Genomic DNA, 72,089 nt, shown 5'->3' on the forward strand with positions numbered 1-72,089 from the left:
CCGACTCGGTATCGACTCGGCCGGCTCGATTTCAATGACTCGGTCCTTGTAAAAAATACATTAAATATTTTTTTTTTATAAAAACACATAATTTTAAAGATTTTCATTCATGTTTCCAAACACACAGCATTAGAATATAGATAGAAGACAACATATGATCAAAGTAGGCTCATGAATATATCCATTATATCAAAATGGCACCCAGTACATTGTCCAATACATACACGATGATGATATAGAGATCAAAACAGAAACACATAACCAAGGAGGCTATAAATGGCCTCTACAACAAAACTCTGTGACCAGTACTACTGGCTGCTGCTAGAGTTTCCAACATCATCTGGCTCAGTGTTACTTAGGAGCAGGAGCGAAAGTAGGGAGTGAGAGCGAAAATGGGAGCGGGAGCGACATTTTGAGAAGCTCTTGGTTTGGGAGCGAATCCCAGAGGAGTTCGACAACCAATGTCACTAACATCAAGGTATATAGAGGGATTGGTGCTCTTGATTAAATACGAGTTCCAGAATCCATACCCTAATACATGAAAAAATTCAATGGAAACATTGCAATCCTCTAATCCTGAAACCCTGAAAAACTGATAAGTCTGCTGGATTTTGAATGAAATCTAAAATTCTACTTTCTCCATATGAAATCCATTGAGGCCGAAACCACTCTCAAACATCCTGAGTCATTTCATGGTAATGTTAAAAATTTAAGTAAAAGGATGAAAATGAAGATTAAGGAGAATGCCACTTTTACTTTAAGAATTTAACATTACCATGAAAATTTATAACTGCTTGGAGTCCAAACCAACCAAAAAACAATTTAAAAATCCATTAAAATTTTATTAAATCGCAGTTTGACATGATGCTGGGCGTTTTTTTGTGACTCGGCCGAGTCATAACGGAAACGGCCGAGTTGGCCGAGTCAGCCATGACTCGGCCGAGTCATGGTTGACTCAGCCAGTCGAACCGTTCCAAAGGCTAGGTCATAGAAAAAGGTATTGGCTCGGATCAACCTGGCCGTTTCGGTTTCGAAACGGCCGTTTCTTAAAACAATGGATTTAGGTGATAACATAGTGGCGACCATACTGGGGAAGAAAATGGTTTGCTTGTAGATTGTCTTGCCCCAGGACATATCTCAAGTTCAGATCTGATGGTTGATGGTGAACAACGATCAGACATAAGAAGACGGCTGAAATCATTCACCTGGCGACTCCATTCACTGAAGAAACCAGCAATCGGTGCTTCATGGTGACTCCACTGCAGAGAGATCAGTATCTTTGAGATTTTTAAAATGGAGCGGATTGCAAGAAGATACGCTCCCATGAGCCGAGATCACATTCCAGGCTTTCCAAATAAAATTCCGAAGGTAGATTGGTCAAGGAATCTACCTACATTTAAAGATGATGGTAAGAAGGACGCTGTTTTACATCTAGTTCGATTTCACATGCATATTTGCAAGTTGAAGGTTGATTTTCCTGAAGATTGCTTAATGAAGATATTCATGGCCACTCTTGAAGGTGAAGCCCAATCTTGGTATGAAAATTTGCCCGCTACTTGTATTTACTGCCTAAAGGATTTTCATGCCCTGTTCATTGAAAGATATAAAGACTCTTATCCATCATTAAATCTAGTTCATGATTGTTGCAAACATGCTTCTACTTTTATTGAAAGCCTTGAAAAATACTATGAGGATGATAATTTTATGGATGATGAGATCATGGAAGCCTTGTATGAGAATCCATTTCAGCAACATGAAGAGAAACTAGAAGGGTCCCATCAAGATGCTCAGGAAACTTTGCAGCGGAATCAAGATCTTTGTACAGTGGAAAATGAAGGAATTTTGCATCTTGACAGTCAACATGAATTACATGAAGTAGATCATCAGGTTGGAGAGTTCCATATGGCTGAAAGTGATGAAAGAAAAGGTGTCGTTTCAGATTGGTCCATAGAAGAAAACAAAGTTTTGGGTCCAAATGTTCTCATGTCATCAGAACAAAGCCTTCATGAAGAGGTAATCCAATCAATCCATAAACAACAAGATGAAATCTGCAGTCAAGTAAGTGAAAAGCTTTCTCTGGATAAATTTATGGTAGATGATAAAAATGTTAGTGTTGGGTTTCAAGAATCATCCGAAGTTGCTTTTCTCATGATTGATGAATGTGATGAATGTAATGAGAATCCGGCTGTCATTTCATGTCAAGATGATCAAAAATATATTCAGACTATAGCCGACCACACCATTATGGATTCCATGTCAGATTCTTCCTCATATGTTTCATGTTTTGAAGTGTTCTTTGAAGAGGAAATCCGCTCATCTACTTGTTTAGAATTTTTTGGGGACTAGGAACATTATGAAAGAAGATCATAATCAAAAGAAAAAGACATCTTGTTTCTTCAGCAGGAGGTAAATCTTCATTTTTTTCATGATCCAATGGAAAATCTGTTACAGTCAGCAGTGAAGGTCATTATTGCAGTATTCAGTGATGAAGGAGATCATGGCCAATTATGTTTTTGGAGGCCCAGTTACCAATGTCAATTGTTGACCAAAAGATCTGATCGAAAGAATCAATCAAAAAGCCATCTTCTTGATTGGTTACATTGGCAGTTTGATATAGTTTGATGATATATAGTCTTGTAAGAAATGCAGGTGGTCATGTACTACCACCAAGCTTTAAGTTTTAAGTTCAGTTCTTAGTATTTTGAGTTAGTTTGTTAGAGTCAATTTTTTTTAGTCATGTCAGTTTTGCATTGAGTCAGTTTCAATCAAGTTTCAGTCAATAAATTGAGTCATGTTGGAATAATGACTCCATAGCCCAATGGACAAAAGGCACTATCTAGCTGTTCCAGAGATCTGTTGTTCTTGCCACCTCCAAGGAGCTACCATCCCCCATTGGAGCCAATGTTAGTGTCAGTCTTTGCAGCCTTCCTCCAGTGATCAAACATGCTCTTACACAGGTGATTTTAAGGTGTCAAGGTCAAATTTTATCATTTCAGTGAGTCTTCAAGTAAAATTTGGTCACTAGGCATTAGGTCTAAGGTTTGCTTCCACTCCTTTCAAATTTGTCCAGATGTCGGTCTATGTCACCATTCAGCTGATTCTACCATCATTCAGAGGGTTTTCATCATCATGTCAAGTTCCATTGGGTCATTTAACACCTTGTTCATGCTTCAGTTGCGCCTAGGCAAGGTTCATTTCCCTCTCCTAGGGTTTTGAAGGCAATTTCTCTTGGACGGTCAAATCATCGGCAAAACTTGTATCCAGATGTTCGTACACCTTCCCCTATCCTTAAAATACCTTATCAAACACTTCCCCTCACTGAGATTTACCAAATTCCTCATTTTCGCACAAACCCTAGTTTCTTGCTACAACCTAGCAATTTTATATGGTTGGGCCTGTGTTTTGCCTTTTTGGACCCCTTCCCCTCACTCAATTTCTAAGATTCCACTTTCCCCTACTTCCTAACATCCCTCCATACTTCTCAAAATTTCCTCAAGAATTTAGAAGCTCCCTATCCCCTTCATTTCGCTTCATTTCGGCAAATCCTTTGTCCCACACATTGGGATATGTTTCACTCAAATGATGTTTCTGAGAAATAAAAGAGGAATTTGGGAAAACTGAGAAAGGTTTTTCTCCAAAACTGACCAAGGAAGAAAAACCTCCTTCCCTTTTTACACAAGTGTCATGGTTTTGAATAAATGTCAAAAATATAATTGTCTCAGGAGAATTGATGCACCTCTGGAGTGATCTCGTGAAAATAAAATTTTCTCCTAGCTTGATTGGCCAAATGAGTTTCTTGATGATCCAAACGATAACTAGATACAAGTATCTTTCCAATGAGCTATCATGAGCTCAATTTGGGGTTGAGTAAGGCATTTACAAGTTGACCGCAATAGCACTCTGCCTTGAGGCAGCCTCACTGGGCACATTTTGACCAGTCTTGGCATATTTGATTTTTGACAGGGCAAATGAACTCCAAATTGAGAAATTCTGATTGGGTTGGAAAGTAGACTCAAATACCTTTCCAACGCACTATCATGAACCCAATTTTGACATTGGGAAGGCCTCCAAAAGTCACCTGTAAAAGAGCATGACGCAGAGAGGAGGATTCCCTAATTTTTGTAAGTGGGCCCACTCATATGCACTTCAGTTTTTCGGCATGGTCAGTTATCCAAGTGGCAAAGGAAGGAAAAGGGTCACCCAAGACATTTTTCATGTTTGTGGTGCTGCACCTGTAGCTGATGTTTGGCTCTCCACCTTCATTTTGTGACTCTTGGACGTTCTATCTCTTCATGGCACATTCTATATATTGTATGCAAACCGTTTGCAAAGCAATTGGTTGGTTGGCTTGTAACTTCTGGGGACTGTGGGAAAGAGACTTTGCACTGTATATTTTTACGGAGAATTAATGAAAGGTAGCGGATCTGTTTCATGAGATTCATGTGGTTGTGAGTGTAGCAAGTGTGTCTCTTATGTTTCATATGTATCTTGTTATGTTTCATAGTTCATTTCATATTCATTTCTGGTGATGTTTTTCGAGTGAGATTAGGTAGAATTCAGTTTTATTGCTCTACCTATGGGAAAAATTCATGTACAGTGTTCATTCTTCTGTTGAAAAGGGTTCATGTTGTCCATGCCCTTTTCGCCTTCTTAATCAATCTCTCCATTCCGCCATATCTTGAAACTAAATTGCTATGCTTTCCGCCTACCTTGCCTCACGAAATAATATGTGCCTTTATGTTAAGTTCTCTATTCATTAAGGTCCAGTGGTCCCATAACATCCCAGAAACACAGTCATTCATAAAAATCACTCCTTATATTCATTTTCACTTACTAGCCTAAGACAAATAGTTCATTGTAAGTCATCTCAGGCCATTTCATTTACTTATTCACTGAGTGTGACTCAGAGAGAGCCCTCTCCTGTTCTGGTAGGGTTAGCTACCAGACTGAGCGTGGTTTGTGGCTACCCTAATTTTTTCCCTCCTTCAGCCTAGGGTAGATTTAGGTGATAACAGACCCCCAATGGGCCAATCTACCATCATTCTCTGCTTGAAAATGAGGAATTCAAGCAACAAATCTAGGAGTTTCTACATAAAGGGAACATCCAACCAAGTTCATCACCCTATGGAAGCCCAATTGTACTCGTGTAGAAGAAAGATGGTATCCAAAGGCTCTACATTGATTATTGGGCTCTTAACAAAATCACATTTAGGTGTCGAAATATGGAAACAATAATATTCCAATTTAATTTGTCCTTGAATTAAATTGTGAATTAAAATCGAATTTAGCCTTAACAACTACTTGGAAATAATTAATTAATTAATTTTAAATTAATTAGCTAGAGAAATTCAAGTTAGAAATCTTTCTGAAGTCATGCAAGAGTTATCTCTTAAATTAAGGAGATAAGATTGAGTTATATTTGAGTTGTAATTATTTAACTCAGTTTGTTGACTTAAGTCCAGTTAAATTAGTTCCAAACTGTTTGAGGAACTAATAGCGAGTTAACAGTTAATTGATGCATTAATGCACTCAACTAGTGCTACTCCAGTTAACTGAAGATTCCCTCATCAGAAACTCATGCATGTTTATTCTGAGAAAGTCCTAGTTGAGATTAATGTTCAAGGACATTGTACTATCAGTTGCATGTGTTTTCTCATGGAGAAAACTCATGCATGCAGTCAAGGGTTTATCCTTGAGGATTGTGCATTTTTGGAGGAAGTTGTCCACTTGGTAATAGGCAAATCATCCACAAGGAACAGCGCAATGAAATAGGAGCTTGGAGGGGAGAGAAGAAGGCTAGAGAAACGCCAAGATTTCCTGTGAGTATCTGTGAGGATTGTACTGAGAGCTAGCTAGTTGTGAGAGCTAAAGCTTTGTATAATTCCTATGTATTTCCACCATGTATGATAATAGAATAGTGTGGGGTTTTTAGCTGAGGATTTCCCCAAAGTATTTTCATGTGTATTGTGTCATTGATTCTTCTTCTTCTGGTTATATTGTTCAGATCAATCTTTAAGCTTCCACAAATTGATAGTAGAAGTAGGTTATAGTATTATTCTTTGATTTATATTGCATTATCGGGTTAACCTACCATCAGATTTTCTACATTAGGAACAAGTACCAGATTCCATAAAGTTATGACCTTCTTGACAAACGCAAGGGGCCCAAGTACTTCAGTAAGATCAATTTAAAGTTTGGCTATCACCAATTCCCAATAGAACCAATTGATGTGTGGAAGAATGCTTTCAATTCCAAGGAGGGTGTTTTTGAATGGTTGGCCATGCCTTTTGGCTTGAAAACTGCCCCAACAACTTTCATGAGGTTGATGGATGACATCTTGTGGAATTTCACCAACTCTTTCATGGTTGTATATCTAGATGATATCCTCATCTTCAGTAAGAATTTGGGTCATCACTTGCAACAATTTTTGTAGGTCCTTTACACTATGTGGCAGTGCATGTTATGTGCTAACTTGGAAAAATGCTCCTTCATCGTGGAGAAGGTCCATTATCTAGGTTACATTATTGATGAGCAAGGTGTGCATGTAGATCCAACCAAGATCCAAGTCATTTAGGATTGGTCAACCTCGACGACTCTAAGAAAGCTTCATAGCTTCTTAGGCCTTGCTAATTTCTACCTAAGATTCTTGTTGGGGTTTTCTTATATTGTGTGGCCCTTATTTCAAGTGACCAAGAGTGGAGAAAAAGAAATTATTTGTTCATCTAAGTCACAAAAGAAGGCATTTGATGAACTTGAACACCACCTTTGCTTTGCACCAGTCCTCACCCTACCATATCTACAATATCCATTTGAGATTGAGATAGATGCCTATCTCTATGCTATTGGTGTTGTCCTCATTTAAAAATTAAATCATGTGGCCTATCACAGTTAGACACTCTCCAACACTTTCTAGAGTTATCTCACCTATGATAAGGAGATTTATTTCGTCGTGTAGGCCTTCCAGCAATGGAAACATTACATTTTAGGGAAGGAGGCGATCATCAATGTGGATCATAGGCCTCTTCAATTTATGTAGACATAAGGGAAGTTATGGAATGGTTTCCATAAACAATGGTCCACATACCTACAATAATTCCATTTTAACATTAAGTACAATAAGGGTAGCACTAGCCACATTGTAGGCTACCTCCATCGACCCCCATTTGTGGCACTAACTACCATTCTCAACTCTTATGGGCACAAGACTTCTGGACTTCCTTTTTGTTTTGATGAGATTTGTTTCATGAACTTTTTCATAATAGGCCTAGAGGCCTCCTAATTGGCAAGTGCATTTTGTTTGGCTTGGATTCGTATGGACAAAGCACTAATCCTTCTGACCCTCAGCTTTCTACAACAAATACCAGTTACTAACTTTGGCTATGTATAGGAAGGGTTTCTAATTTTTGTTTGGATGTAAGACCATGGCTAGGTCATGGGCCTATTTTGATGCTTGACTATCCATTAAAGAGAGATTATTACACAAGTTTTGTTTTTGAGAAAACCAATCTAGGATCAAAGATTAACCTATGAAAAGGGTACATAGGAAACAAGTTTTAGAGCTTGGTCTCAGTTGCTATAGCTTGTAGAGGACCATTCATAAACATTTTAGGGTCAGTTTTGAGTAAGGGTAGTCCAGTGACGTTAGGACTACAAGTTACCTAGACCATGACTTGACACCTTGATTGTTTTGACAAATAATGTGTGCAACATACATCTTGAATTTGACAGAAGAAATTTTAACTTGAAGTGGTGATAAGTTGTAAAAGTAATTTCTGAGTATAGGTAATGATATTGATATTCTCTTGTGTTAATATGACAACCTTAGTACATGATGTAACAACATACTTGAACTATGTTGATAGACTTAACACTGATGCCTTACCGTGACAAGTACTACGATGAGTTGCTTGCTTTGACTCAACTCATTTGACCTTGAGACTAATATGACAGTAATACATTAATTTAACTTTGACAGTGACAACATGCAACGGACAGCAAGGAATGTGTGAGCAAGATCTTGTGACTGCCATAAAATTTGATGACAGTAATGAGACTATAATTTCTTATACAGTGAGAAGGGGACAGCAAGTAAAATTTGACCTCGTGAGAATTAGACATAACAGTTTGCTTGACCTAATGACTTAACAATTTTCTTGACAAACAATATGCTATCAGACATAGTAGTTTGTTTGACATAACAATGTGTTATTAGAATGCTTGACATGAAAATTGGCTGTGGACTCTGACTCATTGATAACAGATGACATTGTGAGTAGATTTGGCATCTCACGGTCAAGATAAAAATCACCTTGACCTTTGACACACTAAGTCATAACATGTATGATGACAACTACCTTGACTTTGACTTACTAAAGAATGGGCTAGATTTGTGTGGTGACATTTTTCCTTGACTTTGGCTTTGTAAGAGTAGATCTTATAGACATGACAGATATGTTGACATTTTGACTTTGACTAGACTTGATATTCTACATGCATAATGATGGTTAACTGACATAACAAGTTATTGATATGTTGACTTTGGCTAGTAGAACCTTGAGTTGACAACGACTATGATAACCTAGGATAACTTGAGCAACATAATATGAGCTTACAAGGTAACAAGTTTCTGAGGATACATCACCTTGTTGTATAGGTTATTGAAGTAATGATGGATAGCAGTGCTCAGAAGTGAAGGAACATATGCTAGTAACTCTCTGAGGACAGAATTTGAAAGCATTAGAGGCAGGTCATAGGGATGACCTGAGGCACCTTGGTTTGTGCCATCATTTGATAGAAGTGACGGATGGTTGCATCATCTTGTGCAACTTAATACAATGTGGAAGCATGATATTTATTGAGTCTTGATGTTTATTCATTCGTGAGTAGCTCAATGCAGTGACATGCAGTGGCATCCAGCAGATGTGCAGTGATCTATGTGTGCAATGACAGTGCTTGTGAATTAATGACTATTCATTCATGAGCAGTGACATGTAGTGATAGCCAACAGTTTTGAAGTGATTTGTAATGGCATTGACATAAAGTGTGTAGTGACAATGATGTGCAGTTGAATAACGATAACTTGATGTGTAGCATTGTGCAGTGATCAGTTTGTGGGAATAGTGATCAGCAACTACCAGGATTCGAAAATTATTCTACATCTTTCTTACAACTATTCTACATTGATTCAGAGTATGAGGGATCTAGTGTGAAAATTGTGAAACTTTATCTACCGACTCTTCTAGGTGACTGGAGTCACCTTCAACTTGTGGCCTGAGAACACTTCAGGGCGGCAGGGTGGTGCTAGGACAAGTTGTGGCTTGCACAATGTGTTGTGGCGTATATTTAGTTATGGTTGATAAACTAACAGGGCATTGAAGCATTCTTTCTGATACTAGATAGTAAACGGAGTGTTAGGGCACTCCTTAGGTTGTGGCATGATCTGCAGGGCGTTGGGGCATCCTTCTGGTTGTAACAAGATATTAGGGTCTAGTAGCGTCCTACAGGTTGTAGTTTGTGAATTAGCGGGTTGATGTCTCCCTCAGTTGTAGCTGAAATCTTGATGTAATCAATTTTCTTTTAATAGGGAGAAGACAATTACTAAAGAAGCATTCAGTGGCTTTTGACCCGCAGGGGGTTTTCCACCTAAAAATATTTGTGTCCTATGTTTTATCTTTTTTCATTGTTGTATGGTGTTGTCTACTCTTGATTATTTTTTATGATCATCTGAAGAAGAACAATAATAATAACTGAAGATTAACTAATGCTCTGAAAAAAATTAAAAGTTTTAATTGCTAAGAAATACCGATTCACCCCCCTCTAAGTATTTCCAACAGAGTAGGTCATCTTGTTTCTAATTATCCATATGCAAAGTGCATAATAGAGGATAGTGATGATGAAAAAGAACATAAAAATAGAAGCAAATATTACAGACACAAAAAATGAAGATATAACAAAAAGATATGTGGACAAAGAAGAATTTCCATTCATAGCCATGGATGCCCAGAATGTTAATCAATAAAATGGAGATAATAAAAAAGAGAAACTAGATTCAAAGGATGAAGATATTGATGGGGAAGTAAACCATGAAGCAAAATTGGTTAGTTCCCTAGAAGAAATAGATAGACTCAAAGGTGAGATCAAAAAGAAAAAGGAGATATTGCAGAAATATGAAAACAAAAAGGATCATGATTTTGATGAAACAAAAATTTCCATTCTGAAGACACAACTAAAAGAGGCAAATATAATAGAAGTGAGAATCGAGAAAAAATAAAAGGAAGAAATTTGTGAGATGTTAGAAGTAGAAGTTATTCCCTTAAGGAGGGAAATGGAAAAGGAAAATATTCAGATGAATCAAAGCTTGAAATTTGGAAAATGTTCTAAAAGATTAAATGATATTCTCAGCTAGCATAGGTCACCTTTCATCAAAATAGGACTTGGTTACAAAGAAAATCACAAGACCCCCAAAGCAGAAAGAAGAAAAGGACATGACAAAAAGAAAATGAAGAAAAACCAAAAATCTATGTAGATGTTCTCAAAGTTCTATTAACAATGAAAGAAGTACAAGGAAAGTTGTTAAGTACCAATAGAGACAATATTTTTCCAAAGGATGTATCAACAATGTAAGAAACACTAGAAAATGAATTGAAAATTGTTGACAGTGCTGGATCTGCCAACATTTAGGGGATCACCCCGATATGAAGTCCAAACTAGACCTCACACCGTTTGGTGTGGGAGTCCCATCCATTACGATGGCTCTGTTGTAATTATCTTAAGGATTTGCCTCAACTCTTTCTTCTCAGCACATGAGAGTAGTCTGCTTTGTCTTCGAGAAGTGAGGTTCACGTGCCTGGTGAGAGTAAGTGTCACTTTTGTCAATGATTCTTTCATTATCGAGGGAGAGCATAAGAGTGAGTCCCAAGTCGATTGGGAGTAGTCCCAACGCTGCTAGGAACACACAACACAATAGGATGTGCATAGCTTCCGGCGGAGTAGTCCACACAGATGCAGTAGTCACAACACACAAGGGAATATAAAATATATAACACCCAACGGATCAGTCCACATGAGTGCAATGGTTTTTTACAGAAAGTTTTATGTGAAAGGTTTGTCTGATGTCCAGGAGAGTAGTCTACACAGGCAAGACAACATTAATAGCATATACAACACATTTTCATTAATAGATTATGTATTACCGCAAGTGAAATAGTTCAAATGTAGAACACAGGTTGAAGTAACATGCATCAAAAATGTTAAAGACTAGTCTTACAACAGTTACAATACATGTATGAAAATGTGTCAGCCTATTAGCAGGCTTCTGAATTAAGCGAAAGTTCCAAGACACAGCGCTACACCATACATCACTAACCCCATGTGAGGGGTGATGGAGCCACTTCTTACTCCTCAAAGAAAATATTACAGACTCTCTTAGTTATGTGGGAGGAGTTGAGGTAAAAACTCCCTTATATTTACAAATGAGGGGGTATTTATAGCCAAGGGTGAAACTGACCCTTGTGGTTGTTCGACTACCCTCATGATTGTTTGACTTCCATGACTTTTCGACTTTACATGACTCTTTGTACAACAAGTGGGTCTCCTGGACTTCCACGTTACATTACATTGATTGACCACATGGCCCACAGTAGAGATGTGGACAACATGACACATGACACGACTCGACATGACAGTGTTGGTACATTCATGCTGCTGCTGAGGTGCATGTCGAGCTGCAGTGCTGCCGGTGATGGATGTCTTCATGGTGTATAACATCTTCACCTCTGCATGGCAAAGTGCGTGGAGTCTTCGATGGTCATTGGTTCGCTTGATGTTGCTTTGGCACGTTTCCCCTTGCTTGTATGTTGGAAGGCTTGACATGCTCATATGTTTGTGAAATTTGCATGTTCGTCCATTCGTCCATCCGTGAGAACATCTTACTGTTTTCTTGTTCGTTTGTCTGTGAACGCATCTTTGCATGATCATCCATTTGCGAGCACATCCCTTCACATGCATCATTCGTTTGTCCGTTAGTGAACCTGTCCTTTTGCATGTGCTCCCTTCATTCATCCCATCTGTCATCGCGCCATGTTTATTGGTGTACCTGTGTCTGCAGTCACTCATGACGGGGACGACATCAAATCCAAAAACCTCCTAGTCTACCATGACACATGATCATTTCGCATGTAGGTGACTGAGAGAGGCAACAAGGTTGCGAAGCGAGATGATGGCTCCAAGCACTACTGATGAAAATTACGCAAGGGTCATTATGTGATGAAGATGGGCAATACAAGTCGACAATGACTGTCAGCGAGGTCTGGCTCGGTTGGAAGGCAAAAATGCGCAAATTTTGGGAGAGCCATTCTGAGCTACAAGAAGGCAAGGTAGACAGATTCTACACATTTTCTAGAACGAGCAAGCAGTAGGGGCTGGAAGGCAAAATTTGAGTAATTTTCTTGAGGAACAAGTCGGGCTACATGGAGGATCAACAGACAGGAGTTGGGAATTTTTTGGAGGAACTGGCTGAGAACCTTGCATTCAAAACTGAGAAATTCCCATAGGGAACTGACAATTGGCTACTGGATCATTGGTAGCAGAAACTGCACAATTCCCAAGGGGAACAGGCAGTCAGCTGGTGGGAGTTTGGTAGCATAAACTGTGCTATTCCTAGAGGGAACTGGCAGTCTGCTGCTAGGAGCTACTAGCGATGAAGACTATACTAAGGCTGGGAGGTCGGCTTGCTGATCATCTCTGTGCAATTTTTGAGCTGAGTGAACTATTGGGAAGCAGAAGGCCCGCTCATGAAAATTGCCCAATTTCCTGGAGAGCAGTTAGTCGACTGTCGGGAGGACTGTCTACAAAAACTACGCAATTTTCTGAGGAAGGTAGAGATGGGCACTTGGTGTCTATCTAGCCTGTCTGCATAATTTCCTCACTTAGCAGAGCAGGAAAGGTTAGTAGCCTCTGTGCAATTTTTGAGGGGAGTCAGTCCCGGGGTGGTTTCTAGGTCTGATTCTCCAAGTGGCTAGCATGAAAGTTGATTGGATCGCTTGCAATCAGCGTAGCTTTAAAAGACTTGCTTGGTGCTTCTGCACTTTTCTGGGTGACAGTCAATTGAGTTGATGTTGGGTGATGGTTTGGCGGTCAAACAGGAGTCTAGTCGTCAGAACTTTAGTAAAATGACTAAGTGTGTGAACGATCAAAAGATGCATAAGCGATCATGCAAACATACACTCACGTGACTCGATGACGAGACGACTCAAACCATCCAGACACGTGTTCAACATGACTGATTGACGGTGAAAGTGACAAATGCGACACTCGTGATTGATCGTTGATCGACCATGACAACGCTTATGCGACAGTGAATGTGCCTATGTGTGTGAGTGCAACAAATGCTTTCATAACCAACATAACAAGTACACATGAAGTGAATACTTTGAGCATAACCAGAACATGGTCACAAGCATGACTTAGATACCAACATGCAAAAAATTGGATGAAATGAACAAGCAAGGCGAATGCAAAGACTCACACAAGCTCACAGAGTGAACCTGAGAGTATGTAGTCATCAAGTGAAACTCTCAAGGGAGGCTCTGAAATTGGGTGCAGGCCAACATTTTGGAGGGTGTTGTAGCCACTACAACACTTGGCGACACAGTGGTAGAACTCCAACTTCCTTGTTTTGGTTCATTGCTAGCACAGGGCCTTGGTATTTTGGGGAGTATTGAACCATTGTGTGGATTACTTCAGCTTCCCAACTTACCCCATGGACATACATGGTTCACCCTTTTTCCAACTCAGTCAAACATAATCAAAATTGCAGCTTGATCACAGTGTTTTGAATTGGGGAAGGGTAGTTTAGCTCAAGAGTTAAATATTTTTAGATTATGAGTTTTAATCTTTGGTGTTGCTTTGTTGCTAGCAGGCTTGGACAGTACCCCAGTGGAGTCATGCAGGAACACACACATTGCTCCACTGCCAACGAGCTTGGTTAGTGCCCCGGTGGAGTTGTATGATTCACCTCTCTGCACTGGAAGCCTTTCTCTTCTTTCGCCTTTGTATTTTTCAAGAGGACAATGCATAGGCACTTATTTATTTTTGGGGCGGAAGAGGGCTCCTAACTAATTGAGAGCAGAAGATTTTGTTCCTTTAGAGAAGTTTGTAAGACCTCTAACATAGATTTTCTCATTTATATTTTCCCCTTCTTCGTTTCTACTAGTTGGATGAGCTTGAACACACAGAGCAGAAGGCTAAGTACATGCATGGAGCTTCCCAGTGTGGACATGCGTTCATGGTTGGACCAAAAATTCCCTTGCAGACGATTCATATTTTCTATCAAGACTATTAGTGTCGGTCTTTGAAGCCTTCCTCCAGTGATCAAGCATGCTCTTACAAAGTGATTTTAAGGTGTCAAAGTCAAATTTTTCATTTCAAAGAATCTTCGAGTAAAATTTGGTCCCTAGGTATTAGGTCTAGGATTTGTTTTCACTCCTTTCAAATTTGTCCAATGTCAATCCATTTCACCATTCGTCTGAGTGCACCATCATTCATATAGTTGTCACCATCATTTCAGGTTCCAATAGGTCATTTTACACCTTGTTCGTGCTTCAGTTGTACTTGGGTAAGGCTCATTTCCCTCTCCTAGGGTTTTGAAGGTAATTTCTCTTGGATGGTCAAATCATCAACAAAACTTGTGTCCTGATGTTCATACACCTTCCCCTATCCTTAATTTACCTTATTAAACACTTCCCATCACCGATATCCCTCAAATCCCTCATTTTCCCACAAACCTTAGTTTCTTGCTACAATTTCACAATTTTCTAGGCTGAGCCTGTGTTTTTCCATTTTGGACCCCTTCCCCTCACTCAATCTTAGAAATTCAACTTTCCCATATTTCCCAACATCCCTTCCTACTTCCCAAAATTTTCTCAAGAATTTAGAAGCCCCTTATCCCCTTTATTTCACTTCATTTCAACAAATCCCTTGTTCCACACATCGGGGTAGGTTTTACTCAAATGATGTTTCTGAGCCAGAAAAAAATGAATTTGTAAAACATGAGAGAGGTTTTTATCCATAATAGGCCAAGGAAGAAAACCCTCCTTCAATTTTTACACAGGTGTCATGGTTTTAGAGAAATGTCAAAAATATAGTTGCCTCAGGAGAGTTGTTGCACCTCTGGAGTGACCTTAGGAAAATCAAGATTTCTCCTAGAGTGGTTAGCCAAATGACTTTCTTGATGAGTTAAGTGATGAATAGACACAAATATATTTCCAATGAGCTATCATGAGTTCAATTTGGAGTTGAGAAAGACCTTCAAAAGTTGACTTCAACAACACTTCGCCTTTAGGCAGCCTCATTTTGCACATTTTGAGCAGTCTTGGGAGATTTCACATTTTACAGGGCAAATGAACTCCAAATTGAAAAATTCAAGCTGTGTTGGAAATTAGACTCAATAAGCTTTCCAACGAGATATTGTACACTCAATTTGGACACCGGTAATGCCTCAAAAACTTGATCTAAAAACGGCGCTACAAACAGAATCAGTGGCGCTACACATAGAAATTTTTAACACAGGCTTTTCCAACAGGTGTGTAGCGCCATTGGCGCTACACTTTTGAGGGAGGCATCTTCTTGAAAGCTGGCTTACATATTTGGAATCAGCATGAAAAAATATGCATGCTCAAAAATGGCTAAGAATTTTGGACAAGTTTTAGGTCCCCAAAAGGGCAAAAAACACCCAAAAAATGCCCTCTCTGCCACTTTTTTGCCACACAAGAAGCAGTCTTGGGAGATTGCATTTTTGGAGGGGCAAATGGACTCCAAATCAAAAAATTCAAGTTTTCCCAAAAGGTACACTCACCAAGCTATCCAATGAGCTATTCGAAACCTGATTTGGACCTCACAAAGCCTTCCAAAACTAGCCTGGAAAAAGCATTATGCATAGGATCAGTGGCCCTATGCATAGAAGAAAAATTTGCCAGTTTTGCCTATTTGTTCATAATTTCGCCCAGTTTGTTGTCAGTTTGACTTTTTCTTCTCTCTTTGGTAAATTGATGATGTAATATGATGTAACTTGATGTACTATGATGTAAAAATGATGAAATATGACTTGAGGAGGTAGATACATCAGTTTATAGTTGGTTTAAGGATGAATGAATCAGTTTCCATGGTTTTAGAGGCAAGTTGTTCCACTGCCTATTTTTTAGTTCCTAGTTTAGATCTTGTTGAAACATCTCCTTGACTCATGGATTCAATCCCTAATGGCTATAATAGGTGGTTTGATGCCTATATCTTGTAATTTCTTAGTCATTTGTCAAGGTTGGACTCTTGTGGATGCATTAAGCACTATTGTACATCACTTCTGCAGTTTGGCAAGGAAATAAACTAGGGTTTTGCAGCATTTTGTGGGATTCTTGTGGTAATGTGAATTAGCATTGTTTTCTTCTTTGTAATTCAATTGATATTATGTTTATGTGTACCATCATCTCTCTTATTCTGCATAAACTAAATGAATCAAGTGTAAAAGGTAGAATCCATTGTTATTTCAGTGCTTTGCCTTAGGGTTTTTTTAGTTTTGCATGTTTTCTACCGTCTGAAGAGGACTCATGACATTTTCATGCCCTCTATAGCTCCTCACTAGCTTTTGGACTCACCATTACACTTATTTAAAAGTTTTAAAACACTTTCCTACCTCACCCCACAGAAACCTCTGCAAATCTATGTTGATTTCCTGGACCCAAAGCTACCTTCCCCATCTGATCCAGCAACCAACCATCAAAATTTAACAAATTCCTCTAAGAAAACATACCTAGCCTAAAATTAGTATTCATATCAGTCATCTCAATCCCTAATTGCCAATATCCTATTTGAGATTGACAAGGAGAGAGCCCTCTCCCGACCTGGTAGGGCTAGCTACGAGGTTAAGCGTGGTTTGATGTTACCCTAGACCTGCCTTTCTCAGCCTGAGGTAGATTTAGGCCCTAACATAGTGGCGACCATACTGGGGAACATAGTTTTATGTTCCTCGGAAAAATGTATCAAGTTAGATATGATTGTTGAAGGTGGAACAATCAGACACCAGAAGGCTGAAATCATTCACCTGGCGACTCCAGTGTCAAAGAATCCCAAGGTTCAGAATTTTTATGGCGACTCTACTCTTCAAGAATCAGTAGCCTGAAGAATTTCTTGGTTAATTCATTGTTATAAAAATGGATTCTTTGGATCGAAGGTATGCTCCCATGAGCTGAGATCACATTCCAGGTTTCCCAAATAAAATTCCTAAGGTAGATTGGCAAAGGAATTTGCCTATGTTTAAAGATGATGATAAGAATGATGTTGCTTTACATCTGGTTAGATTTCACAAGCATATTCGCAAATTGAAGGTTGATTTTCCTGAAGACTACTTGATGAAGATATTCATGGCCACTCTGGAAGGTGAAGCCCAATCTTGGTATGAAATTTTGCCGCCTGTTTGTATTTATTGTTTGAAGTACTTTCATACCATGTTCTTTGAAAGGTATAAAGAATATTAGCAATCCTTAAATTAGTTTAGAATTGTTGCAAACATGCTTATTGTTTTATCGAAAGTCTTGAGAAATTTTATGAAGATGATGACTTCATGGATAATGAGATCATGGAAGCCCTGTATGAAAATCCATTTCAACAGCATAAAGAGGATACTTATCAAGATGCGCAGGAAAATTTGTAGCTGGATCAAGATCTTAGCACAATGGAAAATGATGAAAGAGAAGGTTTTATTTCAGATCTGTCCATAGAAGAAGACAGTATGCAGGGAAGTCAAGTTTCAATTTCATAATGTGATAAAGTCAAGTTGGCTCTTTCAGATCTAGAGTTATATCGTGATGATCAAGAGTACCTTGTTCTGAATCCCATGAAGGAGAGCTCTGTTGTTGAGATCATCTGGAATGAAGAAGACAGAGTTATTGACCCAAGTGTTCTCATTTCATTAGAAAAAAGCCTTCATGAGGAGGTAATCCAGTCATTTTATGAAAAACAAGATGTGATCTTTGTTCAAGTAAGTGAAAAATCTTCTTTCGATAACTCAGTGGTAAATGATAATTTGATTGCCATGTCATATGAAGATGATCAACGATGTTTTCAAATTTCAAAAGATCATGGAATTAGGGATTTTCATTCAGGTTTTTCATGTTTTTCATGTTATTTTAAGAAAACAATAATTGCTTGAGAAAAAGAAAACAAAAAGTATTATCTCCTATGTCTGAAGATGAGATAGTTCAACTCCTGAAAGGTCAGGTTACAGCCCAAGCTAATGCAGGTTTGTAGCGTTCGCATCGTCAAGAAGGTGTAAGTGAAGCTTCTTCCACTTTTGAAAGTGAGGAAAGTCTTGACATTAGCTTTATAGATCAACGAACAGATAATGTTTTCCTTCATGAAGATGATATGGCTGTCATGTTTTATAATCTTGAAGATTGTTTTATGTTTAATAAAGGCTTAGAATATGAAATTGAGTATGAGCCTGAGAGAGACGGTGTATCAAAATTCGAGTCAGAATTTTTCATGCTCGCGGAATTCATAGCCAACACTCAAATAGTAGAATCTTATATTTCTCAAATCCTTCCTATCAAATAGCAACCAATTGTTTTTTCAAGTCATAATGAAGGGAGTACTTGTATTTTTGCTGCTAGATCTCAAGACAACCTAGTGCTTTAGGACTTTCAAGATCCTTTCGGCATTCTTTTGCAAGCACTAGAGAAGATGGATGTTGCCTGGTTCATTAGAATAAGCCTTGGTTTCAGTTGTTATTGTGAGTTTCCTACATGTACATCGTTCTACCCACTCGGCGAAAGTGAGAGCAAAATTTCAGTGAGTAGCCATCTGCTGGATTGGTTACATTGGAAGGCCCACTTCACATGATTGTACATATTTCATCAATAGGCAAGTGGTTGTCATCATGATTTGAAGCCTTCAAATCTCGATGTTCTGCTACCATTTAAAAGCTTTGTAAGTACTTGCTTTAGTTAAGTCAGTCTTGAGTCATTTTTTGTTTTAGTCAGTTCAATTTTGAGTCGAGGTATTTGTTTGGTGTTTCAAAGTTATCGATTCCATATTACCCAATGAATAAGGCACTGGTATGCTCTCCCAAAGATCTGCGGTTCTTGGCACCACCAAGGAGCTACCATCTCCATTGGAGCCAGCGTTAGTGTCAGTCTTTGAAGCCTTCCTCCAGTGATCAAACATGCTCTTACAAAGTGATTTTAAGGTGTCAAAGTCAAATTTTGTCATTTCAAAGAATCTTCAAGTAAAATTTGGTCACTAGGTACTAGGTCTAGGATTTGTTTTCACTCCTTTCAAAGTTGTCCAAATTTTGGTCCATTTCAGATCTTATTGCACCATCATTCAAAGAGTTGTCACCATCATTTCAGGTTCTAATAGGTCATTTTACACCTTGTTCGTGCTTCAGTTGTACTTGGGTAAGGCTCATTTCCATCTCCTAGGGTTTTGAAGGTAATTTCTCTTGGATGGTCAAATCATCATAAAAATTTGTGTCCTAATGTTCATACACCTTCCTCTATCCTTACTGTACCTTATTAAACACTTCCCATCACTGATATCCCTCAAATTCCTCATTTTCCGACAAACCCTAGTTTCTTGCTACAATTTGACAATTTTCTAGGATAAGCCTGTGTTTTTCCCTTTTGGACCCCTCCCCACACTCAATATTTGAAATTCCACTTTCCCCTATTTCCTAACATCCCTCCCTACCTCCCAAAATTTTCTCAAGAGTTTAGAAGCCCCTTATCCCCCTTATTTCACTTCATTTCGACAAATCCCCTGTTCCACACATCGGGATAGGTTTTACTCAAATGATGTTTCTGAGAAAAAAGAATTTGTAAAACGTGAGAGAGGTTTTTGTCAATAATAGGCCAAGGAAGAAAAACCTCCTTCACTTTTTACACAGGTGTCATGGTTTTAGAGAAATGTAAAAAATATAGTTGCCTCAGGAGAGTTGTTGCACCTCTAGAGTGACCTTAGGAAAATCAATATTTCTCCTAGCTTGGTTGGCAAAATGACTTACTTTATGAGTTAAATGATAACTAGACACAAATAGATTTCCAATGAGCTATAATGATCTCAATTTCTAGTTGAGAAAGACCTTTAAAAGTTGACTGCAATAGCACTCTACCTTTAGGCAGCCTCATTTTTCACATTTTGACCAGTCTTGGGAGATTTCACTTTTGATAGGGAAAATGAACTCCAAATTGAAAAATTCAAGCTGTGCTGGAAATTAGACTCAATAATATTTCCAACAAGCTATCTTGCACCCAATTTGGACATCAAGAAGTCTTCAAAAAATTAATCTGAAAACGGCGTACGCACAAAATCAGTGGTGCTACGCATAGAAATTTTTAACACTGGCTTTTCCAACAGCTTTGTAGCACCACTAGCGCTACGCTTTTGATGGAGGCATCTTCTTGAAAAATGGCTTACATATTTGGAATCAACATGAAAAGATATGCATGCTCAGAAATGGCTGAAAATTTTGGACAAGTTTTAGGTCCCCAAAAGGGCAAAAAACACCCAAACAAATGCCCTCTCTGCCACTTTTTGTGACACAGGAAGCGGTATTGGGAGATTTCATTTTTGGAGGGGAAAATGGACTCGAAATCAAAAAATTAAAGTTTTCCGAGAAAGTAGACTCACCAAGCTTTCCAATGAGCTATTTTGCACCTGATTTGGACCTCAGGAAGCCTTCCAAAACTGGCCTGGAAAAAGCACTATGCATAGGATCACTTGCACTACGCATAGGAGAAAAATTTGCCAGTTTTGCCTGTTTGTTCAGAATTTCGCCAGTTTGTTGTCATTTTGACTTTTTCTTCTCTCTTTGGTAAATTGATGATGTAATATGATCTAACTTGATGTACTATGATGTAAAAATGATGAAATATGACTTGAGGAGGTAGATAGTTTAGATCTTGTTGAAACAGCTCCTTGACTCATGGATTCGACCCCTAATGGCTAGCATAGGTGGTTTGAGGCCTATATCTTGTACTTTCTTAGTCATTTGTCAAGGTTGGACTCTTGTGGATTCATTGAGCACTATTGTACATCACTTCTGCAGTTTGGAAAGGAAATAAACCAGGGTTTTGTAGCATTTTGTGGGATTCTTGTGGTAATGTGAATTAGCATTGTTTTCTTCTTTATAATTCAGTTGATCTTATGTTTATGTGTACCATCATCTCTCTTATTCTGCATAAACTAAATGAATCAAGTGTAAAAGGTAGAATCCATTGGTATTTCAGTGCTCTGCCTTAGGTTTTATTTAGTTTTACATGTTTTCTACTATCTGAAGAGGACTCGTGACATTTGCATGCCCTCTCTAGCTCCTCACAAGTCTTTAGACTCACCATTACACTTATTTCAAAGTGCTAAAACAGTTGCCTACCTCACCCCACAGAAACCTCTGCAAATCTGTGTTGATTTCCCGAACCCAAGCTGCCTTCCCCATCTAATCCAGTGACCAACCATCAAAATTAAACAAATTCCTCTAAGAAAACATACCTAGCCTAAATTAGTATTCATATCAATCATCTCAAGCCCTAATTGCTAAATCCTATTTGAGATTGACAAGGAGAGAGCCCTCTCCCGACTTGGTAGGGCTAGCTACCACGTTAAGTGTGGTTTGATGTTACCCTAGACCTGCCTTTCTCAGCCATAGGTGGATTTAGGCTATAACAAAGACTTCATTGGCCGAAGGTTATAAACAAGCACAAATAAGATGGACACGAGACTAGACAGGTGCTACAGTGTCACATATCTCTTTAAATTTCATCCACATACTCTATTAAAAACCCATAACGTAGTAGTTGGAAGCACTTATTTCCAAAAAAAAAATAATAATATACCAAGCAAACAAAACAAACATAAACAAAAACAATAAGTAGAATCAAACAAAGTAAAAACAAAGATAATAAAAAAAGCAAACAAGATGAAAACAACAAGCAGTAAGCAGACTATGTACATGGCATGGGCGCAGCCCGACCTACTGAAGGTAAGTCTTGAGATCTTGGTCGTTGACAGGAAGGTTGTCAATCCTCCCGTCAACTGATTACAAATGATATGGGACAAGCTTCTCGTGGACTAGTGTAAGTCCATCGGGCTCCACTACCAGAACTTGGTGGCATTTGAAAAGACCTTTAAGTGAATACAACACCATTGCTTCAGGTATTGTGTGCAACATAGGCTCGGATGATGGCACGGGTAGTTGTTTCTATTCCGAGAATGGTTCAAGTTTCTAAAATCAATGCATAAGCAGATTTTTCTAGATTTCTTACATGCGGAATTTAAATTAGAAAACCAAATATGATGACGAACTTTGCAAGTAATCCAATCATCCAAAGTGTTAGTCAATTTTTTTTGTAGAAGGAGTTCAAACAACATATGTGTTTTACCTGGTATTTGTTGCAATGGCTTGTCTCCTCCTTTACCTGGAATACTGTGTTGAATTTCTTGCGTGTATGTGTACTCAAGTCATCATCTGCTCATGTAGACCCATCGTAGTACTGTTTGGTCAAGCGGTCAAAGATTAGTCGTTGCTACAGTGTATAGCTTGTACCAAGATTGGCTATCTTCAGATCATGATAGGTTCCCAAGTTTCTCTTTTCGTTCGTAGTGGTGGTCCTCTGGGTTTCATTGTTTCTTGGCCCTCGACAAAAATTCTGCAAACCATAGAGATTGTTGAGGGAAACCCCGCCCTCAGGAATGAGGTTCCCTTTCATACTCAACAACATTTTTTGTGCACTCGAACTTTAAGCAGCTTAAACTCATGCATTTTCTGTTGTTTTGGGTGACTGAGATACACCAGTCCTTGAGCTATCATGTGTCTTTGATTCGTCAAAATCCATGGCCCACGACTTGTCTATAAACAGGCCGTTTGGCATGCGAGTACTGTTGCTACTATTGTTTCTATTGCTACTGCTACTACTGGCACAATGCACTATACATGTTTCATTGCCATCAGATGGGCAAGGAAGGAGTCCCAACTGCGTGTCTAATGGGGTTGGAGTTGGCCATGTAGGATAACACTCCAATGTTGTTTCCAGGAGGCAGTTGCCAAACATGAGTTCTGCGAAGGCCAACGGTTCATTCTCGACATTAAGGGAAGTTACATTGTTTTTCATATACCTCTCAAACACTACCCAGATTTGCTTGCATTTTCCCTTGTATGGAAGCCACATGTGCGACTAGTCTATAGCAAAATATTCGTCCAGCTTGGTGGACCAGTCTCTGCTAAGTAGTAAATTGTATGCTTCTGGTATGTTGACAACAACTATGTCGATGCATTGTTGGACTCGACCTTCATGAGATAGTCGAATCATCACATCTCGTAGTTCACCAATGGTTGGCACCGATGTTCGATCAAGTTGGATGATCCGTGCGAATGTCTCACTCCATTGTGCTTTGATATTTTTTGCAATGGAGAGTGGCATGACGTTGGCTGTCGCGCCAAAATCAACCAAGCAATTATGAACATTGCAGTTAAAAATTTCAAATGATAGCAGGAATGGAGGGAAACCTAAGTTTGCTTCTTCCATCCAGAGTGCATTGAGCATAGTAGAAAGTGGTTCAAGAGGTGTGCTTACTCCCTTGCTAGTAGAGGTTTCGTTTTCCATTGCTTTCTGTCCCAATGCACATAGCAGGATGTCTCACTGACTCTGGATATTAGCTAACTCGAACAAATTGATGTTCGCTCAAGTTTTCTTCATGTCATGTACAATGTTGTAGTCCAGAGGTGGAATACTCACCGAGGTGTCCAGGGCTAGATTGATGTTCGCGTTGTCCAATAGAGTGTTGTATAGTTTGTTGGTCATGGAGGTACTCTTGCCTGCCACTGCCTTCTTGGACTTGTTTTGTGTTTTTTTCTTTGGGGTGGTCAGTGGATCAGCCTTCCTCATTAGCAACCTCATATTTTCTTGTACTTCCCCAAGCGTAAGGGAGCCCCTTTACTCCTAATATCGTAACAGTCATTTTGTCTTGCGGGCTACTTCTCGGCGTTTGTCTTCGGCATTGCTTACGAGAAATGATATGCATTCACCACATCCCCATAACTTGATGCTTCATCAGGTGCAATACCTTCATCATTATCTTTGTCATCCAGTTTCTCATGCATATCGCTCTTTGCATCGAGTGTATGATTGTATAATGATTTTGTGACTCGCTTCCAGTCCGAACAGAAGTTCTCAGGGTGATGTTCTTCGTGGAATGAATAGAACCTGGGATCTGCGCACTGATCGACATTAAACACAGAGCTCTGCATAGTTTCTTGAGTGGACCAGTTGTTTCCTGATGAGTTGCTTCCCTGTCTCTGTCTAGGAGGATAGCTCCTTGCAAATGTCTTTTTTTTCTGTTGTTTAAGCTCAGACACTTCTGTTGTTAAGTTCTTGACGAGGCAAGTGAGGGTTTCAATATCATTTTCTTCTTTGTCTCTACCCTTGCTCGTCATCACTTGGGACTTCCTGCTCACATCTTTGAAGTCCTTTGTTGGTTCATCATCCTTAATGACTCTGATCGCACACAGGTCTTTTTCGACAACAATAGGATCTTCGCATTTTCCAAGAGTGTTGGTTTCGCAGCTCGCTTAACGAACTACACAATGTTGGTCTGCAGTGTGAATGTGTAGTAATCAACAGTGATGGAGTCATGAGGTTTGGTGTCTGCCACAATTTTTTTCAATATGTGTGTAAACCTCTGGTTGAAGTCTTTTACCTTTTCTTTCCCCTCCATCTTCAAGCTACCCAATTCTTTCAGTAACATAGTTGGGGTCTTGTCATCAACAAAATTTTCAAGGAACATGCATTTGAATGCACCCCAATTATGTATGGAGTTTGTTGGAAGGTTGTGATACCATGTAGCTGCGCAACTATCCAAGGTACATCGGAACAATCTACAAGCTACAGCATCATGTCATACCTCAAGGGTCTGTAGTTGTAGGTAGAAGTTATCCAAATGATCTTCTACCTTCACTGTGCTGTTAGGGTTGAACTTGATGTTCATTGTCTTCGTTCGCTTCGGAATCTTATGAAAAACAATTAGGAGAGCCAATGGTCCTTGAGTCATCCATTACAGATTTGGGTCGATTGTCTCTTCTTCTTCTTCTTCGTCCTTCTCGTCTCTTTCAAAATCTTCCCGTTCTAGCTCTGATTCCATTGGTTTGTATCCACCTCCGCCTCCTCTATTGCCTCCCCCTCTTACTCCTGTACCGAAGTTTGATCCTAAGATCACAAGGGTGTCTCGTTCACCTTGCCAGAAGACTGGAGGTCCTCTCTGTCTTAAATAGATTCTTCTAGACCTTCAAGTGTGGCAAGGACTACTTCTTCCACTGATGATATAAAAACCCCTGTAAGAGTGGCTTTTGTCTTTCTTGATGCGTATGGAAGATGTTGTATGTCTGGGATCAATTCGACTTCTTTTGCGAACTGGCGAGTGATGGGATAGACGGAGAAAAGGTGGTGATATGGAATTTTTTTTCTAGTCCTGGGAGGTGAGGAGTAACCAACTATAGAGTTGCGCGTAGGTGAGAGGGAGTGCGAGCTACTGCCTCAACCAAATGGTTGATGAATGAGTGTCAGAGGACGTTCAACCATATACAACTATGCCCTCCTTTTAGCGCTAGAAATGTTCACGTGCTTGGTGAGTATAAGTGCCACTTGTGTCAATGGTTCTTTCACTGTCGATGGAGAGGGTGAGAGTCAGTCCCAAGTCGATTAGGAGTAGTCCCAACGCTACTAGGAACACACAACATAGGACGTGCATAGCTTCCGGTGGAGCAGTCCACACGGATGCAGTAGTCACAACACACAAGGGAAGATAACATGTATAACACTCAGCTGATCAATCCACACAAGTGCAACGGTTGTTTAAAGCAAGTTTTATGTGAAAGGTTTGTTTGATGTCCGAGTGAGTAGTCTACATAGGCAAGACAACATTAACAGCATAAACAACACATTTTCATTAATAGATTATGTATTACAACAAGTGAAATAGTTCAAATGTAGAACATAGTTTGAAGCAATATGCATCACAAGTGTTAAAGATTAGTCTTACAATAGTTACAATACATGTGTGAAAACATGTTGGCCTATTAGCAGGCTTCTGAATTAAGCGAAAGTCCAAAGACACATCGTTAGACCACACATCACGAAATGACCTTTTTGACTTTTTGACTACTGTCCCTAAGTCAAAATTAGTCATTAATGAAGATAGCCGTTGGAGGCTCTGCTCAAACTATTTAGCATGCAATGTTGGATCTGTTTCTTCAACTTGTCCTGACGATGAGCCACACTGCTCGGTTCGAAACGCGTTGACAAATGTCTCTCTTTATGTGATTTACGATGAAGTTCTACTTATAAATATTATGGATCACGGAAGCCTCAATTCAACAACACATCACTAACACCGTGTGAGGGGCGTTGGAGCCACTTCTTACTCCTCAAAGAAAACATTATAGACTCTCTTGGATATGTGGGAGGAGTTGAGGTGAAAATTCCCTTCTAGGTACAAATGAGGGGGTATTTATAGCCAAGGGTGAAACTAACCCTTGTGGTTGTTTGACTACCCTCATGACTATTTGACTTCCATGACTTTTCGATGTTACATGACTCTTTGTACAACAAGTGGGTCTCTTGGATTTCCACGTTACATTAAATTGATTGACCACATCACCCATAGTAGAGATGTGGACAACATGACTTATGACATGACTCAACATGACAGTGCTAGTACATTCATGCTGTTGTTGGGGTGCATGTCGAGTTGTAGTGTTGTTGGGTGATGGATGACTTCATGGTGTGTCACAGCTTCACCTCCGCATGAAAAAGTGCGTAGTGTTCGATGGTCATTGGTTCGCTTGATGTTTCTTTGGCATGTTTCCCCTTGCTTGTATGTTGGAAGGCTTGACATGCTCATATGTTCGTGAAAGGTGCATCTTCGTCCATCCGTCCATCCATGAGCACATCTTGCATGTTTTCTCGTCCATCGGTCCGTGAACACATATTTTCATGATCATTCATTCGCGAGCACATCTCTTCACATGCATCGTTCATTTGTCTATTGGTGAACCTGTCCTTTTGCATGTGCTCCCTTTGTTTATCCCATTCATCGTCGCCCCATCTTTGTTGGTGTACATGTGCCTGTAGTCACTCGTGACGAGACGACATCAAATCCGAAAACCTCCTAGTCTACCATGACACATGATCATTTCAGATGCAAGTGACCGGGAGAGGCAGCAAGGTTGCGAGGCGGGATGATGGCTCTGAGCACTACTGATGAAAATTTCAGAAGAGTCACTATGTGATGAAGATGGGCAATCCAAGTCGACAGTGACTGTCTGCGAGGTCTGGCTTTGCTAGAAGGAAAAACTGCGCAAATTTTGGGAGAGACAGTCCAAGATACAGGAAGGCAAGGCAAAGATAATTTGTACATTTTCTAGAAGGAGTGGGCAGTAGGGGCTGGAAGGAGAAATTTGTGCAATTTTCTGGAGGAACAGGCCGGGTTGCATGGAGGATCAGCAGGCTTGGGCAATTTTTTGGAGGAACTAGTTGGGAGCCTGGCATCCAAAAATGCACAATTCTGAAAGGGAACTGGCAGTTGGCTATTGGATCACTGGCAGTAGAAACTGTGCAATTCCCAAGGGGAATAGGAAGTCAGCTGCTGGGAGCTTAGCAGCAGAAACTGCGCAATTCCTGGAGGGACTTGGCAGTTTGCTACTAGGAGCTGCTGGTGACGGAAACTACACTAAGTCTGGGAGGTCGGCCAACTAATCATCTCTGTGCAATTTCTGAGGTGAGCGGACTAGTGTGAAGTAGAAGGCCCACTCAAGAAAACTACACAATTTCCTAGATGAGTAGTTGGTCGACTCGTCGACTGTCGGGAGGACTGATTGGGAAAACTACGCAATTTTCTGAGGGAGACAGGGGTGGGCACTTGGTGTCTGTCCAACCAGTCTGCTCAATTTCCTCAGTTAGCAGAGCAGGAAAGGTGAGCAGCCTCTGTGCAATTTTTTATGGGATTCAGTCCCGAGTTGGCTGTCAGGTCTGACTCTCCGTGTGGCTAGCATGAAAGTTGATTGGATCGCTTGCGATCAACGCAGCTTTGAAAGACTTGCTTAGTGCTTCTGCGTTGTTCTAGGTGATAGTCAATAGAGTCGATGGCAGGGTGATAGCAGTCAGAGGGGAGTCCGGTCGTTAAAACTTCAACAAAATGACTAAGTGTGCGAATGATCGAAAGGTGCATAGGTGATCATGCGAACACACACTCACATGACTCGATGACAAGACGACTCAAACCATCCAGACACACATTTTCAACATGACTTATAGACAATGCAAGTGACAAGCATGACACTCATGATTGATCATTGATTGACCGTGACAACACTTGTTTGGAAGTGAATGTGACTCTGTGTGTGAGTGTGACAGATGCTTTCATAGCGAACATAGCAAGTACACACAAGTGAAGGCTTTGAGCATAACCTAAACATGGTTAAAATCATGACTTAGATACCAACATTAAAAAACTTGGATGAAATGAACAAGCAAGGCGGATGCAAAGACTCACACGGGCTCACGAAGTGAACCTGAGGGTGTGTAGTCATCAAGTGAAATTCTCAAGGGAGCTCCGAAATTGGGTGCATGCCAAAATTTGGGAGGGTGTTGTAGCCGCTACAACAAAAACCAACATAAACATCACTTCAAAAGGCTCTATAAACAATGTAAGCATCACCTATAATGGAGTCAATGGTATATTATGGTGTATTCCCAAAACACATAACAGATGAGAGTAAATTCTTTCATCTAAAAAATGAAAGAGACAATGTTACTTTTGGATCAAGGATATAATCTTACATTTAGTTCAAAAGGATGTGAGATAAGGAAAGAAAGATCAAGAAGATTAGTGGCTAGTCCTCGGTAAGTCAGCCAAGCTTGCAAGGATTTATGTTCCTCCATACACTAGTAGACAGGATGGTTAAGGTATATGTTAGTTCTCCTATGTTGTGATTCATCAAGTTTTCAGCTGCGTTTGAGGTTGGGTTAGTTCATCTTTAGGCATCAGTAAAGTATCATAGTCCTAATAGCCATGAATTAGTTCTAGACAAAATATAAGAGAATGTTTAGTGGATAAAGTATTGATCATCAATCCATAGATATGGCATTGATCAAGGGTGTTCTCGAACTACTTTACTATTCGACAAGCTTCCATACCATGTCAATAAAAAGGTTCCAATCTCCTCCTTTGGTAAGTTCAACTATCGATTTTAGGCCCTTAGGTAATGTATATGTCCTAGATGAAGTTAAGGGAGAAAAATGTTGTACAGGGAAATTGGATGAATGTTGGTTATCACATAGAAGGATGGTCAATGAATCACAAGCAGTGAGAAACATATCAAAAATATCAAAACTGAATGACATTATTTGCAATCCATGTCAGTGTTTGGAGCATACTAGTGTTGAAAATTCAACACGAAATATCAATTTAACCTTGCCTTGGTCAAACTAGAGAAAAATCTGATTTCCACATCAGCAGAAAATGACATGGAACTTGTCACTCGGTTAACTTAGTTAATTCGATCACTAAGCAATTTCTTAATCAAGTGTAATCAAATACTTTGCCTGGCAGTGCTGGCTGTCTAGGCATCTCCTACCAGTAATAAGATTATTATCAATCCAAAGAGGTTCTCTAATCCATCATAATTGCAGGCAAGCCATCTGGCCTGCAGTTCAAGATAGAAGAGAAAGGGAAACCTGTTTGGGAAGCTTGAGTTCAATTTAGTATGACTGATTGCTAATTTACAGCAATCTATTTCAGTTAACAAGAAATGAATCCGACCATCTAAGAAATGAATCCCATTTAGTAGTGCACAATAGATTGCCTTCTGCTCCCATTTGAACAAGGTATTTAGAGTAAAAATTCCTTGAAAGATAGGGTATCCAAACTAGGCATTAAGAAAAAACTAGGTATCCAAACAATATTTCAAACAATCTCCCCCTACCTTTAACATTCTCAATCACCCCCTATCTTTGACATATATGACAACATAATATTCAACGATCTTTCCCTTTATCATTCATGACAAATTCAAACATTTGTCCACAATTGCACTAGTCTATTGTGTTCAAAACATAAAATAATAAAACCTGCTTAATCAGATAACAACATCATATTCCCTTTGAAATAGACCCTGAAATTCATGACATCATTCATTTATGGTAAAATCCCTTGTACTCTTTCATTCAATAAAATTACAGAGTAAACAATTATAAACTTCTTTATTGTGAAGTTTAAATATATATGGAAGTCTGAATGCACTTACAATTTCTTTTAGCTAACCTGGATAATTAGGCATTCTAAAACATGGTGGCTCAACTCTTGATTGAGCCTCAATGCATGACATTCAAATGCACAGATACATTTTATGTTTTGAATAATTCAGTGACACCATTGTCTACTCAAATGACACCATTTTCATTATAGTGAAATGTTAACCTAACCAAAAAATTATTTATGATACATAAAAGAGAAATTTGTAAAAAAATATCCATAGCATTTTTCCAATTCTAACCTACACAATAAAATCCAATAGCATCATGTTACCCACACTAAACATACTCAAATAATTAAAAATTCTGTCACATTTTACGATCGATAAAACACACATTCAGGCCTTCAATCAAGCATATATTTAAATATTATGCACTAAACAAAATGCGGTCCAATTCCAAATCTAGAACGTATAGTAAAACCCATAAGCTCATGTTGCATAGGTTACATATACTGAAATATACTGAAGATAAACAGCAATGAACTAACATTTCGGCGCTGCAGCGGTTTTCAAACAATAATATAATAGATTTGTAGAATATAAAACCAACCCATTTAAGCTATTGATGATGGTAGTGTGAAACGGTCTACTACTAATGCAACATGGAAAATACTACTTAATCTTGTTTGGCGGAGTCAAGAAACAGAGTAATGGGAAAAGCTTCAAACTAGATGGCCACCGAGAAAAAAAATTGTTACTGAAAAAAAATTAAGTTACCCAGAACTCAAGTTGAGAACAACAAGGTTGTCTTGCTGCAACACCACCTTACGTCTGCATACTGGACACGAATGCTTACGATCAAACCATAACAGAATGCAGTTTGCATGAAAACTATGTGTGCACGGTAATTGTTTTGCAGGATCTCTAGTGGAAAACGTTTCGTGACAGATACTGCACATTACCACATCCCCGCTTTCCTTGTCTTGGGGACTTACAACTGCTGGCAACGCATCAATTGCTGCACGAACACTGCTATTTACCCACACTTCTTCTCCATCACTAGTAATTATTTCTTCTCCTTCTGTTTCCTCCTCCTCTTCTTCTTCTATTTCAAATATAATTACATATTTGAAATAGAATTTATATGTATCATTCTCTAGATGTTGTTTGATATCACGCCACGAGAATTTGGAATTCCAAATAATTTGAGTTTTAACGATTCCATCGCTCTGTGGGCGGAAATCATCTATAAATCTGATAACGATTACATTCTCCAGGAGATAGTCTTCATCACTCTCTTCATTTTGAGCAATTTCATCGGCTCTGTTAACTCTGATTCTCGTGCGATCTATCCTCTCTCCCCGCCACCCTTCCCGGAACTCAGGTAGACCAACATTCTCAAGTTCGATCATATTAACAGTTATATTAACAGTTATGCTGGACACCAAATGCTCTGCATCTACATGATCTTCGCTTTGGGGCCTTTCAGTGGTTGTAATTGCCTCTGTTGCGTTTGCGTTTAGTGCGGCTTCCACGTCTCTCAGAATACGGAGAAGCACTTCTCCCTCATTATTGTTACTGCTTCTGTTCCCTTGTTCCATTCTTTGAACAATAGATCTGATCAAGAGATATGAAGTTTTGCGCAGTTGAACAATAACAAGATCTGGGCAGGTCAAGAATAGGACGATAGGATCTGTATTGTTTTTCTAATAGATATTTGATTTATATATACTATGTGTATTTTTATTTTTATTTTTATTTTTATTAATATTAATATTAATAAAAATATTATGAGGGGATACCATGAGTTATTTTACCATTTTGTTGATAACATTGTGTCTCAATACTATGGGCCATTTTACCATTTGTAGATAACATTGTGTCTCAATACCATGGGCTATTTATATATACCATGGGTCATTTTTATTTTTATTAATATTAATATTAATAAAAATATTATGAGTTGATACCATGGGCTATTTTACCATTCTGTAGATAACATTGTGTCTCAATACCATGGGCCATCTAATATTTGTACCATGAGCTTCACCTAGATAAAACATCATTTTTTTAGTGTTCATGGATTATGGAGTAAATTTGAAAAGGTTTTATTTATTTACCATACCTCTAGTTTATTTATATTTTTGTTTACTTAACATATTTCTTTTATTTACTATGGTATTTGGCCCATAGATTTAACTCTTTTTTTTTTTTTGAGTTTAAAGAGGTTTATGGAGTAAATATAAAAAGAGATTTTATTTATTTACCATACCTCTAGTTTATTTTTATTTCTATTTATTTACCATATACTTACCATATGTATTTTTTTTAATGTCCATAAACCTCTTTAAATTTATATTGTGTTTATACAAAATAATAATTAGATTGATTTTTAAATAGTGTCGACATTAGATTAAAAATGTTAAATGATATTGGCCCTTCCTATTCTAACAAAGCCTATTTACAATTTAATAATATTTATGGTAAAATGGGGATGAATATCTTTGGTTAAGAATCTTGTTATATTTTAAGTATTAAGTTTTGATTTAATTAAATATTACAAAATTAAATTAAAATAAAATACTTATAAAATATTTTGATTTTAAAATGAGTTATGGTTTTTGGGAATGTGGTATTGATAAGCCATGGTATTGGCCCATGGTATTGTAACAAATCCTATTTGAAAGTTAATATTATCCATAGTTAGGAATCTAGTTATATTGTAAGTATGGAATTTTTATGTACTTATTCATTAAATTTAAACATGCATACAAAATAATTATTTTAATTTATATGGTAAAAATGATATTAATTTATACATAACATAGACACACATATATATATGCTGGACCCAAGGTATTTGAATTGGTGACCTCACAATGATTGTCTTAACAATGCAGTTGTATATTATGATTAATAAAAAAATTACAATATAAAAAAAAATTATATAATGTTTACATTTAACCTTTATTGTCTAACTTATAACTTCTATCGCGTGAACATCTACCATATACTATGTTGTAGAACTGTAGAGCACCAAATTTCTTATGAGTGGTTAAAGGTATCTAGTAAGAGCATATGTCTTTTTCCCTTATGGAAGCCTCTCTCTTATGAAACATGAGCCAAATGAACGAGTAGCCAATGACCATAGTCAATCCATATTCATAGATAACAATTAATAATAGTGATCTTCCTTAATTAATAGTTAAGTCATAACAATTTATTATCAATTAATAAAAACTACCTTCTTTATTAATTAACAACTAAGTTATAAGAATTATATAAATCTAAAACATAAATATTAATTTACATTATATATAAACAATATTAAACCATTCTTTCTTAGAGGCTTATCTAATCGGAAAATGTCCTTTTCCATTTGGACATCACACTATTGGACCAAAAAATACGCGTATATTTTTTTTACATGCCATTATACATAAGAAAATAGCATATTAAGATAATATCTTATATTTGTGCATGAAAAATATTATAACATGACAAAATAAACATCAATCTATGACTCATGGTGCATTGTCTTCAATATGTTGATCAACTAGCTCCTTATAATCACACTTCTTGGTTTATTTAGACCCAAAAGGTTTTAGGTTTTCCTCAAGGATGATGGGATTCACTTGTGTTCCCTACAAGATACACGAATTCTCTCTCTCAAACTTGATTTCATCTCCATCTTTCATTTGAGAAACCATTCTACCTATTATAAAGATTTCTTTACATATTCATGCTTCAAAATTTCCCTCAAAGATCTTGATGGCATGGAGAATGTCCCACTAGTATTCCTCCTTGTTTTTTAGAGCTTGAGTAATAAGAGTTTTGAAAATCTACTAAGTGTTTTCTATTCTAAGAAAAATTGTTTCCAAGGGCTAAGAATATACCAAGTCTTTAATTCGCCCATCCAATTTCCACTTTAGCTAGCTCAAGGAACCTTTTATCGAAGTTCTTTTCTACCTCTATGACCTGCTTCTTAGCTCTAGGCACATGATTTATATTCTTAGATCCCAAGGCCCTCAAGGTGAAATCTATGTTTTTCTCCGAGTTCCAAGTTTTGGAGCTACCTCATTTGATTTTATCTTATAAATGGTTGGTATCTTACTAGAAAAATCAAACCTCCCATCCCTATAACATCAAAATTAATTGACTCAAAAGTGCATATCACCAACTAGGTCACCATATATTAGAGCCTTAAACTCAAATAACATCCCAAATAATAAGAGTAATCCCTTGTGGAGTATAGAAATACCAACCATCCTCACTCCAACCTAGAAACCAAAGAAAAAGACCAAGCTAAGACAAGATAATTACTTGAGACATTGAGACATTGAGTTTCCAATGTTATTGTAGTATTATTACTCCAAGGAGGCCTTTATTACTTCGCATGATTTATTGAACCATTTGAGTAAGTGATTCCATTTTTAAATAGTCATGCCACCAATCTTATGAGAATACCCATAATTTTTAGTTGTATTTTTCCCTTCCTCACTAAAATTTCATCATGCTAGAAACTTTTGGATATACCTCCATAGATCATAATACCCTCCATTTGATAAAATCTAGATCAAACTCCTATATACCTCCTCACTTTCTCTCTTGTTTCAATGATCATTTTAGTACCATATCAGTGGGAGTTCATGCCCGCTTATAAACTCACTCATATTCTTGCCTTAAACTATGAAAATCATGTCAATCAATTAATTAACTTAAATCTTGCACATTAAATCATTAATTTCGGGGCATAAACTTGAAATACACTAATGTTGTACGTGTAAAGTTTAGGATATTAATAGACCATAAAACCTATGTAAAATACTCATTAAACTTATAATATAATACTTTTGAATAAGAGTAATACTTTGAAATATAAATAATTCAAAACAAATGTTACAAAGATCTTTTTCTTTGGATGATAAACTCATAGAAGGGTTTTTTAAGGCAAAGAGGACAATATTTAATTCAAGCAAGACCCTAAGTGTTCCTATCTAATTTACAAAACAAGTATTATTCCTAACATCAATAAGACTTGTTCTTTTGTAGCTAGTGTCAAAATAAACAACACATGTAAAAGTTAAAATTAAATCAAATCACCACATAAAATTCCTAAGGGATATCCAATCACTTGGTTGACATCACAAAGTTTCGTAAATTTTTCATGCAAAAAAACACACAATTACGAAGTGTTTCTTAGTCATTTAATGAGAGATCTCATCTCTACGTAAGAGAGACACACAATAGATCATAAGCAGTCAAAAAAAAAGTAAATGAACTAGTGAATGTAACACACCAATAATGAAAATATAATAAAATGAACTACAATCTCCTACCAATGCTACACTACAAACTAAAGAGAACATAGAAACATTTGATTGAATTGAGGGCCCTCTCAAACAATGTCACACTTATTGGAAAGTTAACAAACTATGATCAAATTAGGCATAGGTGGTCTATAGACAATAGCATGAAACACTTTATATTAATCAAAGATGAAGTGAAGTAACAAAATATTAGTATTAGGAAATTTGGTTTTATACTTCCTAAGAAAAGGGTTGAAAACTCCTTCTATCGAATGTGACTATGCCCAGTTGCTATTGGCTCAATATGAAAAGAGGTAACATCTTCAGGAGGAGATGTGGTAGCTAGTTATGGATGCTCAATAGTTTGTTTGGAAGTTGATTTTAGCCATGCTCCTAGAAATTCTCCTATGGACATCTAAAACAAGTTGTCCATGTCCATTTTTGGTTCTTATATAACTTTCTCGATAGGAAAGAAAATTTTCAATCTCATGAAGACTAGGCTATTCACTATCAATCTTATCATTGTGTTCATAGACATGATTTACTTGCTTGGGTATCTCCTCATGTGCAATGCACACATCAATGAATCTATTATGGACCAAGAAGGAATTCCAATTATCACCTTTTTTTATACCTCCTCCAAGATAATTATTTTAATTAGACCATAACGATACAATCTATGACTAACATTACTAGGCTCTGTCATTTGAATTTTTCCATTTTGCCAAAGTTTTTACATAAATAAAATGGGAATTTAAAGTTATAATTTGCTTCAAAGCAGAGAGGGATACAAATATGGCAAAGGAAAGTGATTGCATACCTCCCCTTTCACATTATAAACTTTTGCAACAAAAACAATAGATTTCTACACTTATCTATAATCTAGAATTATGCTACTCTTCTTCCTGAATTTGAGCTATGTTATGTTAAGCAAAAACTTTAGTCATACACCTTGGTCAACCTGTTTGTTCTTAAGCCAAAACTCCCATGTTTGAGGCATTCTACTGACTTTTTCCATGGAATTTTCCATCACTACCATCACAAAGTTTCCTTCCTAATCAATTCGACCATCAAACCCTTCTGAAAATGCTCTAGTAATAAAGTTATCATACCCATGAATTTTTTGAAGGAATGGAAGCCAATTTGTAGCTCTGAGTATAAGTCTAGTGGCATCAAACTCAGGTCATGATTCCATAGCTTCTAGAAGCCATGTTTCCTTTCTGATTGTGGTAATTTTCCCCATATGTTGACATTGAAATTCTCTCTGAGGTATGTGGAGATGCTCTTCTCTTAACAATTTGTCACTATTAGCACGGTAATTAGGGTTTTCTGAGAAATATACAAGTTAGAGACTCATTTCAAGTATATGGGCCATTTCACATGAAAGGAATCATGATGATGGGTGGTCAAAAGACATGCATGCGTGAAAATCACGAGGGTGGTCATGATTTTTCATTCTTTTCAATGGCATGTTTTGTAGGGTGGAGAATGGATACTAAAATAAAATGATAAGCACGAGTGGATGTATAATAGTTGTAGAATAAGGGTGTAAACATGAGGTGATAAATGTAAGGGGTGGAGTAGGGGTATAAGAAAAACCATATAGTTATATTACAATATTCTTAAATGGCTATTATCTTGTATCTTTCCATGTTTTTAATATTACTAGAAAATTTCAAATTTAATTCCTTACCTAACAGATTAATGCATGTTGAAGTTGCTAGGAATGTTAATGAGCTAAAAATGAACATGAAACCTTTGTATTACTAAGATAAACTAAAAATGTTGAGGTTTGACCAACTGTTGATGTTGAGGTTGGTCATCTACAAAATCATCATCCTTGGAAAAATGAAGAATTGTTAATAGAAGGGAGAGCTAAAATAATGGATTTTGAGAGAAATCATACTGAACTTCTCATGTTAAGGAATAAAGGATCTATAATTTTGATTTTTTCTTAGTAGCATAATTAAACCAAATACAAATGCTAATAACGATATTGATGTTTTGGGAAAATATAAATTTTATTTTCTATATTGATAGGGGTGTGGAATAACCGTTCATTCCAAAGGTGTTAATGTGAGGAAATTCATTGTAGTGGAGATGGATTCTAACTGTGGTGGAAAGAATAAATTGAGTGCTCATCTCAATCTCTATAATGAGAAGGTTTTTCATAGATTTGATTCATATCCTACTTGATAAAATTGTTAGGAAACAAACTCATATATGATCCAGGTGGATTTTGGTGGCCACCTACCAAGTCCACTTGGAGCCCCACCATTCTTTCTCTCAGGTTTTTCAGTTTCCTTAATTGTAGCACAACTTACTAGTTTTAGCATTTTTTTGGATCGTGAACTTTCAGAACCATTTTGAGGTCCTAAACGACCTTTTTTTTGGGAAAACTGGGAGCAACATGGGTCTATAGACCGATGTTGCTCTTCCCAAAGTTGTAGTTCTTGTATATAAATTTCTAACGAGATATTTTGTGCGTAAAACAAAGATCATATGCGAAAGTTACGACCCAAGAAGTTGATGTACCAATTTACCCAAACGGGGCCCATAGTTTGTCGTTTCATCTTCTAGGGTTAGGTTTTTGGATGTTTAGGATTTTCCATTATTTCTCAACAACAAATAGGCCTTAGAGCCTCATTGTAACACAGTTCAAAGGCATGTATCTGCCACATCTCTTCTTAGAGATAAGCTACCTTCACCCTAGCTAGTTTATTTCCATTTCTGTTAGTAAGCATATTTCAGTATTTTACAGTAATGAAATGAAGTATTATTTCCACTGCATATCCGCCTTTATGGTTATCTCTGTATTTTATTGCGTCCTTATTTAAATTTGGATCAGTGGTATCAAAGGGGTCCACTTTTCTTCTTTGTTTTTCTTTGCATGTCCCCAACGAGGTCGAGATATAAGGAGTTAGGGCTTGAACTGGTCAAACCTTTGCAAGACCAGTCTCGCAAATCCCGACAGCCTCCTATGGCATATGAAAAGAAAGATGAGGGGGCAGGAGATCCTATCAAAATATTGCTCGAAGAAGCCCTCGAGCAACAAAGGAACACGATGATGGACAGCTTTTCCCAGATCCTTCAGCGGCTACCAAGAGGTGACACCTCGGCTTCCAGCATCTCCTCTGGAAATGCCATGCCCTTTAAGGTACAATTTAATTTAGAAATACCCATATTCAAGGGTCAAATAGATGCAGAAGCTTTAGATAAATGGTTAAATATGCTAGAGGATTACTTTTCTATTCATGATTTTTCCAGTCAGGAAAAGGTTATTTTGACTCTTCTCAAAGTAGCCCCCCACATCAAGGACTCGTGGGAAACCTACTGTGAGCTGAAGGATGAAAGTACAGGCTCACTATTTTCAGCTGCACCCACTTGGGATTCATTTTGGGATGCCATCAAGGAGCAGTACTACCCTGTCAGAAGCTATGAGGATCAATACATAAAGTGGACAATGCTGCAGCAAGGAAGGGACCAAGATGTGCCAGAGTTTACGAATATTTTCCATACCTTTCAAACAAAGCTGGGTATCAAAGACTCAAAGCAGCATTTGGTACTCAAATACCATGGTTGCTTGCACAAGTACATCTAGGAAGAAATAGAATTCCTAAACATCCCCTCGCTTGGCACGGCATACCAATATGTCGTCAAGGTCGAGCAAAAGTTTAAACAAAAGAAGAGAGACTTTGGATCTTCGAATTTAAAGCAAGGGAAAGGTTCCCCCAAACCATAGAATAAAGGACAAAGCCAAGGCGAGACGGCCGAAGACAACCCGCCAAAGCTGCAAGCAAATAACAGCGCTGTGAAGTTGAAAATGTACATGGGAAAGTCGTGTGAGTTCCATAAGAGCTCCACTCACAGCACAAGTGAGTGTTGGGCCAAGCAATCGCTGGTCGCCTAGTTAAAGGTTTCAGAATCAGATGCATGTTCCGACTCTACTCAAAACCCATTAAGGGGAATAACAAAGGGAATAAGATTATTGATGCAGAGCCCAGCACCACCGTTGCCACCACAAAGACACAGAAGGAGGAACCGAAGATCCAGAGGAGGAGGAGCGTCTCTACCACTCCCAGATGTGGGTAAAGGGATCCCCAGTATAATTCATTATTGACAGTAGGAGCTAAAAGAACCTCATTTCGGTAGAGGTCATGAAGTAGTTGGGCTTACTGACCATAGCACATCCACAACGGTACACCATTGGGTGGCTTCACCAAGGACGGGATCTTCATGTGAGCCAACAGTGTCACCTTCCATACAACATCAAGCCCTTCATGGATGAGGTATTACGTGACATTGCTCCCCTTGAAGTTTGTGATGTACTATTAAGACAACCATACTCGTGGAAGCGACATGCTATGTATGAATCAAGGCCCCGTGCTATTATTGTTACATTGGGAAATAAGTTGTACAGGATACCGAAGGTAGCACCACCTACCACCATCTCTTTGGTTACTGCAAAAGAATGCAGTAAGCTCATTTCCAAAACCAGGAAATTTGTTTTCTTGATGATACACCCACAAGGAAATAAAAAGACGGTGGCCATGACCTCCAGATAGGGCCCCTCCCCACGACAACTACACATGGACAAGGTCATGGAGGAGTACGAGGACATCTTCACCTCCCTCGAAGGGGTTCCTCTGCACTGTCAGGCCAAGGACTCCATCGATCTGACCCCAGGTGCACCGCTGCTCAATGGACCAATCTATCAGCGCTCTGTTGTGGAGAATGATGAAATCAAGTGGTAGATTCAAGAGCTGTTGCAGAAAGGTCACATCCATCCTAGTTCATCACCCTGTGGGAGCCCGATCATGTTGGTACAGAAGAAGGATGGGACTTGGAGACTCTGTATTGACTATAGGGCATTGAATAAGATAATTGTCCATAATAGGTACCCGATCCCATGGATTGATGACCTCCTGGACCAATTGAAGGGGGCAAAATATTTCAGCAAGATTGATCTGAAGTCAAGATATCACCAGGTACCAATTGAACCCTCTAATGTGTGGAAGACTGCCTTCAAAGCCAAGCAGGGCCTTTTCGAATGGTTGGTTATGCATTTCGGATTGACGAACGCTCCTGCAACCTTCATGAGTGTTGGTCAGGTAAATCCCCTCTGCGGACAGAGGTGATCCCACTAGCCTATAACAGAACTAGCCACAATCAAACCACGCTGCTATGCAAGTTCCTAGTTATGCATCAAAGGTGAATCAAGAAGACCAACCTGGAGTCCAACGCTATGATTGAAGCAGAGTTGATATCCCCGCTCCCTCGCTCCAACAGATCACAAACGAACACCTGCACATGCAAAGGAAGAGACAGATACCAACATAAAAACTACCAAGGCACAACTATATTTCAGTCAGAAAGGAAATAAATCAACACATCACCATAATAGACAATGAGATTGGAACTATAATAGCAGTCGCTCATCAATTAATAAACAGGAAAAGTTACAACCATTGTTCTGACATTGACCCTTCTCCCGGCTGGGCGAGTAACTATATGTGTCTTGCAATGCATCTCCTCTCCGGCAGCATAACCTCTCTAGCACTCCCTAGCATTCCTCCAAGAACTCAAGAACTCAACATCTAACACTCCATGACCAATGATTATCACTACTATCACTCAATCACTAAATCACTAGCCCTAGCTTGTCCAATGCATAATGACAAGCTTATACAGATGAAGAAGGGAGGAGGATACGATGAACCGGGACACCTTTTGTGGATTAGCATTATCCTCAAAAGCCATTAAAGATGGATATAGGATAAAGCTCGACAAAAGACTGATTTTTTATCTTCAGAAAAGCTCCATGTAATGAAGGAAACAACAGTCGGACATGCGTTAAGGCAAAAAGCACGACTAAATTTGGTTGGCGCGACTGTTGCTCTAAGACAGAGCACCAATGGTCGCGCCCTCTTTTGAGGATCTCCATCATTGACGCGGGTAGGATACTGTGGACTTGCGCCAATGGAAAAAGAGCACTTTTCAGGGATGATCTGCAGAAGGTGTCTTTAGGGAACATGGAGTACATACTCAGGGGAACATAATGCAAGTGTTTTTAGACTTTGTCACTTCTTATAACTCCCGAGATGGGTCCTCCAAGGTACGACAAGAGGAGTAACAGGGATGGTGACAAATTACTGTGTAATAGATGCCCCCTAAAGCATGAAGTCCGAGAGGTGAAGAGGGGTGAAATGCTTTACAAGAACACACATAAGAACACATAAGAGCACATATAGTTACTGCCGCCGAGGAGCTGTATTAAGAGACATGACTGATAGTTCAATTACATGATGTACGTGGTATGGTCGCAGCCATCCATAAGAGAGTACATAAATAATTTGGATCCATAGTATGGACGCAGCCATCTGGTTAGGATCAATGAATTGACTCAGGTATGGTCGCAGCCATCCAGTGAATGAGTCAAGTATCAAGAATCACGCCTGGATTACAACAGACACAATCCAGGGTCTTGCGCTCCATCTCGACCCGAACAAGAGTACAAGTTCAAGCATGTAAATATATGAGCTGAAGTCGAACATGCATGAACATCGTCTGATTACCAGTCAATAGTGGAAACTGTTAACAGACGCGAGAGGTACCACCAATAATGACAATGGCCCTCAAGGTACTATAGGTACAATCTACGGCGTGTGAATCAATGATTTGGAGTCGAACACCCGTAGAATCATTCGATCGGAGGCCAATGATGAAAACCTCACGTCGAACACGAAGAACCTGCCATTGAGGCATGCAGGCTCCAAGGCACCGGAAAGGAGTCTCTAGATCAACTCCCTGGATAATGAGTTGAAGTCGACAGGGAGTAACCTTGATCGAAGGTGGGCCATAATGTTTCCCACATCATCGACACGAGACAGAGAGATGATGTTGTGAATCAAGATTGTGCGAACTATCAGAGGGAGGTTGCTTTGCAGAGGTCAACTTCTCTTGAACATATCGGCGGCACATTAACGGAATTGGCAGTATTTGACATCAATGTATCAAAGGTCATGATGACGAGGCAATGAGTGGATGAGAGATCAAATAGGGTACCCAAGTCCATGGAAGCAAGTGAAAGATATGAGATGAAATATCCCCACCCCGGACACGAAAGCAAAAAGTGCCATGTTCAAGAGCGACATACTGCCGTTACGATAATAATTATGGTTCAAAAATTTTCTTTTCCCCCCGCCATTTCTGGCGAGTACCCCAGTTATTTTTAACAAGCTTGATGGGGATAGCATATGCTTGTGTTGTGACAAAATCCGATGTCATTAAGTTTTAACGAGTCTGACAAAGGAAGAACTCGGCGTCTTTTCATATTTAGAGAGTTTTAAAAGACAGCAGAAAAGGAAACTCCAGGGATGTCCTTTTTCGTAAAGTTGTGTCTCTCGGGCCCGAAAAAGTATAAAATAATACCCGAAAGAACCGCCCGATCATTACGATCGAGGAGTACTTTTCATGATTAGTGACTTCAACCTGAAAAAGTAAAAAAGCGGTCAAAACCATGTCGTTTCGTAACCACTAACGAGTTTGAAATGACAAAAACCCGGTAATCTTTTTATGTTTTAACGGTCGACAAAAAGAACTTACAACGACCGCCCCTTATCACCATTTAACGAGTCAAGAGGAGCGACTCGGCAATCTTTTCCTCTTTAAATGGTCAGAAAAGAGCTGAAAGTGGACCTTGAAGTAACCTTTTTCGTGTTTTACCGAGCTCGAAAAACCGAAAAAAGGAGCTCGTTATGTTGCTTTGAGTGGCACTAATCCCCGTCAACATACAAAAACAGCGTAAAATCCTACTTTGACATAAAAATATTCACAAAAACATGATTTTAATGTGTTTTTTAAGCCAAAAGAAGTTATAAATAGTGAAATAGTAAAAAATAAAATTACTTTTCACTTTTTACCTTGTAAGTTTATCGTTGGAGGGTTTTGGGTGCAAACTTCAACTGCTGATTGCGACCAATCCAGGAGATCATTCGAGCCGCCGTTTGAAACAGGTAAGAGGCCTCATCTTTAGCTCCATTTCTATTCAATTTATTTAGTTTTTCTTCCACAGAATGATCTTCTACAAGGAGGATTGCAAAAATTAGGGTTGCGCCCATTGGCGCGAGTTTTCCTCACGGGACCGCGCCAATGGGCAATTTTCTCTAAAGGAGACGCGCCATTGGCGCGACTGTTTTGAAAACAGTCGCGCCAATCGCGCGAACCAATTTTCACATGATTTTGACCGTTGAACCTGCAATTTTCTTTAATTTTTGGTTTCACCATTGATCTTATGATGTCATTTTGGTGTTTTGGTTGCAGGGATTGGTCAGAATGGCTATAGAATGGAGAGAAAGGGAACATGAGGCCATAGATGCTTTGGCATTGGAAGATGACGCATGCATGAATGCTTTGCGAGATTGTGGCCTGAAAAAATTCTTCCTTACCTCATATCTACGTGCACAGCCCGAGCTACTAAGGTTTATTGTGGATGCCTGGGATATTGAGGATCAGGTATTCCGCCTGAAAGACCAGACATTGGAGTTGGATGTCTCTGATGTCTATTTTATTACTGGACTATCTCGGTGGGGCGCACGGCCCATCTTGACCGGTAGTAGACCTTCTGGGGAAAAGATGGGGGAGGTAATGGCCAGAGTTTGTCCTGGGGCCCATTTTGGATCCAATAGTGCCAAGGTGGACATTGTCACTATCCCAGATTTGGTGCTACGAGTGGTACTCTTCACTATCACTCGGACGGCTGGGGTACAGGCACCCCACGAGGCCAGCAAGAATCACTTTCTGCTGGCAACTGAGTGCCTACACCCTACATTATTTGATTGGGCCACGGCAGTAACAACAAATATCAAGAGGCAGCTTACCAAATGTAAGCGTGATGGCAATAAACAGTTTGGATATGGATCCATCATAGTATCGTTTTTCCTGGAGCGGCTACCGATATTTCGGATCCCAGGAGGTATAGTGGAAGATCCAGCGCCACAGGAGGCGAGGTTGGCTCGATGGGCACCACTTATGCCCAGAGGAGGTGGGGGCCAGCAGATGGCCTGGAGGCCCGAGTTCTTCATTTGGCTCCAACACCAGTTGATCGTCGTGGAGGACTGGCCCTATGCGGGCACTGATTTTACTGGAGATCCAGACCTCCCGTTGCCTGAGGGAGAGGACTGGGACGAGGAGCTAGGTAAGGACCCTTTATGTTTTTAATATTTTAACATATTCAAGTTTTTATAATTCATGTCTATTTCTTACAGCACCTATATATATGTATGCAGATGTTGGTGCAGAGCGACCAGCCGACTTGCCTCACAACGTACGGAGAGTACAACCTGCAGCGGACCCTCAGGCAGAGGGTGAGGATGATGACCTAGTACGGAACCTCGAGGCACTTACTCGCGGGATCCCAGATTATGGCAGACTGGCGGACGTGCCTAGAGCGTACCAGAGGCATACGGTGGGAGTATCTACTCGTGTCCATTGTCTGTTGAGACGTTTGGTGCGGGCGGTGACATGCTATCATGAGCATCACCGCGATTAGACGCCTAGGTTTCATTTTTGCACGTTTTTGAGAGACATGTTGTCGACGGCTGTATGAATTTTGGACATGTATTATTTTTTGGATTATGTAATGCGCGGGGCGCAAACATTTTGACACACACGTATATATATACATATGTTCATGGTTCATTATTTGTTTTCCTGTGCTTGCTTACATAATGTTTTTAATTACAAATTATGCAAATGTCTATCTAATACATGATTGGCCAATGCATCAGATAACGTGTTTAATTGTCTTGGAACATGTTGATATGTAATAAAATCAAAATGTCTTTCTAACAACCTTACACGTAAATACAACCTTAGTATATGATGGTTTCTGACGGAATATTGCCCGTTGAGCTGGTGGACAACAAGTTGAGAGTCCAGTTTCACTATCAATGCGCGAATACCGAAATTAATTGCTCTAGCAAGTAGCTCGATTACAGCACAGTATTCGGCGACATTGTTAGTAGTACGGCCTAAACACACACCCTGGCAATCTATTAGCTCGCTATGAGGATCGTAGATCACCCATGCCGCAGAAGACAAATCGCGGGTACTGCGGCAGGCACCATCAGCAAAACCAACATAAGGTGCATCCGACATCTGCACAAGAAGCGAAAAAACACAATAAGTGGTAGCTATGTCTCGAAAACCGACACACAATACACTAAAGTACATGTATGTACACAATAAAATGTACCAGCATCACGCATAGTACTTTTTCAAGTAAAGCCCATTTCGGGGCTTCCCAAGAGGGTTTCCTTCATAATCAATCAGCTCGTAGGCCCCTTTCTGCAGGACTCTCTTGACAATATAAGGGCCTAGCCACATAGACTCGAGCTTTCCTGCACCTAGCTTATCTTTCGCTTGATCATAGAGTAGGACCAAGTCTCCCTCAATGAAAGAACGCGGATGGACGATCTGATCGAAGTGAGTCTTGAGTCGCTTCTTTTGTGTTTCGATGGCCAAAGAGGCGAGGCGACGAGTCTCATCTAACCGTTCTAGGTAAAGAAGGCGTTCTTCTAACGGGGTAGTGTTGGGAAGCAGCTCGACGGCTAATTTCAATGAAGGGATCTCACATTCAATTGGAAGGGTAGCCTCTAGTCCATAAACTAGTTGAAATGGAGTGAAACCAGTGGCATCCTTCACGGAGGTTCGGTAAGCCCATAAGGCAGGGAATAACATCAAATGCCAGTTATATTTATGCACACCAACGATACGTTGAAGCATTGTAACCAAGATTTTATTGACAGCTTCAACTTGACCATTGGACTGAGGGTAGTATGGAGTTGAACTATCGTGTTGCAAGCCTAGCTGGGTTGTTAATTCCGTCATCATATGATTACGGAAATGCTTTCCGTGATCAGTGACAATGGCTTGAGGGACGTCGAATCGTGAAATAACATGATTGAATAAAAATTGCGCCACAGTGTGACCGTCTTCAGTTAATGTAGGCATCGCCTCGGCCCATTTAGTAAAGTAATCGACGGCAACGATGACAAACCCATGCCCCCCGGCCGAGCGAGGGTTACAGGTCATATAATCAATGCCCCATTTTGCAAAAGGGTCGACGGAAACCACAGGGTGCAACGGAGCAGAAGGCGCTCGCATTTTCCGCTGGTATATCTGGCACTCATGACAAGAGCGGACGGCAAGGATGCAATCCTTGAAAATAGAGGGCCAAAAAAAGCCAGCACGAAGGATTTTTTGGGCTGTAGCATATCCGGACATATGTCCGCCACAAGCACCAGAGTGGCAGTCATTTAGAACCCATTCAGCTTCCTCTAGGGTAAGACAACGGCGGAGAACGGAGTCTGCACCAAGACGATATAATGTATCTCCAATGATACGGTAGGGTTGAGATAGATGACGAATCCTCCGCCGAGCGTCTTTAGACACATCTTGGCGGAAGGAGAACGTTTGCAGATATGTGATGATATCTCCGTACCATGGATCGAGGGTGCTGATGAGGAACAGGGTTTCATCTGGAATTTGGTCTTCTGCAGGCGAGGTCGAGGAAGAAGATGGCAAAGAGCAAATTAACTCAGCAAACACAAGGGATTTCTTAGACTTGGCAGTGGTAAATTCCAAGTCAAACTCTTAGAGGATAACAATCCACTTTGAGTATTTGCCCCCTAGTAACTGGCGTGACAATATATACGTCATGGGGTTGCAATCGGAAATCACAGTAGTAGTACGCAAAAGAATATAATGACGGAAGCGTTGTACAGCACAAACTGCTGCTAGTGCCAACTTTTCGATATAAGCATATCGAGTTTCCGCGTCTAACAGGTTGCGGCTGAGATAGTAAATAACATGTTCAGTGTTATCATCATCAGTTTGGACAAGGACCATGCCGATAGTGGTATCGGCGGCAGCCAAATACAAGGTGTAGTCACGATAATAATTCGGAGGACGAAGCAATGGAGCAGAAACAAGTAAACTCTTGAGACGTTCAAAAGATTCCTGAGTTGTGGCATCCCAATGGAAAGGGATATCACGCTTTAGTAATCGCGTAAAACCTTTAGCTACCTCGGCATAGTTGGGAACAAAACGGCGTAAAAAATTGGCTTTCCCCTGCAAACTTTGCAACTGATGCAAAGAATTTGGGGGAGGGAGATTGACGATAGCTTCGACTTTAAGGGGATCCAGACGGATGCCTTCTCTAGAAACGATAAAACCGAGAAGTCTGCCAGATTCAACGCAGAAGACACATTTGTGGGGATTTAGCTGGATTCGGTAGTACCGACAGCGAAGAAAGATTTCGCGAAGGTGTTTAGGGTGGTCCTGACGTTTAGCTGAATGAGCAGGAAGATCATCCAGATAAGGTTGCACAATATGCCGAATGTCATGAAATGCATAAGACATTGCACGCTGGAAGGTAGCACCGGCATTTTTAAGACCGAAAGGGAGCTTCTTATAGGCAAAAGTTCCCCATGGGCAAATAAAGGCCGTTTTGTGTTGATCAGCGGGAGCAATATTGATCTGGTTATAACCGGAGAAACCGTCCATAAAAGAATATATTTCACTACCGGAACACTCGTCAATGATCTGATCAATGAATGGCGTGGGAAAATTATCTTTAGGACAGGCTTTGTTTATATCACGGTAATCGACACAAACCCAGATTGTACCTTGTTTTTTAGTTACAAGGACAATGTTAGAAACCCAATCTGTAAGAGGAATAGGGTAAATAAAACCGGCGTGAAGAAGCTTTTCTACTTCGGCCTTAATCGCCGCAGCCTTCCGAGGGTGTACAGGGCGTAGACACTGACGAACAGGCTTAGCATCTGGGTACGTGATTATTTCATGCATCACTATACTAGAATCAATGCCAGGCATTTCTTCATAGGACCATGCGAAAACATCACGAAATTCGCGAAAAAGTTCGGAATAAAGTTGAATCTCCTCTGGAGTACAAGTGACTTCGATGTGAAGATGCTCGACTATCCCAGGTTTAACAGAGATGTCGAGGGGTTGGGTGCGTGTAATGTTTGCCATATTTCCTTCAGAAAAAACCTGATCAATTTGAATAGGCGTTTGAAGGATTTGTGATGGGAGACAAGGAGCAAACCGCTCGAGGCATGTCAGAAAATGCTGCGAGGCAGGGAGAAATGAGGAACGATGGTGAGAACTATACCAGGGAGGTTCCTCCAGAGACATAGTCTCAATAATAGCTTCGTCGGAGAGGAATATTTCTCCTAGAGAATCCGAAGAAGCCTCATCTAGAAGTCCTAAGGATGGAGTAAGTGTAGAGGAGGGAGCCAAGGCAGTAATGATTTCAACATAATTAAACTCGGCAGGACTCAATGGCATCTGGTCGCCCCAGGAATCTACTTGGTCTGTGGGGGGTACGAGCCACGGATCAGAGCCAGTAGCGATCATATTGACAGAGGCGACATTTAGAGGAGGGAGTGGAAAAACACCCATAAGATCAGGATCTTTGAAAAGTCCAGCTCCCAGAGTCTTAGGTAATTTGGAGGTATGGTCCACGAACGGGATGGTGCCTTCGGAAGAAGAAGCAAAAAAGGAGAGCTGGTCAACGGTAACGATCTTCCCTTGATGAGGGAAACGGATGATTCGGAAGAAAGATGAAGCAACAACTTGCATTGCGTATATCCAGCTACGTCCGAGAAGGAGGTTGTAGGTTAGAGTAGCATCAACGACTTCAACTTCCATCTCGACCGTTTTCCCTTCCAAAGAGATTGGTAAACATTGGAGTATACCGTAAGGACGGGACGCTCTTCCATCAAAAGCTTCCAAGGTAGTGGGAGATTGGCTCAACGTCAGAGATCCAATAGCTTTCCAACAGGCAACAGACATGATGCAAGTTGAAGCACCTTCATCAATAACTGTATGATGAATCGTCTTCGAATCAATAATTACCTGTATGAGGAAGGCGATTTGGGGAGGCAGTCTTTGAGTGTGGCGTTCTAAATCAAAAGTTATTAAATCCGAATCGGCCGGGTCTATGCCACCAATGGCAGATAGCATGGACTTCCTTTGAGAAGGGCAGCTCTGGAGAACCTCTAAAGCGGACATAGCCGACGGAGTCTGTGCTAAGTCCTCAACGATGTTGTAGTGCTGTGTAGCACGAGCATTCGGATTATACGAGGATTTCCGGAGTACTCCTTTTGGAGGGGGTCGAAGAGGCGTTTCAGTGGTAGGTCTCTCGATGTGGAGCGGACCTGAACTGAACGGGGGAGCACTTGGGGGAACCTCAGGCTCCTTCCCGGCAGATGACGGATAATCTTTCGTTCGAGTACTGATATTAATGGGTATTATACCAGCCATAAACACTTGAGAACCAAAGGAAGAGGGAGGCTGAGTAGGGTCAGCCACCATTTGAGTTTTTTGAGTGTGTTGGGTGGGAAAGGGCTCTTTGAGCATCGCAGGAGTCCTAGAGGTGCCTTTTAACAAATGACTAACTTCGGACCGCCTCGGGCAATCCTTGGTAAAGTGATCTTCATCGCAAATAAGACAAGGATATTTGGGTTTGCGTTTAGTGCCGTCCTCGGATTGAGGTTTTGGGGTTTCCTGCTTAGGCTGTTCCGGCTTATTTTTCCCTTTCCCTTTTTTCTTCTCTTTCGAAGCCTTGTTTGCCGTATTAGATTGGACGACATTAACCTCAGAAGTAACATTCGAACCAGGCGATGCCTGGGAAGGTTGTGCATTCGAAGCAGATGTTTTTTGCTTTGCAGGGTTCGTCGAATTTTTCTTTGAGGATGAATTAACCGAACCAATGATACCATCAACAGTGGGTGTTGGCGGGGCTTTAGATGTTCCTTGTCTTGGGACATCAGGCAGATAATCATATAATGTACCTGACTGAGAATAAACCAAGTCAAGGTACTGAGCTCGAGCGATAGCTTGCTCTTCAGTGATACACGCCCCCATGGCGATATCCCGAGCTATCGGAGGCACGAACGAAGTCGTAAACCAATCGGTAAGAAGCTGGTCGGGAATCCAAAATTTGATCATACGTCTACGCCGTCTCCATTCATGGATATGATCAGAGATATGCGTAGCCGTCGTTTGTCTTAAAGAAGTGAGGAGGTTCGTACCCGTTTTGTATCAAATGGGTAACTGGAAATGAGTAAGAAATGCCATAGCCAAAGAATTGAAATCTTGAAAGGACCCGCGATGAAGTTCGATATACCACTTAGCGGCAAAGCCAGTGAGAGTCCTTTGAAAAAGGCGAAGCCGAATTGAATCGTCAAGCCATGAATTAGATGAACACCACAAATGATAGGTCATAACATGGGCTTGTGGGTCTTCATTGGCTTTACCATCGAATTTTGGACAGTCACCAGGTATTTTAGTTGGAACTGGAGGCCAATAAGGATTATGAAGAATAGGATCATTGGTTAATTTGGATACATCTGGTAATTCTAAAGTTGCTAAGAATGGTAATTGAGGATTGAAAGGCATCTGGGGCTGTTGGTAGGGTGGAGCACCAGGGTTCCAGCCAGGTGGTGGTTGCCCCCATAGAGTTTGTCCGGAAGGATTTGGCCCCATAGTGGATTGGCCATAGGGATTTGTATAGTGCCCCCCAGCATAAGGATTACCAAATGATGCTGCAGGTGTGCCGTATTGCTGTTGATAAGTTTGCGAGGGATTCGCTTGCGGTTGCTGGTAGTTTTGGTACGGGGCAAACGAAAATTGCCCTTGAGGTTGTTGGTAGCCATATAGTGGTGGGGCTCTGAATTGAGTTGAAGGACCAGGCTGGGTTGGATAAAAAGTTTGTGATTGAGACCCAGCCTGCATTTGAAGACCAGATGGGTATTGGGGTCCCATTTGGGGCCACGGACCGAATTGAGCAATGCCAATAGACTGTCCTATAGGTTGGGCCATTTGGCCGGAAGGAAAACCTTGTTGATAGTGAGGTTGGCCGATCTGTCCAGAAGGTTGTACCTGCTGATACTGAGGTTGGCCTACCTGTTGGAACTGTTGTTGCGCAGTTGAAGGTTGTCCTAGCAAACTAGATGGTTGAGGAGTCTGGGCAGTTGGTTGGCTCAACTGTGTTCGAGGTTGACCAACCTACCCAGAGGGTTGTGAATACTGGACAGTAGGTTGACCAAGTGGTTGAGTAACTTGTCCAGACATTGGACTATACTGGACATTGGATTGGTTTGGGTTAATAGTTTGTTGACCACTTTGTCCAACGGGATAGCCCTGCTGGATACCAGGTTGGACTTATTGAAAAGACGACTAACCTTAGTTACCAGAGGAAAAAGGAGCAGCAGTAACGAAAGGGTTTCCATGAAAAGATTGCCCTGGTTGGTCTTGGGGGGGTTGTATTGGAGATTGCGCAGATAAAACTTGACCACCATGGAAAGAGGTGGAGGTCCAATCAATTGACAATGGGACCGATACCTCAACAACCGATTGAGATGACAAATATGGATCATATGGCTCCTGTATTGGGACATTTGTCATGGGGTCAAAGACTCCAAACAAAGAAGCTGAGGGACGACTAGAAATAGGAGTCGAAGGGGCTGCACACACCGTTGGAGCGGTTGTGACGAAGGTAACAGATAGACTGAGACTTGGTGGAGTAAAAGGCTCCGTAGTAGGAAAAGTGTGTGATGACCAAATGGGACCTGTGAACGGAGTTCCAGAAGGCGTAGCATCTCTCAAAGCTTTATAGCCCTGTGGTAAATTTGTAGTAGCAGGTGTACTACTAACATGTATAGGGTCCGTTGAGATGGGAATTTCACCGCTGGTTGCAACGGACTCATCGGTCATTGTCGGGGACAAATCATCCATGTCAGATGAAAAAGGTGGGACTGACGCACGAGGAGAAGTATGGTCCCAAAAAGGGGCACCGTCCTCAAAAGATTCCCACGTAGGGTTCCAATGAAACTGGTAAGTCTCGTCACCTGGGGCACGAGAACTAAGTGGTTGTATACTCAGGACCACAGGGAGACTCACAACCAATGTTTCGGTAGAAGACGAAACTGGTGATTCCGCCAGGATGAAACTTACGAAATCTACCGAGACAATCCCTACTTCGAACTGACACAAACAAAAGCTAATTGGGTAGATGTTATCGTGGTCAATAAATTTTAAGACACTGAACTTAACCTTTTCATTTTTTAAGAGTCGAGAAAAGGATAAAAGATGACTCTAGTCTCCTTCGAATATTTAATGAGCACGAAGTGACAAGACGCTCACAGGCACCTTTTCGTTTAGGGAGTCCGAAAAGGATCAAAAGTGACTGCTCTGGAATTCTAGGTAGAAGGTGTGCCAAACTTTTCGCAAAACCACAGAATACTTTTTAGGGTACGGGTGGTCAATCTTCGTGAATGCTGTGTTCACTGCATTGCGAATTGTAGGGCGGCTGACACGGCTTCCTATGGATAAAGGCTTTATTCCTATAGGGGTCTCCCAATATATACTCGACGGTACGTGGGAGCACAGTCCGTATTGGCACCTATCGTTTCACCGTGGAGGAATCACCCAACCACTCGACGATAAACTACCAGGTTTAAAGACGCCGGAACACGTCTCTAACCTAGACCTCTAGAGTGTTTGCGTTATGTTCCAATGCGTTGTTATGTTCATTGAGTTCATTTTAAAGTTTATCTTTGATTATGTTTCAGTTTTTTGGTCCTACCGTATGTGATATCTCAAAAACTTCTTACATGCAAACTATATGCCAAAACTAAATCATTTGATTCGATGAATTCTATCTACAGGAGGGTTGAGATCTTTTTCACAAACGAAATGATCACCTCAACAAACAACAAAGATCCTAATGCAGCTAATAACAAGAAACGAAATTTTGTCTTTTTCTTTTTAATAGCAACAAATAACAATAAATGCTAACTACTATGATGCAAGAGATTTTTTGTTTTTCTTTCCTTTAAGATGGCATGATGCATGTAAACAAATTCTAAGAGATATGCACAATCCAAGTTCAGTCAATGAAATAGAACCAATTCTGAAACACCAAAATGAACCATGCAAGCAAGGAAAAACACAAAGACTAGTGAACTCCAAAGAGGCTAGAAGTGAAGTATTCAGAGTATATAAGATCAAGCTTTAACAAAGCACTGGATAGGTGCAGAACACAACCAACAAGCTGACTGGATAATCAAGAGATCGAAACTTCCCACAGAAGGCTAGACATGCAAAGTCACTACATATCCTAGGGCTGAGACGAAAATCAATAGAAATGAGCAAACAGCTGAGGGATACAGGCTAAGACCAGTCAGGCAGAGGTTCAACACAGTTCCAGAGGCTGAAAGAGATATAAAAAGAGACTGAAAGAGCTTTCCACCCACACACAGGAAAAATTTACAGAGCTGGCGCGACTGTTAGCCTGCAACTTGCGCTACCACAGGATTGGCGCGAGTTTCTTTTGAGCAACATACGCCAACTGGCGCGACTGTCAGAGAAATAACCACGCCAATTAAGCTTGCCAACTAAAAAAATAAATGATACGACCTCAGGTCGGGTTGACAGTGCTCAGATGGGTCAAACAGTAAAGAATAAACTCAAAACTGACTCAGGAAGCTCATTCACTCAAGCAAGCAGAAGAAAATTAACATGCAAGACAAAAATCAACTAGCTTCTCCCCAGTGGAGTCACCAATTTGTTGGTCAGGTAAATCCCCTCTGCGGACAGAGGCGATCCCACTAGCCTATAACAGAACTAGCCACAATCAAACCACGCTGCTACGCAAGTTCCTAGTTATGCATCAAAGGTGAATCAAGAAAACCAACCTGGAGTCCAACGCTATGATTGAAGCAGAGTTGATATCCCCGCTCCCTCGCTCCAACAGATCACAAACGAACACCTGCACATGCAAAGGAAGAGACAGATACCAACATAAAAACTACCAAGACACAACTATATTTCAGTCAGAAAGGAAATAAATCAACACATCACCATAATAGACAATGAGATTGGAACTATAATAGCAGTCGCTCATCAATTAATAAACAGGAAAAGTTACAACAATTGTTCTGACGTTGACCCTTCTCCTGGCTGGGCGAGTAACTATATGTGTCTTGCAATGCATCTCCTCTCCGGCAGCATAACCTCTCTAGCACTCCCTAGCATTCCTCCAAGAACTCAAGAACTCAACATCTAACACTCCATGATCAATGATTATCACTACTATCACTCAATCACTAAATCACTAGCCCTTAGCTTGTCCAATGCATAATGACAAGCTTATATAGATGAAGAAGGGAGGAGGATACGATGAACCGGGACACCTTTTGTGGATTAGCATTATCCTCAAAAGCCATTAAAGATGGATATAGGATAAAGCTCGACAAAAGACTGATTTTTTATCTTCAGAAAAGCTCCATGTAATGAAGGAAACAACAGTCGGACGTGCGTTAAGGCAAAAAGCACGACTAAATTTGGTTGGCGCGACTGTTTCTCTAAGACAGAGCGCCAATGGTCGCACCCTCTTTTGAGGATCTCCATCATTGGCGCGGGTAGGATACTGTGGACTTGCGCCAATGGAAAAAGAGCACTTTTCAGGGATGATCTGCAGAAGGTGTCTTCAGGGAACCTGGAGTACATACTCAGGGGAACATAATGCAAGTGTTTTTAGACTTTGTCACTTCTTATAACTCCCGAGATGGGTCCTCCAAGGTACGACAAGAGGAGTAAGAGGGATGGTGACAAATTACTGTGTAACAATGAGGATAATGGATGACATATCGTGGCCATTCACCAACTCATTTGTAGTGGTATACTTCGATGACATCTTGATCTTCAGCCAAAGTTGGTAAGAGCACCTCCACCACATCTGACAGGTTCTCCAAACACTACGGCAACACAAGCTATGTGCCAATTTGGAGAAATGCATTTTTGGCATGACCTAGGTTCACTATCTAGGATACAATATTGATGAACAGGGGGTGCATGTGGATACAGCCAAGATCCAAGTCATTCGGGATTGGCCATCTCCAACCACCTTGACAGAGCTCCGTAGCTTTCTAGGTCTTGCCAACTTCTACCACAGGTTCATGTTTGGGTTTTCTCATATCACTTGGCCCTTGAGTCAAGTCGCCAAGCGAGGAGTGAAAGCAAAATTATTTTTGTCTGAATCTCAACAGAAGGCATCCAAAGAGTTTAAAGATCGCCTCTACATGGCACTAGTGCTCGCATTACTAGATTTGCAACAACCATTTGAGGTTGAGACAGAAGCCTCTGACTATGCTATTAGGGTAGTTCTTACGCAACATGGTCATCCAGTGACATATTACTGTGAGACACTTTCAGACACAAATCGAAAGTATCCCACTTATGACAAAGAGATGTATTCCATTGTGCAGGCTTTCCGACAATGGAAGCATTACATTTTGGGGAAGGAAATAGTCATCCACACAAACTGCCGACCCCTGCAGTTCATACAGACCCAAGGGAAATTGCAGAATGATCGTCATCAGAAGTGGTCTACATAACTGCAAGATTTCCATTTGAATATAAAGTATAAGAAGGCTAACACCAATAATGTTGCAGATTGCCTCAGTCGACCACCAATCATGGCGTTAACCACCGTGCTCAACTCTTATGGGCATGAGACTTCTGATTGGCCACTTCTCTATAAAAGCGACCCAGAATTTGGCCGTACATACTAGACACTCTTGGATGGTCGGCATGTTCCAGGTTTTCACCTCCAGGATGCCTTGTTATACCACCTAGGTCACCTTTGCGTTCCTTCAAGCGAGCTTGCCAAGATGATTTGGGAAGTACACTACAGTCGGGCTGTTGGGCATTTCGGGGTTGAGAAAATGGTGGCAGTACTGTAAAAGTATTTCTATTGGCCGAATCTTCAACAAGATGACGGGAAGTACATCATATCATGCACTGTCTACCCCATTGCCAAACCAACCATTAAGAAGCAAGGCCTCTATACCCCGCTGCCTACCCCTAGGCGACCTTGGGAATCCATCTCCATGGATTACATGTCAGGCCTTCCTTCCACTAAGCATGGAAATGACTCTGTTTATGTGGTCATCGATAGATTATCGAAGATTTCCATTATGGCAACCTGCAAGAATAATATCACAATAGAAGACACTCTAAACTCTTCTTTGAATGAGTGTGGGTGCACTTTGGGATCCCACAGTCTATCATCTCAGGTCGAGACAGTCGGTTCCTCAATACGTTTTGGTCCAGTCTCTGGTCGATGCTGGACACCAAAATCACTAAGTCCACAACCTTCCATCCTCAAGCTGATGGCCAGACAGAGGCTGTCAATGGGATGATTGTACACATTTTGTGCATGTACAAATCAAAGCATCCACACACATGGGATGAGAGCCTCAGATCATTTTCACCTCCAAAAAATCATTTGCTATGTTTCATATCATAGATGTGGGATACATTAAGGCCCTCCTACGACGAGCCACTTCTTGTTGACATCAGCTCATTATCCAAGAAGTTGACTTAGAAACAACCCTTTTAGTATTTTGAAGCTTGCATGCCTCAATAGCAAGTTTCTCACTTCCGATGACAGGTTTACATCAATGGCCTTTGACTGAAATATTTTACGTGGTGTTCGACATCAGATCATATATTCACACTACGTGAATTGTACTATAGTACCTTGAGGATCATTATCATTATCGGTGATTCCTCTCGTTCCTGTTAACAACTTACATTATTGGCTGGTAATCAGGCGATGTCCTTCCATGTTCGACTTCAGAACATCTTTTCACATGGATCGACTTGTACATCGGGCGAAGATTGAGCAAGTTTGAAGACCCCAGATCTAGTTTCATCCATCCGGGCTACGATATATTCAGGAATATAAAGATGTCAAATGTACATAGAAGCTACACAGATAATCATCCAAGCTAAGGGATGATGACTCTACATATAAAGAATCACCAGTCTGCAACTGCAAACAATTATCTGTCCTATGTACATGAAAATGAATTTATAAAGCTGAGTATGGGAATGCCCATCTCAGCTAGATCATAAAAATAATATGATAATGATGTATTGTATTGTATCTTATACAGGTCACCTTCCAATTCGAATACCTCGGATCCTCATGATAAAGCATTTCACCCAACATCAAAAGATTTACAACTTCATGCTTTAGGGGGCAACTGTTATAGACATATTTGGACACTCCAACCCCAATCTTATATGTCGATAAACCAATGGCTCTTTAACCCTTAAAAGTGTTTTTTCATACCCTAAAGGATCATAGTCAACTGATTACATCATTCCCCAGAAGTTCCACCTGAAAAACCACTCAGAACTGGCCAAAACTAGACCATACTGATTGCTCCACTATCACGGTGTGATGCATACTGACTCCTACACTAGCCAGGTGCGGTGCGTACTGAAGAAGCCTTTTTTGGGGTGCGCGAGAATGGAAAAATGTCTGAGACAGTTTGCTAAGTGGATGCTCATGGAATCTTCTAGAAACTTCTCTTATGACACTTGCCTCTCTGAATTCCCCCAGGGATGAGTAAGAGATCAATGAAATCTTCCAGTGGAACCAAGAACTACAAGTGGAATGACACTAATCAAAAACCTAGAGATGACTCACAACTTTGCAAAAATCTATAAATGGATACCTCATCTGAGAGATCTAGAGGCTGGAGTTTTGTAATTTGTAAGGAAGTGTTGATAGTTTGTCTTTGAGAAGAAGCATTGTATTGTTGGGTGATCTTGCTTTTCATGAGGTGAAGAGGGCTCTGATGCTGGGAGGAAGATGTTGGATCAAACAGTCGGGTTGTAATTCTCCCTTCTATTTTAATAAAGTTCTTTGATTTTTCCTCCATACAATTGTGTATTTGTGAATCTTGTTATTTGTGAATGCAATTGTATGTTCAATGTATTTCTGATTCTACATTGTTTATGATATCATAGATCGAGATGTTTTGATAGTGTTTTGTTACTTTGTCTCTACATGTATTCTCTAAGTGGGACAAGTAGGAGAGAAGTTGCAAGATCTATCAAGGGAGAGCGGAAGCAAGCAAGGAGTCAAGCGGAAGATCCAGGTTGGTCCCTTTGCTTCTCTCTTATCTATCATACATAGAGGAAATCAAAAATTGATTTGATTGTTTCTTTCTAATATAGCTGCCAATCTTAGTGGGACTAGCAGATCGAAAAGAGACTAGTTTTCCTAGAAACAGGCGCCAACAACAAAGTAAAAGATATGCTTTATCACCCTACTATTCTGCATTTGTAGTTTTTTAAAATGCTTCTTTATCCTTAGAAGGTTAAGCTGAAAAATGTGCTAATGATAATGATTTTAAAGTGATTTATACAAAACTGACTAGTGGATTGCATGTGGACAATTATTATTTGCAGGTAAAACTATTGTATCACCTTGGAAACTGTGCATCCCCATTGATGAAAGGGTACATTGAATCCAAGAGGCTCACACCTCTCTTGTATCTGGTCATTTTGGGGTTGAATTTTTTTTATGCCATTTACAAAGGTTTTTTTTTTGGCCTCATATGATAAGCATTGTGACTCGCTTTGTAAAGAGTTGTGTGTTGTGTTTTGTTTCAAAGCCCTCTAATAGAAAACTTGGTCTCTACACACCACTCCCTATTCCGAGTCAACCATGGGAAAGTTTGTCCATGGATTTTGTAGGTGGTTTCCCTACGTCTAGGAAAGGTCATGACTATTTGTATGTCGTCATGGTACATTTTAGTAAAATGTGTATTTTAATGCCTTGTAAAAAGTAGGTGACTATTGAGTATACTGTTTATCTTTTCTTTCAACATGTTTGGGTCCATTTTGGGTTGCCCACATCTATTGTGTCAAATTGAGACTCTCGCTTTCTTGGAGAGTTTTGGACCAACATGTGGAGAATGATGGACACTAAGCTGAAAAGAAGTATGACATTTCATCCATAGACCAATGGGTAGACAGAGGTTGTCAACCGCACCGTGGTACACTTGTTATGAGGCTCTGTGGAAAACATCCCAAGTTGTGTGGAATGAACAACTTCCTTATGTGCAGCATGCATACAATCGAGCAACCCATTCATCCACACAGAGCTAACCGTTCGAGACATGTTCTGGTTATCTACCAAGGGATCCCTTAGACATGGTCTTTGGGAAATATGAGGATGGAAATGGATGAGATGATAGGAGCAAAGCATGGAAGTTTATTCAGTGGATGCAAGTGATTCATTAGGTAATACATGAGCAGTCGGAGAAGAGTCAGGCTCGGTATAAAGCTTGAAATGATAAGCACCACGTTAACCATTAGTTTCAAGTTGGGGACAAGGTATGGCTCCACATCATCAAGTATAGAATGAAGGGAGAAGGGAAGAAATTGAGACCCATTCGATATGGTCCCTTCACCATATTGGAAAAGATTGGTGACAATGTTTTTCGTCTTGACTTTCCCACTTATATGCAAATGTACTCAGTAGTAAAAGTTCAAAAATTGAAGCTTTATGAACCTCCATTGATTATGGATACTGAAGATGTTGCACAAATTCCTGTAGTGGACAATTTTGCACCAGAGTATCTATACAAGTTCCACGAAGATATCATTCTCGACAGGAAAACCAAGCTTCACGATGGGGAGATGTGGAGTATCTTCATTTTGGATTCAAGGGAATACATCCGAGTAAAGCTCGTTGGATGGAGAAAGAAAAAGTGAGGGAGAATTTCCTCACTTGCCAATAGACTGAAAAGGCTTTTGGCAGTCCAAAAGCTCTTAGTGGGGAGGATTGATCTAGGTGGATCTCTAAAAGGTACCAGTGGCATGGTAAGAAGGCTTAAAAATCAAAATGGTAGAAACTCTATAAACTTAGCATTAGATTGACGTGCTCATCATCCCAATTCCAACAGTGTGAACAACACTCAAATATGAGTTCATATGAAGAAGTTAGAGCAAGTCAAAGATCAAGTTTGACTTGGACAGGTGGTAGGAGGAAGTGACGTGGCAAAAATCTTAGTGAATGGGGAAGCGCCAAGTGGTAGGCCACCATTGGTCCCGCATATCACAAATCACAGAAGGAAGAGGTTGTGGCTGAAGAAAAATAGGCCCCATCACTACCAAGTTGTTATTTTCGATCACAGATTGGAGGTTGTCAGAGTTAAAGAATCAGCCCCGAAAAAAGTCAGGTTGCGATGCGATATATCACAATCGCTATTTACAAAAGGGGAGAAGTTGTATGGAGTAACAACCCTGGTTCCTGCTAATTGTGATTTGCGATGTGAGCTTCTGTACCCAATATATTATATATTATGTTTAATGTCTCGTCTGGTTCACGGTTATCACAGAGCGCTTGTTGTAAGGGCTTGGGTCTATCAACCGATTGGAAACACCAACGGGAAATGCCGATAGTAAAAATTCACCGAGTTAAAGTGCACAGTTAAGGAGGTTTTTTGTTGTTTGAAATGTTTGTTGCTGCATACTATTCATGGCCCGAGAATCTCTATCTTAAAACAAACCAGCCTGATAAACTTAGTTGTTTGTTTAGAACTACTTGAGAATTGAAGAGATTAGTCGCGAGCTTATATAAAGGACTATCCACATCAGAAAAAGGGAGGAGACTAGCCAATATTTTAGAATATTGTACACAGCAGTAACTCGACCTAGTAGTAGGGTTTGGAACCTCGCCTTGAGTAGCAGGGAGGTTCCGAGAGGGTGTAGAAAGCCCGATTATCCAAATTGGGTGTTCGGATAGTCGTTTTTGCATGATTTTTCACTAGGAGTTCGGTGGTACTGTTAGTTTTCTAAAGCTAGGCTCTCCATTCTTCATCCATATTCCACCTTGGATGTATAAGGATTGTAATTGATTTTTTCATATACTTTTATCTCTTTTTATTCCACTTAATGAAAGAGGGTCTCCCACTATTGAGCAAGGCCCGAAGATGTAGTCCAAATTGGAAGAACTCCGTAATCAAATCTTTGTGTCATAGTTTCTTTCTTATCGTGTTATCTCCACATTGTTTTTTTTGTGCTTTTAAGTTCCCTAGTTAATAAGCCACGTTTCATGTAATTTTGATGCATCCATAAGTAAAAGATATTTGATCAGTATTATGTTGCATGTGTGATTTCCTTACTAGTATGTGAATGCATAGTGCATGGATTTTTTTATTTGGTTCATTTTTATCATTGGCATAGGTTTTTCCTAGAGTGACAGCAGTTTCAGCGTTGACTTTCCATTTTCTGGATAGCCATGGTGTGATGGGGTTTATTCTTGGTCGAGCTTTGGATTGCCATATGTTTTTGGAATCAGGTGAGCTGGTCTTAAGAAAATCCTAAGGGTCAGGGTGGAGATGTTTTTCTTTGATAAGCCCTCAACAGGTGGGTGAAGATAGGAAAATTCCTCAAGCTACGATGAATAAATTATGAGGCATCCAAGCTTGGTTTGGTTCTGTGATATCATGACTGTTTTAGGTGAGATAATGGTAGCTTTCTGGTAGAGGTGGTTTAACCTTTGGATCCCATGGTTGATTATGTCTTGGTTTATCCCATTATATCACATGCTTTGAATAGGACACAGAGGTGATTGGCTGAAATAAATATTTGGTTCATCCCAATTTACGGTCGAGTGGTACATGGAAGTCCCTAACTTGGTTGGATTTTTCATAAGTTAATATGAGTTATTTTTATAATGTAATTAATGAGCACATGTAATTATTATTATGATTAGTTTATGGAAGATTTGTCATGGTTGATATTCAGGTTAAATGGTGGTTATAAGCATAGTTCTATGATGTACTCTAGCTATGGTTCTTGTCCATGATTTGATAAGTATTTGAATTGTTGATGAATGGATGAGCGAACAATTGTTGTTTCAACTACTTGAGAGGGAATTAGACCTTCTTGGTAATTCTCAAATGAATTTTAGAGGTTTATGATTAGATATGCATTCACGACCTATAGCTTGCAAGTTTACCATATGTTTGACGAAATGTCTATTCTGTACTAGGAATGTCTAGGTCAAGATCTTGTTCAAGTTTGAATGTTTGGCATTGTTATCATCCTAATCACGATTATAGAAAGTTACAAGTTGTTTTGGGTAGTGGTCTAGTGACTATCCTAAAAAGGTGGCACAAATATTAGAATTGAATGAACACAAATATAAGATCTGGGTCATAACCACATGGAGACATTCTTATGGGTGCAACTGGAACCTCAAAACTGCATTCATGTTGTGTTGTGAGTGCGGTTTGGGCGTTAGGCTTATGGAAAAGTAGTTCCAGCTTAGTATGTGATCATAAAAGGTTGTGGATTGACTTCTGGGTGATCTAGTGCTCTTGTGAGGTATCAATAAGTTTTCGTATTTTAGGCCCCACTTCCATAATTGGAGCTTGGAGGTCGAGTATATCATAATATCGCTCAACTCATGTTTACCTCGAAGAGCTTGTAAAAGCAGGGAAATGTGGGGTGGGTCATTACAGAGTGGCATCAGAGCGAGACTGCAACACTTGGCCTCAGGGTAAAAGAAGATCATCATACACATATTATATGTTGGCATGTAGGCATTATGGTTAATGGTTATTATATGCATCATAGTTGTATGCATTCCTAACATTCTATTATTGTTGTGGTTAAATGCATGGTAGATTCTAGTTGATTAATGCAGTCATATGCACATGCATTGATTAGTCATGCTTGATAGTAACATGTTATTATATGCATTTTAGTCTTATGCATGAGGATTATTGTCATGATGATTTCTTGCATGAAAGTTAAGCTATTGATGTTATTATGTATCGTGCTAATCTATAATGACTTGTGCAGATGTGATAGCCTCGCTTGAGATACACTGAGGTGTGACTTTGATTACGTCTTCTATTTGGTTTATATAACATGGTATGTTGTGGGAAAATATAAGATCAAAGATGAAGAGAAGAGTAGTGGACTACAATACATGACTCCCCATACAATCCTAATGCAAATTCAGTGGAATGGTAGAGGTCAGTTGAGAAGCTAGGATAAGAGTATTCTCCTTATATAGTCGATATACTATGGATTTTGAGGGGAAAAATAAGAAGTTGCAAGGCATACAATGACAAGTTGATTGAGACATACGAAAGAATCTCAAGATCTCAAGAAAGTAAGCAGAAGTTAATGTAGTCATCCTTTAGATTCTTTTAGATTTGAAAAAGCAGGAGAAGATGGGGATAATTCATGGACAAGAGGAGAATACTAATGAGGCATATGGAAACATGTCTCTTAGAAGATGTAGGTTGGACAAGGAGGATGTAATCAGAGGTGGAAGATCTTTGGATACACCTGACAAGATGGATAATGCTTATGGATTTCATTCTAGCTCCAGTTCCGAGAGACATCATCACCATTACCGCTTACATCCTTATAGGAGGATTGAGAAGGGATATTTTCTAGCAAAGTACATGAAAGCCAAGATAGATGCCTTTATTATTAAAGGAAAAACATACATCTAGTGGGAAGGTGTTGAACATGTCATAGGCATTAGAGATGAGGAGATTATTTGGGATGAGTTTGATGTTAGAAGATGTAGAACCATTATAGTGTTGAACCTAATATGGAGATCATGGCAAGAAGGATTTACCTTTTTATCTTATTTCACAATGGAGGGATGGCAGGCCTCATATCTACAATGCATAGGAGGCGTGGATAGTTGGGGATGTAGATTAGAGCATTTCCTGAAGCTATGCAACAATGGTTAACAGGTAGGAAAATCATTAGGTATTTATCATTGACGTGGAAGTGGAACCAAAGGGAGAGTTCTAGGTAGAGCCTCAATGCATCTTGCAGTAGAAGGAGCTCATGCTCTAGAATCGAGTAATATAGCAGGTTAAAGTGCATAAAATCACTTTGGGGCCAAGGAAGCTACATGGTAGATGGTTGATAAAATGAAGGTATGATTTTTGGATTCATTAAGGGAATTGCAATCCCTTGAGAGATGATATGTGCATGTGTTTGGGTGTAGGGCAGCATGTTGGGTACAAAAGGGTGAGGTAACTAGTATATTTTTATATTTATTTATGCACTGACAGTAGTGTGTTTATGGTAGTATGATGCAAGGAATCACATGGAAGAAGAGACTACCATGAAATATTGAATAAGGCTCGGGTTGAGCTTTCCTTGAAAGCACTGAGAACTATGGGAGTTGAGTCATGGTGTTTGTTGAGAGTTTTTTGTTTTTGGTGTTTTGGGACTTGTTTTGTTTGATTTCTCTGGTGAATGGTCATGCCACTTTTTTTTGTGGTGTTTTATTGTTGTTTTGTTTCTTCGTTATATTTATCTTTCCTTTTACATTTTAAGGGTCTTGGGAATCAGTTGGGAAAGAGGAAATTTAATGGAGCTTAGGGAGAGATGAATGAAAACAAATAGGTAATGTAAGACTTAGGTGAAACCTGGTGCATGAATGAAGGGCAGCTGAGGGAAAGAATATGAAATTTGAATGAATTGGTTAGGTCCATGGGGATAAATGGATAGCTAGAGGAAAACTATGGGAAAGGAAATCAAGGAAAGCTAAAGTATATGAATTTGAAGTAACATATGCCTTGGCTAAATTGGGAATTGTTGTTCTCAATATTGTGTATGTGTTGCATGGATAAAGGAAGTTATCTTAACCTTGATCTTATGAAAACTAGTCATTATGATGTGATCATGATTATGTTGATGTATATATATATATATATATATATATATATATATATATATATATATATATATATATATATATATATATATATATTTTGTGTGTGTGTGTGTGTGAATGTAATTGTCTAACAAGGTCATTAGGGATCATTATTGTGGAAGAATGATTATTTTATTTAGGTGAATAGCATGAAAAGCTTCCTAGTTTTATAAGGAATTAAGAGGGCATAGTAGCCCCAAACGATCTATGTGGTTAGTATCAAGTGGATATGATTTGATATTATGTGCCTATAACTATGCCTACGTTTATGTTATGGATTGGAAATGTTGAAGGATACATCAATGAAATGAAAGCAGTGTTATCTATGACATGCTAGGACAAGCATGGATAGTTGAAAGATTTGTAGACCTGGGACTTGGGTTGTGGATGCACCTAGTAAGATGTTGAAATACACTAGAGGCAAGGTTTCTTAGTAGAGACATTGTGGTATCTAGATGCACAATACTATTATCTTGTATATGTTGTACATGTTGTTTTGTGTACATGTGGTACTATTCCATCAATATTGTGTAGTCATTGTATTGTGACATGTATATTCATTGTATTGTACTGTGTACATATATGTCTTGTGATTGTACACTGGGTGCAGATGTATGTGTGGTGTTGTACACTGGGTGTAGGTGTAGGTGTTGTGTTGTACATCGGGTGTAGGTGCATGTGTGGTGTTGTACACTAAGTTTAGGTGTATGTGTTGTGTTGTACACCCGATGTACGTGTATGTGCGGTGTTGTACACCAAGTGTAGGTGTATGTGCCTTTTTGTACATTGTGTGTGTATGTGTTGTGAAGGGTATTGGTTCTCGGGTTCCCTATGGCTATGGGTTGGAACAAATTCTTTGTAGCCATCGAACAACTTGGGTTCCATGGAGGCTGTGAGTTGAGTTACTAGTCCTTGGAGGCTATAGGTTGGGAAAAACACCTTGCTAAAACAACTTGGGTTCCATGGAGGCTATGAGTTAAGTTACTAGTTCCTAGAGCCCTAGACAACTTTGGAAAGATACCAATCTTGAGTTGTTGTATTGAGGGTAGAGGGGGTTTAGTCTCTAGATGCCATTGTTGTTGATATTGAGGGTAGATTTGGTTTAGTCTGTATATTCCCTTGTTACTGACATTGAGGGTAGAGGCAGTTTAGTCTCTAGATGCCCTTATTGCTGATATTAAGGGAGGAGGTGTTTTAGTATCCAGATTCCCTTTATTCTTTGGAAGAGAAGAGAAGAAGAGGAATTGGGTGCTTGCTAGGTTTCGAATCCGATTTAGTGTCTGTATAGAAAGGACAAAGAAAAAGGGTAGAAGCAAAGAAATATTTGAAAGATAAGTATCAGTATTTTATCTTAATTTTTAACTATGCACATGATCTACGATTATGATTTATGATTGTTGAGTTTTGAGCTAACCAAATGTGATATGTTTATACATGATGATTTAATCAAAGAGCTAATTTGACTTGATATTACAGGAAGTAAACAAAATTGAAAAGTGTACCTTATTGTCGAGCCAGCAATGAGGTATGACTTGAATTTATTACAATTCCTTTTGAGTCCAATGGAAATGATGCATCTGGTACAGGAAAGCATGGAAATGCCCGGTTTGGGTGGTTGGAATTGGCTGACAGAGTCTTAATAGTAGAAGTAAAAGGATTTGGAACATGAAATAATGTGATGTTAAAGCATTCAGGAGTAGGGCCATTGGTACCAAATAGTTTCCATTGATTTCCATGAGAATTCTATGACCGATATGATGGTTTTGAGCCAAGGACATGCCTTGGTTTTTGGACCTTCCAATGCGAGGAGACCTGCAAAGGGATGGATCACCCGAGGAATTGTGAGAAGAGGATGTCAAGGAAATTGGAAAGTGAGAGACTGCATAGGAAGGGGTGACTAGATTTCTCAAGGGACTGGGAAGCAGAGAAGGGAAGGTTAGGGAATACATTTTTCTTGGTCATTAATATTGCCAAATGGAATTAGAAGCACATTAGAATGTTACTCGAGACAATGAGCCGTTAACTATTCACTGAGAGAATAAATATCGCAAGGATTGTAGTGATAGACATTGGATGAAAAAAAAATTTGATAGTGGATTTTGGAATTCCTGGGAAGGATGTGAATCCCAATACTACTTTTCAGGATGGATGTGTGAGCATCAAGACTCCCTTGTTGCAGATGTGGGCATCATATCCTTTTATTTGGTGGTTAAATCAAATGTTCATATGTATATATGTGTATATGATTTTAAATATTGTATCAAGTGTGTTTATAAAACTCCATAGATAGTATGATTATTTTTTGGTTTAAGAAAATGTGCATAAGAATATGCGTTTGTTATTGTAGATACTGCATTGAGTTGGGTTTATAAAGCTCCATAAGAAGTATGGTGGTCATGATTTTAGCAGTTTGGTGTGTTGTAAATATTGCATTGAGTTGTGCTATAAAGCTCCATAAGTGATATGTTTTGTTGGTTATAAGTGTCATTGAACACTGAGAAAAGTGTGCCCCCAAGGGGGAGGGGTTTGTAACATCCCATGGTTGATTTTCCATCTAAACAATAATAAGACCAAGGTCATGGGACATGTATTCCAAGCAGAATGTTTGGTGAACATCATAGTGGGGATCACTTGCAGTTTATTTATGGCTATGGAAATTAGAAAAGACATTGGCAGAGGAAAAGAGATAAGAATTGGTGTTTAATTGTGATAAATAAAGGAAAATAGGAGAAAAGGAAGTTGAAGAGACAAATATGCATGCAAGGTGTTATCTTTGATAACTTTTAGATAGTTTGAAGTTAATTTGCCAAATTAGCAATGTTGTCAAAATTTATGAAAAGGAAAATAAATTTACAAATGAAACCGTTGGCTACAGACAGACAGAAATAAGTTGCAGAGGCAAGTCAAAGCATTGGAAACTCAAATAGAGATGATCAAAGTTGAACTCTCAAAAATAAATCTTGGGCTCATAGCTGAAATAACAAGCACCACTTAAGTATGGTAAATTCATCACTTTTTTGCCTATACTATGCTAAACTAATAGTTTCAGGAATATGCATGGTTAAATAAGCTATAAGGAGTGATATACAGGAAGAATAAATCATAAAAAATAAAAACTCAGAAAATTCAAATTTCATAGAAACTCCCCATATTTATGTAGAAATTCTACAAATTCTCTACAAATCTCACTCTAAGACCATGTAGAAAATATTACTGTAGATTAACCCAATAATGCAATATACCAAAGAAAAATAATATAATCTACTTCTACTACCAATTTGCAGAAGATTAAAGATTGAGCAAGATCAAGATGAACGCATATAACCAGAAGAGGAAGAAATCACAATACACATGAAATACTTTGAGGAAAGCCTTAGCTAAAATCCCCACTATCTATATTATCATACAATGTGGAAATACATCAGAATTATACAAAGCCTTAGCTCTCACAGCTAGCTAGCTCTCAATACAATCCTCCTGGATGCTCACATGCAATCAAAGCTTCTCACAAGCCTTCTCCTCTACCCTCCAAGCTCATATTTCCTTGCGCTATTTATCCTGGGTGATCCTACTATTACCAAGTGGAAAACTAATCTCTCATACTGATCTCACACCCTGTTAGAATTGCACAATCCTCAAGGAACCTTACCTTGGCTGCATGCATGAGTTTCCTTTATAGGAAAACACATGCAATTGATAGTACACTGTCCTTGACATTTATCTCAACTGGGTCTTTCTCAGAATAGACATGCATGAGTTTCTGATGAGGGAATCTTCAGTTATCTAGAGTACACTAGTTGAGTGCATGCATGCGTCAACTGACTAATAACTCACAATTAGTTCCTCAAACAATTTGGAACTAATTTAACTGGATTTAACTTAGTAAAATGAGTTAACTAATTACAACTCAAATATAACTCAATCTTATCTCCTTAATTTAAGGGATAACTCTTGCATGACTTCAGAAAGACTTTTAACTTGAATTTCTCCAACTAATTAATCCATAATGAATTAATTAATTATTTCCAAGAAGCTGGTGAGACTAAATTCGATTTTAATTCACAATTTTAATTCAAGGATAAATTAAAATTGGAATATTCTGGATCCTATTTTTATCATTTCATGTTGCTATTTTCAACACTCCCTCTCAAAAAAAAGGAATTCAACTTGATCCCAATCGTGAACCTTTGGAATGTTATGCATGCAACACTTCTCTCTAGTGTTGTTGCTCCAGCAACTCCAAAAACAAATAAAAACATCCAACCCAAATTAGTATGATGCATCTGTCATCAAAGTATCTGACTGTTATTGCCTCTATCAACTGAAAAATTTGCGCATCTGCTGACTCCACCTTTTAGCATTGTTGTCAGTCCTTCTCTATGTTCTTAAGTATCTGACTGCTCTAGCCTTTGTCACTTTGATCTCCGACTACATTAATCCCACTGATTCCTCCCGCTACTATGTACTTTGGGCTCCCATAGAAAGGTATGATCCATGAGATAAAACCTCTCAATGGACCCTGCCCAATTTCAGCCTTCTTGGGACTATCACTTCACATCACCCCACCTCACACCTGGAGTTATGGCTGCATGTGATCCCTCTGCCCACTTGGATCGAAATTCCCCCTTAATGGAGGTATCTGCATGAGTGGATCTCTTCACTCAGTATCCTCTCTGCTTCTCCAATTGTGGCTCCTCCACAATTTTCTGAGACTTCTTCTGGGGCTGCATGTTGAGAGGTAATTTACTCTCCCTCTCAACCACCAAGTCTCTAACATTTTCCTTACTCCCCAAGGCTTTGCATGCATATTGAAACTAAAGAACATACAGGTTCTTAACTCGTGAACCGATCTGTTTCACCTGTCTCGTGGTGATGTGTCTAAGGAAAACCTTTCCCTTACTAAAGGCAACATTGTAGCCTTTGACCTCTAACATCGTGACCGATACCGTGTTCTTCTTTAGTCTAGGCACATACTTCATATCTATCAAGGTGATAGGAGCTCCATGCTCCCTCTGAAAAGCAATCGTGCCCACTCTTGAAACACTATACCTTTCGTCGTCACCCATCTCTATGTGCATCTTGAGGTCTTTCTCCTCCAAGGCACTGAATAAACTTTTATCACCGATCATGTGGAATGAGGCTCCACTGTTAAGATACCAAACACAACCCATCATCAATGACACCATGTATGTGATGAGAGTAAAGTCCATTTCGAACTGAGAGGCTAATGCCTCATCTTCCGACCCTTCCAAGGATCCCTTCTTAGACTTCTTCGATGGGAAATTAGTTGCATAATGTCCCATCTCATGACAATTAAAGCATCTCACCTTAGACTTGTCACCCTTCTTCCCTTCATGAGAAGAGTTCGACTTGGAATGGGAATCCTTCCCCTTCCCTTTCCTTGCCTTACTCGCTAAGGCAAGAATTTATTCATCATCATCCTTGTTGAAGAACCATCTCGAGTGCCCCTCCTTCTCTCCTCCTACATGAGATCTGACCACAGTCATTCCCAATCTGATAGTTTCTCCCTTCCATTCACAGAGTCCTAGTAGCTATTCTAGATCTTTGGAAGGCCAAGGAGAGTGAGGCTCACCATATCATCATCAACAATAGTTATTCCCACACTACTAAGCTCATCTCTACAGGTGGTGAGCTTGTTCAGATATGTGGAAATAGTATCGCCCTGCTCCATATTGATTCTTCGAAGCTTATCCTTGAGCACCAATTTCCTCTAGTCACTACTATTCTGGTAGAGGTCCTTCAATGTCTTCCACATTGAATATGGCGTATCCTTCCCATGGAGACTCAAGAAAATATGGTCTATAACTCCCTCAAGGATGATCCGTCTTGACTCACCACACACTTCTTCCACTCAACCAACTCTTGTGCATTAGTTGAACCTAGCTTTGGGATTTCTTAATCAATGAAATCATTCAAGCCATTGCCTTCTAATACAGCCTCCATGCGATCTTTCCATGCTATGTAATTCAAGCTACTTTCCAAGGCATACTTGAGTCTCAAACCATAGAATTCCATTGGCCAACCTTGAAGTATGATATGAATTCAAGTTTCACCTGCAACTCCGAACTTCAAACTTCGAATTCTCTTCTCCATATACTGTTCACAACACCGATAAACCTGGATCTGATACTTCTGCAAATTCTCTACAAATTTCACTTTAAGACCATGTAGAAAATATGACTGTAGATTAACCCGATAATGCAATATACCAAAGCAAAATACTATAATCTACTTATACTATCAATTTGCGGAAGCTTAAAGATTGAGCAAGATCGAGCTAAATACATATAACCAGAAGAAGAAGAAATCACAATACACATGAAAATGCTTTGGGGAAAGCCTCAACTAGAAACCCCACTATCTGTATTATCATACAAGGTGGAAATATATTAGAATTATACAAAGCCTTAGCTCTCACAACTAGCCAGCTCTTAGTACAATCCTCCTAGATTTTCACAGGAAATCAAATATTCTCATAAGCCTTCTCCTCCACCCTCCAAGCTCCTATTTCCTTGCATTGTTTCTCTTGGGTGATCCTCTTATTACCAAGTGGAACACTGATCTCACACCCTGTCAAAACTATGCAATCCTCAAGGAGCCTTACCTTGACTGAATGCATGAGTTTCCTTTATAGGAAAACACATGCAACTGATAGTACATTGTCATTGTCATTTAGCTCAACTGGGTCTTTCTCAGAATAGACATGCATGAGTTTCTGATGAGGGAATCTTCAGTTATCTGGAGTGCACTAGTTGAGTGCATGCATGCATCAACTGATTAATAACTCACAATTAGTTCCTCAAATAGTTTGGAA

This window comes from Pinus tabuliformis, chromosome 7, assembly GCF_031772625.1.
Source record: "Pinus tabuliformis cultivar Carrire ecotype Pingquan chromosome 7, CPIR1, whole genome shotgun sequence".
Classification (NCBI taxonomy): domain Eukaryota; kingdom Viridiplantae; phylum Streptophyta; class Pinopsida; order Pinales; family Pinaceae; genus Pinus; species Pinus tabuliformis.